The sequence below is a fragment of the Thalia democratica genome, chromosome 6 (assembly GCF_965202585.1).
Source record: "Thalia democratica chromosome 6, ktThaDemo2.hap1.1, whole genome shotgun sequence".
Classification (NCBI taxonomy): Eukaryota; Metazoa; Chordata; class Thaliacea; order Salpida; family Salpidae; genus Thalia; species Thalia democratica.
The window spans coordinates 42277040-42346579 of record NC_139170.1 but is presented as its reverse complement, the minus strand read 5'-3'; the positions used below and the strand labels follow the sequence as shown (position 1 = coordinate 42346579).

Here is a 69540-nt window from a genome sequence, read left to right as displayed (position 1 = left end):
GAGTTAATTTTGATAGTATACCGGCACGGCAGTACAGCACACCAAAGAAATTTTGGTCTTTGAAGTATTTTTCACCATGAAAACCTGTGCATAAAAAGAAAGTTGAGATTTTTAGTGTAAATACTTGGAAAAACATTCCAATTTATTTTAAGTACAAAATGTTTAATAGAGTGATCATTTAATTCAACTTAGTTCTTAAAAGATTTCTTTTATTTTAATATAATTATTTCAAATTTATGCTGCCTGCTAAGCTTGTTTTTAAGTAGTACAACCTACAAAAATTTTTTCCGGTAAATCTGACCTACAAAACTAGAAAAGCTGTCCACCCTTAGGCTAGTGTGATCATAATTAGTGAGTGGTGCCTCTAAAGTTCCATTATGGGCATAGGGCGGTGAATCATTTTTTTTAAGAATTTGATCTTATTTTGTAGAGTTTTAATTAAACTACAAATTTATTTTTTAAGATTTAAAAAATTCAAAATAGTTTTTGAGATATAGCCGGTCAAGTTGGACACTACAATACCTTCCTTATGGAAGGTACAAAATAAAAAGTCAAAAATAGACTATTTTATTATAAATATATATCCTCCTAAATTTTTTGAGATAACTACCTCGAATTTAGTTTGCGCCTCTCATAAGGAACCTATTTCAGTCTCTGACTTTGAGTGGCTAAATCTCAAAAATTATTTAGAGTTTTAAAAATCTGTAAAAAGTAAATCGAGGTTAGTTAAAACACTATATAATAAAACTAAATAGTGAAAAAGGTAATTTACAAACCTCTTCCTCCATACCCTTAAAGTATTTTTTACTGTTTTACAGCTTACTGTAATTTTTCAGATATAATTGTTAAAAGTTCTAAAAAATACTTACAGTATAAAAAGGTATAAAAACCTGTTTTAATGCTAATTAATGGCATAGGGGGTAAAACACTTTTTTCACAATTTGGTCTTATTTTATATAGTTTTTACTAAGCTACAAGATGCTTTTTACAGATTTAACAAATTCAAAATAGTTTTTGAGATACATCTAGTCAAATTTAGAGGCAACAATAGGTTCCGTATGGGAGGCGCAAACTAAAACAGCAAATAACTAGAAATCACTAAAAATCTGTCTTTTCCTACGTTTTTTGAGATAACTACCTCAAATTTTCATGAAATTTTCCTTGCAATGTTTAAAAAATTATATTAGAACAAAATTTAAAAAAATTTAAAAATAAAAATTTTTTAAAGAAAAAAAAAACTTTTTTTTCTGTTTATTTTTTATAAAACCTTTATTTTCAATTTTTTTTTATATGTTTCCAAGAGAATTTTCTAAATATATCTAGGAACACTTCCTGAAATTTACAAGTAGTTATCTCAAAAAACATAGGAGAAGATATATTTTTAGTGAAATAGTCTATTTTTGCTGATTAAGTGTGCGCCTCCGTAAGGAACCTATTGTAGTCTCCAACTTTGACCAGCTATATCTCAGAAATTATTTTTATTTTATTTAATCTGTAAAAAGCGTCTTGTAGCTTAGTAAAAACTATATAAAATAAGTTCAAGTTGTGAAAAAATGTTTTACCCCTCCCCCTATGCCCTTAAAAGGTTAGATCATATCAATTAGATTATTAGACCACAAGCCTTTTGTATACTGATACCCAAGTTTCCTTTGGATTGAAAGTTGTCATTCAGCTGCAACCAAACAACTTAGGCTCTTTTGACTTATGCCAATATTTCTTTAATGCTAAAAAAAAAAAAGTTTGTCACAATAATACCACAAAAAAACTTGATAGCAAAGAGTTAACAGACAGATATGATGTTTTTAGCAAAACAATGTTCAATCTAACAAGTTTTTTACTGAATTTAAGGGGTTGCAAAGAAAACAGGAAGCTAGTCAAAACATGCCTCTGATTAGGACCTCTATGCCTACAAGATACAATTTAGAGTCAATGAAACAAAAGTGTAAAAATTGCTAAAGAAAAATTAAACTTAGGTGGCTGCCTGTTAAAAAAAAAACCTGATTAGACAACAGAAATTTTAACTATTAAATTAAATGTTTGAACAGCTTTTTTCCAGTGCTTAATTTATTTTAAAAATATAACAGAATACATTTCATTTTCTTTAAATTTATTTTAGTACTTTCGTAGTAATGCTCATCAGAAATTGTTTCTTACTAAATTGGAATGAATACGAATTGAAGTAAAACCATACTGAAGTTTAAAGTTTTAAAATATAAAATGATGTAATAATCAAATGTTAAAAATTAAATTAAGCCTTATGTATTCAATCTTTAAGGCCCAGTTTATGTTTTAATATTTTAAACATTATTATAATGTTTAAAATTTCAAGATGAGTTAAATAAATTAACATTTAGTTTTTAATTTAATTTTATAAAGAAATACTGGCTAAAAAAATAATAAATACACTTTTTAAAGCCTATAACTGCTAATATTGAACTTGAAAACCATATCTACCATATGATCAAAACACCCTACCAGAGTTGCAAAGCAAACTTTTGTAAACTTAGTCTTACTTTTACCTTCCTCTTAGGTGTAAGCCTTTAAGCATGCACTTCCAGTTAAATAAACATTCCAAGTCTGCATATTTTGATAATCACATACTTTAAGTAGCACACACTTCTTACTCAGTACACAACTTTGAACCAAAATAAAAACTTTCTTTCAAGTTTTTTCTTTATTTACACTAGTAATTCTTAGCTACAAACTTTCTATTGAGTAGCTGCTGTATTCAGAATGTGCACTTCAGTGAAAGATAACTATAATAATAAGTTATTGGAATGTAAAACAACAATATAAACTAATAAAAATTTTTGCATTGAAATAGGTATACTTTTTTCTCACTACTTACCTCTTTTTAAATAATTGCTAAATGTTATAAATGTAAAGTAAACTACTGACAAAGAATTTTTTATCAAAAAACTAAAACTTAATTATAATTAATTTATAAAACGAAAAATGGTATTAAAATTTAAATATTTATAATTAACTTATATATAAAGATTTTAATAATTTACTTTAACAAAATAACAGTATGATTCTTAATTTTGCAAAATTGATTTTTGTGTATATATATATCAAAACTTTACTATGGAAAAGTCCTTGCCACAGATCATCACAACTAAAACAATTACATACAACAACTATTGTTCAAATATGGTAATAACAGTACTACACGTTTCTAGGAAAATTTTGGAATTAAAGTCTGACTGTATAAAGGATTTTTTTATTTAATTTTACCATTTGAAGGCTTTAAAAATTAATGGTTTTAGAATGGTTTACTTCTAAGAAAATTTCACAATTTTAGTCAGACTTTAAAGGATTTTTTGTACCATTCTAACTCTTTTAAAATTAAGGAGTTTAGTAAATTTGAGCTTACAAATTCTGAAATGACCTAAATGACATTTTGACCTAAAAAACTGACTTTTTGGCATTTTTACTTCAAAAAACTGAATTAGCCTGACTGGACCTGCCTTGGCCTCACCCATGGCAACCCTGTCTACTTGAGTTAAAACTGTAAAAACAAGTTATAGGTTCAGATTTTTCTTGTTACTGTTTCTACAAAAGCAAACACAAAAAAAAGCAACAAAAAATTTAATAATAAATGAGAGGGGAGTGATAATGTGACTATAAACGAGATGTTTAATATTACTTTAAAACTGTAGTAGACTATGTAATTAGAAACAGTGGTTATAAATATGTAGTATATGTGGTTATAAGTACATAAAGTTTAAAGTTATTTTATACTTGCATAGCTTTTATAGATGTGTAAATAATTCAGTATTAATAAATAATACTTAAGTTAATAACCAGAGACACTTGTTAAAACATACAAAAAACAAAATTGTGTCTTTAAATGTAAAAATCAAACTGAAAAAATACTTAAAAGTACCTTAAAAAAAATAAGTACGTTAATTTTATAAACTTCAAATTAAAAGTAAATTAACAAAATATAAACAATTTTTTGTTTTATTAAGGGTTTCTACCTCCTATAATAGATACATACTTCATTTTTGTATAAGTTTTGACCGTTGTTGGTATCAGGTCTAACAAAGTCAAGCATAGTCAATTTGTAATAGCAATTGATTATTATTTTAAAATAAAAATTATTCAAATATAGAACTATGAATACAAGTAAATTTATGTATATATCAATAAATAAAACTACATATAAGTTTCTTTCAAGTGTTTATATTTGATTTTTTACATAACTATAAACTGGTAAGTGTTTTTGCTTGGGGAGTTTTTTTATTGTCTATAGCAACTAGCTAGAAATAAAATGGCTTTTTTAAGAGCAGATAGTAAAGGAACGGCTGCATTTGTAAAGATTTGAAAACTTTTTCATTCATAACATTATGTAAACGAGGTAAAGTAATATCTAAACAGTATATAATGAAATTTTAGTTTGTTTTAAAATAGGACAGCTAGTAAGAAGACGAACTACAATAATGATGAGAAAACTCTTTTTAAACTTAAATCAAAAAAATGATCAGTTTTTTAATATTTATAGTTACAGAACGTGTTAAAATAACTATTTCATGTAATTTTTTTTCTCGCTGTTTGTTTGTAAAAGGTGAAATTATATTTTCTATACGTATTTTCATTTACTTCTCTTCTTATTGTTTTAATACGAATCTGATAACTTCTTTAAAGTAATCACTTCTATATTTTTAACCTATTTAGTTTAAATAACTAAACTGTTTATGTAATAAGCTTACTATCATTTTAATATACCTTGCTAAAATTTTATTTATTTTTTACCGTAAAAACTAAAAAAAAGTAAGTTGTTTTAAATATCTTACACGTTTAGCTGTGAACGATTTGGCTGCGTCAATTTTTTGCAGGCAGTCAAAGTCGCAAAAAACCACTGTTTAGTTCTAACCAAGCGGGCTTAAGTGTATATGCACGAGTGTTTTTTATAAACATACAACTTGTGATTGTGATTATCCATTACTACTTAACAACATTTAAGTGTACTTGGTGCCTGATACAAATTTACTCTTCAAAACTTGTAAAATAAATAAAAACTATATAACATTTAAAAATAAAGTATATTTTATTATTTGAGTTTTATATAACATAAAATTGATCAGGTCCTGAAAAAAAAATAATTTGCAGTTATAAATATTTATAAAGGACTATTTTTTGAAAAAACTTTATATGTTCGTCTTACGAACTAAAATGATAGTTTATATAAGATCAATACTTTATTTATCTGCAGTAAAATGCTTATCATTTTTAATATTTTTCTTCTGGGATCCATCAATATTCAATATTCTATTTTCTTGAAGGTTTTATTTAAGCTCACTATAAGTTGTTAAGTAGCTAGTTTCTAATGCAAAGCTCTTTTCGTATTTTACATTTAAATAATTTTAATAAAAATTAGCATTTATTTGTTCACTTCAGTTTGTACTTTGTAACAAAGTTTGTACACAGTTTGTAAAAATGAAATTTCATCAAAATTGGGATCTTGGATGAATTAAATACCTTTTTTTTTATTATATGCTCTCTAATTTAGTATTTTATTATGGAAAAACATTTGTATAAATGTTTTATTATGTAGGACAGTTAAGGATGCAGTAAAAATTAGAGTTGGTTAAAACAATTAGTACTCTGGAGGGCCGATGTTAAAAATAGAAGAAGTAACTATTTATCCAAAATATTGCAAAATAGAGTATTTATTTGTATTTATTGAATATGCGCTAAGTTATTTGTACTTGGTTTGTAACAAAACTTAAAGGTTTTTCAAATGCATATGATGTTACTTTAATATAAACAAAAGGATATAAAAATTGTGGTGTGAGTCCTAGCTCTCTTAATTTCATTTGAATATATTAAATACTCCTTTTGCTAAAGTAAGGTTTTATAATTAAAATATTTCTGATGCAATTCCTTTTCAGATTAATACTTGTAATACAATATTTAAAGCTGATTATAACCCTTTTATTTTCATAATCATGTTGATATAAATCAATTATCTAATTGAAGGAGAAAACATCTATCCAAAGTCACTTAAATTGATGTTTTATGCCATAAAATAAATGGGAAACATTTATAAACCTACATCACTAAAAAAAATATCAAACAAAACTAAAAAACTTGATAGTTATAATGAAAAAAAAAATAAAAAGCAAAACATCTAAATGATGAATAAAGAAACTTGAACTATACTTCTTTTGTCTAAATATTATTTTATAATAAACCAGTTTACATTCTCAGCTATTACAACCAGCACACTTAACAATAAATAATTTAATTGAGATTTATTGCTAATTAGACTTTTATTTTTTTAAAACTTTAGATTAATGTAACTTATTAGTTAAATTAATAAACAAAAAATCATTAGCTAACTAATATTGAAAATTCCTTTTTTTTTACATTTTTTATAATATTTAAAAAATTTTGAAATAAAAATATAGTCTTAGTCAGTTTATTTTATTTGAATTAAAAACAGTAAAATAAGGTACTTTTAATCAACTTCAAACATTGAATAAACTTTTAAAATCTAAAAAATACTCTATGTTTAAAAGAAAAAAAAAGGTTTGGTATGTAAACTATCAAAATATGTTATAGACAAATTTTAACTATACGTAATTTATATATAATATTTTAATACTTTATCAGCTTACATGTTAAGCTGTTAAAACTATATCTCTAAGGATAAGTGGTTTTAAAGAATAGTTTTTATTACAAAAGTAAATTTATTAACCTCTAGCTACAAAACTATAAGTTGGTTTTCAGGCTCTAACTTAGTAGTTAAATAATTAGAATTAAATGAAATTGAAATTTTTTAATATTTGTAAGTATTTATTAATAGCTAATATTTTTATAAATGATCTTATATAAGAACAACGACAAGTACTTTTTTTCATTTTTACTGGAGTTTTATAAGAAACTTTTAAAATACAACTAAGCTTAAAAAATAATTATATTAAGATTTTAAAAGTTTGATAAAATATAGTTCATAGTAAATTTAAATAGATTACAGTTCGGCTAAAAGTTTAACGGAATTATGTAATCAGGACATTTTGTGCATAAGACCAAGTAAATAGAAACTTAAGAGCTTAAATATCACAAACTTCTATTTATACTTAGTTGTTCTAGAAAATTCTTGTTTAACCTAATCTTATTATCTAATTAGCACTTAATAACTTAATAACGCTTTTTACTATTTTCAATAACTTTTCATATTTTGAAATTAAACGCAGCTTGAGTCAGTTTAGTTTAACTGTTAATCAACCATTATGACTAAATAAATGTTTGAAACTTAAACTTTGAAATAAATCCTAAAAATAACTTTGAGTATTTTAAAGAAAGTTATCAAAACATTTTTTTGAAACTTGAACTATAACTGTGTCATACGAACTTTATTTAATTCAACAATTTAATACTAAGCTATTATTTTTAACTACTCTTTGTAAAATGAACAGTCAAACATTTACTTATACAAATGAAAAAAACACTAATTTACATAAATGTAATCAAGAAAGTTTACATTCTAGAACAGTTGAATTTACCCCTAGGGACAAATTTACCCATGGTTAAGAATTGCTGAACTAAATAATAAGGGAATAATATAATAACTTTGTGCCTTACTTATTTTGCAAGACAATAATTTATTTATCAAAACTTTTGATATTTTTTTTTATAGCTAGGTACAAAGTTATCTAGAAATTTTAATCTTGGTGAAGGTAAAACATAGAATATTTAAAACATCTACGGAAAAGTAGTAACATCTATGTTACTTCTTTACTTTAAGAAATAACTATTAAAACAATTTAAACTTTGACCTTCTAAGGCCATAGGGTAGAAAGAACCAAATGTTATTTTTACATAATATCTCTTATTAGCTGTTTTTGGAAACTTTTCTTGTTTTCTTGATTTAAATGTTAATACCATCTAATTTTTACCAAAATTTCTTTAAGGCTAAACGTTTTATTTAAACTTCAAACTGTTTTAATTATACTTGAATTGCAATTTAAGTTTACTGAAAAACATAAAATGAAGCGCTAAAAAGTTTATTCAAAGTGCCTGATTTATAAAACGTTCGTATGTTAAGTACATACGACGGATACAATTTAATGTCTTGTCCGGTACCTTATACTTTAATGTTATAAACAAGCTCACGTCTATTCTTTTCATATCTAAATAATTTCTTTCACCTCATTTTTCTTTGCCCTGAAGCTTTTACTTATCTTTTTTTCTTGCTATTGCAAGTAATAATTTAGATATATTTTATAGAGTTTCAGTGTTCATGTATGTTTTAGTATGTTTTGTTGATGAAAAGCTGCTTACTTGATTTTAGAAATATTAAAAGTTGTATGATTTTAAAACTACTAACATTATGAAATTATTTTTAATATAAAAAACTTGTTTACCTAATAAATATTAGAGATTGTATCTAGATGCTTTAAATAACTTTACATATACAAATGATATTAATAATTCTACTTTATTGTCTATAGAGGACTACTGCTAGATATTTAAGTCTCCACCCAATTATTAGGACGAAATAAAATATTTCTCGGTTTAAGTAGTTAATCATCAAAAAATTGTTATATTTAGTAAAGCTTTTAGTTTCGTAACACTTTATTCAAGTTGTTATCAAACATCTATAGTGAAAAAGGTTTAAGATATGTAACAAACAAAATATTGGCTCACAATTTTGTTCTCAATTCTTGATATAACTTATAAAAACTTGTAAATTGCAGAAGCTGCTTACTAATTTAAACAACCCTTAATACTAAAATTATATCGGATTATTTTGATTTTTTTTAAACAGAACTAGTAAAAATTTAGTTTAATTTAGTTTAAAGTTTTTAAAAAAATCTTGCTCTATTAATATACTAATCGATAAGTGTTTAGAATTTTGCTGATATTTTTTTAAGCAACAAGTTATAAAGTTGATAAATCAATGAAACAACAATCAAACCACAGTAGACCGTAATGATACAACTATCACATCATATTTGACTATAAAAATACAACTATCACATCACAGTAGTTTGCAACTGCACAACCATCACATCACAGTAGACCGCAACAACACAACTATCACATCACAGTAGACTGCAACGATACAACTAACACATCACATTAGTTTGTAACTGTACAACTATCACATCACAGTAGTTTGCAACTGTAGAACTATTACAGTCGATCGCAACGATACAACTATCACCTGCAAAATAACAACTATCACATCTCAGTAGACTGCAACAATACAACTATCACATAACAGGTTTTTTATAATCGAAAAAACCTTTAAAGCAATAATTCTTTAAAAGAAGTAGTATTGCTTTAGAAATTAACAAAAGTTTTTACATTCTCTAAGTAAAATTTAAAATAAATTGAAATTACTGCAAAATAAATTCTAAAAATTAAATTAGTATTTAATAAATCATGTCTTTTAATATAACTAAAAAAACTTGTAGCAGCTATTTTAAAGATTTAATACTTTTTAGAGTTTTATTACGTTTAAATAATAGTTTTTCTAAAAGTCTTTGCCAATTTTATTAATTTTAATAACCATTTTAAAATTATCACTATGACTATGATTTTCCAATAATTTTTTTTGGTATTTATATCGTTGCGATCTATTGTGATGTATTAGTTGTATTATCGCGATCTACTGTGATGTGATAGTTGTTTTGTTGCGATCTACTGTGATCTGATAGTTGTAACATTGCTTTCTACTGTGATGTGATAGTTTTATTGTTGAGATTTACTCTGATGTGATAGTTGTAACATTGCGATCTACTGTGACGTGACAGTTGTATTTTTGCAACTTACTGGGATGTCAAAGTTTTTTAGTTTAGATCTACTGTTCGTTTTTTTTTGTTTATCGAGAAATACTGTGATAGTTGTATAATTATAAACTTATATTGAAAAGGAGTTATTTAAAACAATACAAATTAAAATTACAACTCGCAAGGGCAAGCAAGATACACAAAATGAATTAAGAGATATAATGAAGGAAATGAAAGGTATGTTAACCTCCTTAATGGGCATAAAAGAGAGTATTGACTTAGTTAAAAAGTCACTTAACTTCATGAACAGAAAATTAAAAAAAAATTGTTGGAAAACTCTGAAATTAAACAAAAAATTAACTATTTAACTGTTGCTGTTACTGTTATTTAATTAATCCGTTAATTTACTATGGATCATTATTACTTGCTTACATAAAAACAGTATATTATTGAAGACTCTAAACTATTTTTCAGAATTACCTAACTTCTATTTAAAACTTTGCGCACAATTTACTCTTTTCAAAATAATCCCCTAATTTAAAATTTCTGCTTCGAGCTACATACAGATCCTGTAAAAAGTATTTTATCTAAAATAGAATACTCGGATATATAATTAGTAAGTTATAATAACTGAAAAAGTATTTTAATACAAGTAACTTAAAAAACAACATTAAAGTTGTAAGTATCTAATAACAAAAAATATTAAAAAAAAACACCTGAACTTTTGTTTCAGATAGATAAAAAAAAATTAAAGTTTAGTCAGACTTAACATAAAAAACTGTAGATCAAATAAGTGATTATAACTCATATAGTTTGTTATTAAACTTAATAACTTAAGTAAGCAGTTTCGACCACTTCATCCGTATCGAGGGTGACAAAGCCACGTGTTATCTGGTTGAACGTTTTTATGAATTGTTTATTTTAAATATTTTGAAAAAATGATTCAGTCTTATTTACGATTTTAAATAAATATAAACGTTACAAATTTAAAAATAGTATAATTTCAGTTATAATGCATAATTAGATCAAACTGTAATAGTAATTATTAGATATAGTTTTAAGTTTAAAAACAAACTATTTTTCAGTTTGTCTATGATTCAGTTTAGCTTATATATTGTTTAATAAGGAAATTATTAATTTTTAATGGGGTTTTTGAAAGATTTTAGTTGTACGTAAAAATAAAACTATATTATGAGCCTAGTTTTCATATGTTTATTTTTAAGATTTTATACAATCAATTGATTTTTAATTTTAAAAATTAAATAACTTATACAGTTTCACTTTTATTGACACAAATATAGTTGTTGGACCGTTAGTCCTTTAATCAGGGATAAGCAATTTGTTTAGTCTGAACATATCGTTTAATTTAAGTATGTAAGTAACCTTACAAATTTAAAAACAGTTCTTTTATAACAATTTAAAGTTTAGACAAGTTATAGAGAAATTATTTTTAAATAAATATTTTAAATAACTAACATTATTAATTGTTAAATCTCTTTAATTTTTCTCTGTATTTTTGTATTAAATAACTAATAGTAAGTTTAAAATGTCATATACGAAAAAAAAAAATTGAAACTTCTTATGACGTAGAATAAAAGAACAAAAGCAGACTCATCACCTTAAACGGTTTTGCAGTTCAAAATTAAAACTGATTTTACGCCTGATGGATTGAGGCAGGGGCGTAGCGTTGGTAGGGTCACTGGAGTATGCTTACCTCCTACTAAGAAAAAAAAACATAGGATGTATCAGCTTTATCTTTTAGAACTTAAAATTCAAAAAAAAACTTAGAAAGCTTGGTGATTCATAGTAGTTTAACAGATATAATTGATTTTTTACAACATAAATGCTAAAACCTAGTATAAAAAACCATCTAGCTAAACATATAATAAACAATTTTTTATAAAAAAGTAAGATATAGATTTTTTAGAAAATAACTAACTAATATTAAAATGAAAAGCATAAACTATATTAAAAATAAAATAAATAACAAAAAACGAAGAAAAAACAGTTAATAATATAACAATTTAATTTATTAAGTAAATAATAAATAAGCAGTGTATACTCTGTTTACAATGTTAACCTCACTATAAAAATAGACTAATTTAAATATCAGTTAACTTAAAGTTTTTGGTAAAAATAGCTTCTTTTTTAATAAATATATCTTTCTTGGTTGAGTTTATTCACAAACTAATTATAAGAATGATTAAATCTGTAATACAAAACATAATGAAAGCTAGGTAAATACTTATACATCTCCCGCCAGATTTTATCTACAAAGGAGATACAGCGTAACATTTAACTAGCGAAATAAAATTATTTCAAAACAATTTGTAACAACTTAAACACAGATTTCAGGTCTAAAAATCAACAAAATTGAAGTCAAAATGACAAAAAAAATTAAAAGTTACGATTAAATTAGTTCACTGTTAAAAATGTTATAAAAAATTACAATTTAAACGAAGAAACTGTAACATAAAATTTGAGGCATAATCTTTACTTTTCTTCACTTAATCGCTGAATACAGGCATTCAAAAACATAATTTCGTCACCGATTAGGGTTTTTCGAACGAAACTACACGCCATTTATCTAACCTTGAAACCTCATTCAATTCGCTGATAAACATCCCTATCATTATTTCAAATCAAAACTGAGTAGAAGATGCTTTACTGTTTGCGGTAAACACTGAAGAAATATTGCAACACACTTTTTCCAAATACTCGATACTAACAAACCGTTCGACATTTTGAAAGTCACTCTTTGCGTCCTCATCCAAGATTGCTTTGAACAGACGGCTGTTAGACAAGACTGCTGCAAAGTCAACTACAAACTTTATGACGTCCCGATAGCATTAAAATTCATCAATTAGACCATAAAACATTATTTTACACGAATCTTTTGAAAACCATCATAAAGTCATATGCAGAAAAGCTGCGAATAATCCAATATAGAATAATAGTGAAAAGTTGTTAACTTGATTTAAGAAATATTAAAGGTTGTATGATTTTAAAACTACGAACATTATGAAGTTATTTTTAATATAAAAAACTGATTACTTAATAAAACTTAGAGATTGTTTCTAGATGCTTTAAATAACTGTACATATACAAACAGTATTAATAATTCTACTATGTTGTCTGTAGAGACTACTGTTAGATATTTAAGTCTCCATTTGAGTATTAGGACGAAATAAAATGAGTCTAGGTCTAAGCAGTTAATCTTTAAAAAATTGTGATACTTAGTAAAGCTTTGAGTTTCGTAACGCTTTATTCAAGTTGTTATTAAAACTCTATAATGAAAAAGATTTAAGATATGTAAAATAAAAAATATTGGCTCACAAGTTTGTTTTCAACTCTTAATAAAACTTATAAAAACTTGTAAATTGCTGAAGTTGCTCACTAATTTAAACAACCCTTAATACTAAAATTATACCGGATAATTTTGATTTTTTTTTAAACAGAACTAGTTAAAATTTAGTTTAATTAATTTTAAAGTTTTAAAATAAATTATGCTCTATAAGTATACTAATCTATAATAGTTTAAAGTTTACCAGATTTTTTTAAGCAACAAGTTATAAAGTTGATAAATCAATGATACTATTATCACACAATAGTAGACCGCAATGATACAACTATTACATCACAGTGGATCACAATCATACAACTATCACATCACAGTAGATTGCAAACATACATCTATCACATCACAGTAGTCTGCAACTGTACAACTATCACATCACAGTAATCGCAACAACACAACTATCATATCACAGTAGACTGCAACGATACAACTAACACATCACATTAGTTTGTAACTGTACAACTATCACATCACAGTAGTTTGCAACTGTACAACTATCACATCACAGTCTATCGCAACAATACAACTATCACATCACAGTAGATCGCAACAATACAACTATCACATCACAATAGTTTGCAACTGAACAACTATCACATCACAGTAGACTATAACAATACAACTACCACATCACAATAGTTTGCAACTGAACAACTATCACATCACAGTAGACTATAACAATAAAACTATCACATCACAATAAATCGCAAAAATACAACTATCACATATCAGTAGACTGCAACAATACAACTATCACATCACATGCATTTTATAATCTAAAATAAGTTTTGAAGCAATTCTATAAAAGAAGTAGTATTGCTTTAGACCTTAACAAATGTCCTTACAATCTTTAGAATAAAATTTAAAATAAATTGAAATTACTGCAAAAAAAAATTCTAAAAATTAAATTAGTATTTAATAAATCATGTCTTTTAATATAACAAAAAAATTTTGAGGCAGCTCTTTAATAGATTTAATACTTTTTAGAGTTTTCTTACGTTTAAATAAATGTTTTTTCTAGAAGTCTTGGCCAATTTAAAATAACCATTTTAAAATTATCACTATAACTAGGATTTTCCAATAGTTTTTATTTAGGTATTTATACCGTTGAAATCTACTGTGATGTGATAGTTTTAACATTGCTGTCTACTGTGACGTGATAGTTGTATCGTTACAATCTACCGGGATGTGAAAGTTTTTTAGTTTAGATCTACTGTGATTTGATATTTTTATTGTTGAAATATACTGTGATAGTTGTATTATTATCAACTTATATTGAAAAAGGAGTTATTTAATAAAAAAAATATAAGTTAAAATAGCAACTCGCAAGGGCAAGCAAGATAAAGAAAATGAATTGAGAGATGAGATGAAGGAAATGAAAGGTATGTTAACCTACTTTATGGGCATTAAAGATAGTATTGAATCGATTGAAAAGTCACTTAATTCTGAAATTAAACAAAGAATTTCTGTTATGGTCTGAAAACTGCCTTTAATGTTTCTAAAAGTAAAAGGTAAGTTAGAAAATAATGACTATTTCTTTTCTTATAGTTTTAAAAGCATTTTAGTTTTAATGATTAAAATAACTAATGTGTTTCCCAGAACTTTAAAAATTCACTTTAAATTTAAAAATTGTATTAAACATGTGTTAAAATCTACTATTTACATTGCAGCATTTGAAAAACAGATATATATAAAAATTAAATAAAATCAAATAAATCACTCAAATGTCATTCCTAAATTTCCTTATAATACAAACTGCTAAAGATTTCAGTATGTTATTGATCTTTGCTGTCTTAATTACCAATAAATATTAACTTTTCATTATGTTTTTAAGAATAATGAGCCTTAAATGAATTAAATATGACTTACTTTGACTTAAAATTGGTCATAACTAAATGTAACTTATTTGTACTCATACACTGTCAATAATCTTGTGAGTGACTTATAATTTGTAAGATTTATTTTGACATTGTATACTTGAATTAAGCCACTAATAATGTGTGACTTACTAGTTTCTTCCCTATGATACTTTGTTTATTAAGAACTTCTACTACTGTTTATTTTTCATAACCCCCTATTCTTTCTGGTTATGGTTAAATCTCAAGGGCTTTTAAAAGGGCAGAATGTAGATGTGAGTATTGCCTCTTAAAAATTAAATTTTAGATTTATTGTAAATTTTCTCTAAATCTATTGTCGAATAAAATTCATTATGAAATTTAAATGACAAAAATATAAAAACGTGATATAAAAGTGGGATAAGGACTGCATATAATTATATATAGTTTATTGAACGACAAAAATGACGCTCAAAGTATTTGGTCCTAAGCCCTGGTGCACGAAAAAACCAATCAGTTATCGAGTCTTACACCACGGATACCTTCAAACGTCTTATCCAGGACAATAAAATAAAAGGTAATATATAAGTAAAATAGTTTTAAGCTAAAATAATTTAAACAGAACCTCACACAAAAGCTTGTTATAGTAACTTTTAATATTTTACTATTATTTTAATAGTGTCATCAAAAAAAAGATTGCGATATATTTTTAACTTGAGTTTAAGAATAATAACACCAACTATTTTATTTCTAACCAAACAATATTCAAAGTATAAAGAGAAAACCATTAATATATCCAAAATAGTTTTTTATATTCTCACAAATTCTTAAATATATCATTTATTTGTTCAACTAATTGAAATAAAAAAACATAATTAACAAATTATAAAATTTATAAAACTTAAAATGTCAGAATTTGAATTGTCCAAATGTGAATAGTATTTCAAAGAACTTTCAAAAAAACGAGTTTTATTAAAATTGTCATAAAATTTGAATTTTAATTAAATATCATATAAGCATCTTTTAACTCAGTTTATCACCGAAGAACTAATCAAAAGAAAAAGTAGTTTAATAATAACTTAATTAATATTTACCACTTAATCCATTTTATTTTTTATTTTTTTAAAATAGCATAGTAGAGCTTTGCACGCAAAACATCGATTTAAACTATTTATTAAAGTGATGTCAGTTCATGCCCTTTCCATTTATTGCTGTTTTTATGACTACTCTTGCCAATTGTTTTAAAAATCTTCGTTAAATAAATTAAAAGTCAACAAACATCAATAAAACTCATTTAGTTAATTGTAATGAAAAATTTTATCACATTGTGAGGATGCAAGTAAATTTAATACCTAAAACAGTAAAAACCAGGTTCTGAAGTAAATTCGAACATTTCCGACAGCTTCTACTTAACAATTTAATAAGCGTTTGATTTATTGAAAACACATCTTATTTACCATGTTTTTTTGTTTCAGTTAAAATAAACCGCTTTTTCCTCAAAAGTATCTTGAAACGAAAGAAATTTCTAAACATTGTTTGACAAGCTTCATTTAGACAGTAACATAGTTTCAAAGCTGTAAATACTGACGCAAGTAAGTACAATTTACGGTTAAACTCAGAATTTTACGCTGTTAAATCACAAATGCTAAATAGTATAGCTCTCTATGTATGAGCACAAAGAAATACCGTACATCTAAAAAAAAAAGTTTTTTCAATTGAGTTTGGAAAAGAACAGCCGTTCAAGCAGGAATTTGTGGCCCGTGACGTGTTAGTTATCAATAATTCAACCAAACTTAACTTTTATGAATATTAATTTACATTGTTAAAGTTTTTGCTAGATCTACTTTGATATTATAACATAAAGTAATTAGTAAAATAGTCGAAAATAAATTGTATTTAAGTTTGCTATAAAGTTCAAATTTAGTGTACATTAAAATCAACATACAAATGCAGCGGGGGTTGGCACGCTGGCCAAAATTCGGCCCTTGATGCCAAAGTATTTAGGCACTTTTTAACTAAAAATGTACTTTTTTAAATTAGCAGAAGTGGTAAATGCTTACAATCAGGCTCTTAATTTTATGATTAGTCTATACTAGTGCTATTTTAATTATAAATTTATTGATTTGAAACAGGGGTTTTGTATTACTTACCACAACTATTTTAACACAACTGAAATTATTGAATAGAATGTGATCCGCAACGAAAAAAGGTTTCTTGATTTACATTGGTATATAAAATCTATTTTTATGTTATTTTTTTACTTATTCTGTTTCTTTCTAGCTAGATATACAATATATTTGATAAAATTTTATTTTTAAACTGTGGATCTCGTTTGAATTACTTCAAATGAGTGAAACATTGTTTTGACAATAAGTTTAATAGTTTAAAATGATGCAATTTTTGATGTTAAAAATAATTTCATTTTAAAATTTAAACTAGTTTAGTTATGGTGTCGTACCAGCATTATCATCCAACTTTTTTAACTTATTCAAAGTTTGTTATTTCAAATGCTTTTTTTAGGAGCTATTTCTTACTTTGCATCCTTTAATAAAAATTTATAAAAAAAGTATATATTTGTCTTAAATTATCATATTAATCGAACACAACCATTAATTATTTAAAAACGTATCCTTAGTTCAGATTCAATTTAGTATAAGCGATTATTTAGTGGCCATTAAATTACAATTACGGTTTATTATTTTTATACTATTTTTTAGAATTATCAATTCATGAAAAAGTTCCTTTCAGTAAAACTGTTACTTATAAATGCTCAACAGTAATTATTTTTATTTATCCTATCCCATTTAAAGTTTTCAGATAAGTACATTTTATAGTAAAAACAGTGTAAATTTCATTTTTTGCAGCCTCCTATTTTAATTTAATTTTTTTAGTTTGATATTTAAAAATTATTTAGAAATACAACACTATAAAATGAATCAAATTTATTATCTAAAACCTATAAAAAAGATGTTTCATAACAAGCTTCCTCACAAAACTCATTAAAACTAAAAAACGACAAAAACTTCTACTCGAGATGAAGGTCTTTCTTCAGTCTTTGCGCGGTGATTGGGTGCATTGTGGACACGTTCTCGTTGTACGCTTCGATTATCATCGGCCTGGTCACCTCCCACGCGTACAGGGCTCGGTACACCGGCCTGATGAACTTTTCCCTTCCCTGCATCACGGCGTACTTGATTGCCGCGTCCGCTTGGCTCTGCAAGTGTCCTTTCAACGCGAGCTCGAACCAGCAGCTCTGCAGTTCGACGTTGGCGCTCATTGAGAACTGGTACAAGCTTTCCATTGCAGCCAACTTGTCTGCAGGCAGTGTTGTTTCCTGGACAATTGTTAGCTTCTTAGTCTTAAACTTAGTAAGTACTTAAACACTGGCTAAGTGATATTATTTAACAAAGAGTCATTTAGTTATTGTATATCAAACCTGGGTCGAAAGCTCTCTAAGAAATACCAACTTCTGCAAAGGAGACAAATCTTCAACTTCTTTCGCTATAAAATTGCCAGTATCTTTGGCCTACAAAATAGTTTAGTTTCAGATAAATAACACAATACGTTACTTTACTAAGTATGAGTTTAAACCACTAAAGCATGATATTGTGTAAATAAAAATTCACAGGATATAATTATTTTAAATACAAGCAAAAGAAAAAGTAAATTATGTTAGTAAAATGAAAACATTACAAACTTCAACCCATTTGTTACAGAGATCTTTGCAGGTTTTCAACAAGGAATCATCGTAATCAGGAATTACAGGAGGCATTCCAGGAGTGTACATCCAGGTATCCCAGTCAACTTTGTTAAGTACTTCGTGCTGTAAAATTTATTCAGTTGGTATCAAAGTGTTGTAAATTTACCTTTGAGAAAATAAGCTTTTTGTTTTTTGTTTCTTTAGATCTGTTTTTTTTTTGTTTTGCTTAAAAACAACTTGCATAATTCTTTTTACAAAAAATAACTCTTTTTTGTACATTGTCTACTTTTAAATAAACAACAAACCTTGTCGCTGAAGTACTGGTACAAGTGCTCCTTCCACTCGCCTGTGGAAAGCGACTTGTACTTGAAGTGGTTCACGTAGTTCAGCAGGTAAGCCTCGAAGACTTCAGCTCCACCCAAAATGCTTTCCAAGTAGTACATGAAAGTGAAGCCTTTTTCGTACGGAACGCGAGAAAACGCGTCTTCCGGGTGGGTGGTCGACAGGTCAGGAACCAAACATGTCAGGGGATTTGTTGCACCCATGAGTTTGATCTAAAAAATGTTTTTTGATATTTATAATTTTAAACCAATAAGTTTTAGAATTCTTTAAAGATCAAACTATAATTTTGCAAATCATCAATTGGTTTGAATTATCAACACATTGAATTTTATCGATAACTCAAATGAGCAACCGCCTTATTGTTTTTAGTAATTCAAGTTAGTCAAATCAAGCACATACGGTATCTTCAAGATCTCGGGTTCCTTTGATCGCGTTAAGTTGTGCCTCTGGTCTGCCTTTCGTCTTTTCAATGATTCTACGCTCGAGAAACATGGTGAAACCTTCGTTCAACCAAAAGTCTTCCCAAGACTTGTTGGTTACCAGGTTTCCAGTCCAACTGTGCGATATTTCGTGGGCGACAACGGAAGTTAATGAACGATCTCCGGTCTGTTATATTTAGTGTTAATGAAAATGATAAAACTCTCCGGCATAACTTTATTGAAAAAAATTGCAAATCTTTTATTAGTTTAAAATTATTTACAACTGTTCAAGACTATACAATTTGTATAATTTTTTCTTAATAACTGATTTTATGAGTTAAATATTGTTTCTAAAACAGAATCTTAAATATTGAGAGGTTTATTATTGTCATTTACAATGAATTGATTTAAATTTATTTTTGCTAATTTTAAAGACCAGAGTTTTACAATTGCTTAAAACCATATATGTATATAATTATAAGCAAATTACTAAACGATAAGTCCAGGTGTGACAAAAGTTAGGTTCGGATTTTCCATGCCGCCAAAAGGAAAAGAAGGAGGAAGTACGAGCAGGTCGTAAGTTTTCCAGAAGTATGGACCGACCATTGCCTCTGCCGTCTGTATGTACTCCTCTGTCTGTATAAATTTTTTGCATCAAAATATTTTAATAACCTTTGTTTAATATATTTAATGCAATCCTACATAAAAATCAATACTTCTAAGTATTAGTTTAAAAAAAGAATGTTTACACAAAAACAGTTAGTTTTAAAATTTTTGGTAACTCATCTTACCTCTTCGAACTCCCACTGCGCCTTTTCGACCATTTCTTCTTCGCACCACACGCTCGATCTCGGTCCGATCTTTCGCGAAACCAGGTTTCCCGCCACAATTGCGATCAGGTAGGCGGGAATGGGAACTTTCTGCTCGTAGTAGTAAGTGGTAGTTCCGTCTTCATTCACCGTCTTATCCTGGCTTTTAACTCCGCCCATCAGAACCACTATTGGCGTTTTTACCGATACCTAAATTATGTTAAGTTGATTTATGGAAGTTAAAAACTTGAGATGACCAAGGTACTCGAAATTTCAATGTAAATTATAAGGTAAATTTTAAAACACTATTACGTTTGCAAAGTTGTTTACAGTGAGACAACAAAAATTTTGTGTTTTCAAGCAGACGAATAAATAAACGTTTATTATATAACTTTTAAGAAATACTTAAATTGTATAGCAAGTTTCCTAAATAAATTTAGTGATATTAAACTAACTTTTGCATCAAACGTTGATTTAACTGCAGGTGTATCTTGGCAAGGCATCATCGTACGAGCATAAATTGCCTGTAAAGATTAAAAAATAAAAAATCTGTTTAAACTCATAATAGTAACATTTTTCATTACTGTGCATTTTTCATATAACACTTGAATTAATCTTTTCATTTTACCAAAACCTAACCTACGTATAAAGTAATGTACGTAAATGATAATTTAATTCAAAACTAAAAAATAATCATTAAGTTTTACTTTACACTTATATTAAAAAAAAAATCAAATTTTATTACACAAAAGTTTTCAACTAATTATTTTAGATAAACGCTTAATTATATGCAGCAAAAAAAAGCAAACATTGTGTATTACCTCACACTGGCTGTACATGTAAGGGTGAGTTTTACCCATGGTCTGTTCAGCTTTCATCCATTGGATTGCCTCTGCTTTAGGCGAGTTTTTGTAAGAAATTTTCAGCTCAAACTTTTCATTTCTGTTAGAAGTTGTGTAGTTTGAAATATTTGCAAATTTGTTGGAGAAGTTTTCTTAAAACTTAAAGTGATTTATTATTAAACTTACTCATTAAACTTCGGCAGCTGGATGTTCAATGCCGTTCCAAATTTTCCGTCACAAGTTGAATATTCTGCAGACTCGCCATTGACTTGCAACCTAGATATTGTGAGTTCATCTGCATCCAAAACCTGTTTGTAGTTTAAATATTTGGTAAAATAATTCAATAGCATCTGTTATAAAAATAATGTGCAGTACTAAAATTATGATTGGGTCAAAAATATGTGCTAAAATGTTAAAATTATTCTTAAACCAGAACTGATGTTATTGTATATGGAAAAAATACCTTCATATTATAAAAAATCCATAGTCATTTTGTTAAGTTATGATTTAAACAGTTACTTACTAATTGAGTGTAACTTGCGTCAACGACTTGCATCTTGTGAACAACATTTCCCTTGAGAACTTTTTCTTCAAAATCAACCAGCCACTCAATGGAAGTGTGAAGTGTTTTGAAAAATTCAGGGTTTGAACTGGTGCTTGGATCAATCATTTTGAGGATTTTATATATTTCTGTAAACTATTAAGCTACTTTTTAATGAACTTTTATAAATTTGATAACTTAATGTAGATATTTGTAAATGAAAACTTGTCTGTTTTTTATCTTTCATTCATTTTAAATTAAGAACAAAATGTTTGTTATGCAATGTGTATAAGAACTAATTGAATATCTAATCAAAAATAATTTCTCGATAATTAAAAGGTGTATTGAAAATAATTTATATTAATTCATTGATCGGTAAATACTTTACTTTTTACTTAAATAAGTCCAAATAAGCTTAAGAATTTTATAACTAAACAAATCTAGTACTTATAAATCTTGTTCCTGTACTGAAATTAAAAAAAACAAATTAATGACTTTACTAAAGCAGAATAAAACTGAACAGTAATTTTTGTAATAGTGTTATGTTACAAGTAACTATGATAACTTAATTACTATTTCTAATATGTAAAACTAGTCAAAGCTACCTAAAGCTAAATACTTTTCAAAGTTTGAAGTTTAAAAACTGACTGAAATTGCATCAACCAAAGAACATTTTGTTTTTGTAATAGCTATCTAAACTCATAAAGTTTTGCAAACATTTAAGTTTAAAATTACAGCCCAATTGACTTAAAAGAAAAAACTAGCCGAATTAATCTTGTGTTTATGAGAAAGTTTAAACAAAAATAATTCCATATAAAAAGTAAGTAACTATTGATTCCAACTTTTATAAAACATATCTTTAAAAAATGATAGTATTTAGAAAGTAATACATAACCTGAACTTTAAGAAAATTTAATTTTTAAGCCAAGAAAGTACCTTAATATTTTTTTACAGTTCTAAACTTACCTGAAAATTGCTAGGCTGCAAATTTTCTTTTGATCTAATTTAATTTTTAAGTTTAAAATAAGCTCAAAATTACCCATATTAGAAATGATTGACATCCATAAACTTAAAAATATATTTGCTATTTAAAATTTTTTAAATTTCAATAACAAAAAAAATAACTGATTTAATTAAAAATTGTCATTATTTATACAATAAATTTTATAAAGGTTTAATCTAAGCCTGTTTAAACTTTTAAATAAGTCAGTGTATATAGCTTTATTAAAACTGCATACTAGTATTGTACCATTGAACATACTAACAGTCTCAATTTAAGTACTACTAACCATACTTATCTTAGCACATTAATAAAATTAATTTTAAATTGTAAAAAATTTCTTGCCTAGAGATTAAAAGTATTCTCAATTAATAAAAAAAATGTTTGCTTATTTCTGCTGTACATTCTAAGATGTTACTCCTAGCTCTCTTAATTTCATCTAAATATATTAAATACTCCTTTTGCTAAAGTAAGGTTTTATAATTAAAATATTTCTGATGCAATTCCTATTCAGATTAATATTTTGTAATACAATATTTAAAGCTGATTATAATCCTTTTATTTTTATAATCATGTTGATATAAATCAATTATCTAATTGAAGGAGAAAACGTCTATCCAAAGTCACTTAAACTGATTTTTTATGCCATAAAATAAATGGGAAACATTTATAAGCCTACATCACTAAAACAAATATCAAACTAAACTAAAAAACTTGATAGTTATAATGAAAAAATAAATAAAAAACAAAACATCTAATTGATGAATAAAGAAATTTGAACTATACTTCTTTTGTCTAAATATTATTTCATAATAAACCAGTTTACATTCTCAGCTATTACAACTAGCTCACTTAACAATAAACAATTTAATTGAGATATATTACTAATTAGACTTTTAATTTTAAAAACTTTAGATTAATGTACCTATTAGTTAAATTAATAAACGAAAAATCATTAGCTAACTAATATTGAAAATTCCTTTTTTTTTACATTTTTCAAAACATTTAAAAAATTTTGAAATAAAAATATAGTCTTAGTCAGTCTTTAAGGATAAGTGGTTTTAATGAATAGTTTTTATTACATAAGTAAATTTATTAACCTCTAGCTTCAAAACTATAAGTTGGTTTTCAGGCTCTAACTTAGTAGTTTAATAATTAGAGTTAAATAAAATTAAAATTTTTTAATATTTGTAAATATTTATTAATACCTAATTTTTTTTCTAAAAGATCTTATATAAAAACAACGACAAGTACTTTCTTTCAATTTTACTGGAGTTTAATAAGAAACTTTTAAAATACAACTAAGCTTAAAACATAATAATATTAAGATTTTAAAAGTTCGATAAAATGTAATTCATAGTAAATTTAAATAGATTAAAGTTCGGCTAAAAGTTTAACGGAATTATGTAATCAAGACATTTTGTGCATAGGAATAAGTAAATAGAAACTTAAGAGCTTAAAAATCACAAACTTCTATTTATACTTCGTTATTCTAGAAAATTCTTGTTCAACCTAATCTTATTATCTAATTAGCACTATAGGAACTTAATAACGCTTTTTACTATTTTCAATAATTTTTATATTTTTAATGAAACGCATCCTGAGTCAGTTTAGTTTAACTGTTAATCAAGCATTATTACTAAATAAATGTTTCAAACTTAAACTTTGAAATAAATCTTAAAAATAACTAAAAGTATTTTAAAGAAAATTATCAAAACATTTTTTTTGAAACTTGAACTATAACTGTGTTATACGAACTTTATTTAATTCAACATTTTAATACTAAGCTGTTATTTTTAACTATTCTAAGTAAAATGAACAGTCAAACATTTACTTATACAAATGACAAAAACACTAATTTACATAAATGTAATCAAGAAAGTTTACATTCTAGAACAATGGAATTTACCCCTAGGGACAAATTTACCCTTGGTTAAGAATTGCTGAACTAAATAATAAGGGAATAATATAATAACTTTGTGCCTTACTTATTTTGCAAGACTATAATTTATTTATCAAAACTTTTGATATTTTTTTTTATAGCTAGGTACAAAGTTATCTAGAAATTTTAATCTTGGTGAAGGAAAAACATAGAATATTTAAAACATCTACGGAAAAGTAGTAACATCTATGTTACTTCTTTACTTTAAGAAATAACTATTAAAACAATTTAAACTTTAACCTTCTAAGGCCATAGAGTAGAAAGAACCAAATGTTATTTTTACATAATATCTCTTATTAGCTGTTTTTGGAAACTTTTCTTGTTTTCTTGTTTTAAATGTTAATACCATCTAGTTTTTACCAAAATTTCTTTAAGGCTAAACTTTTATTTAAAATTTTAAAACTGTTTTAATTATACTTGAATTGCAATTTAAGTTTACTGAAAGACAAAAAATGAAGCCCTAAAAAGTTTATTCAAAGTGCCTGATTTATAAAACGTTCGTATGTTAAGTACATACGACGGATACAATTTATGGTCTTGTCCGGTACCTTATACTTTAATGTTATAAACAAGCTCACGTCTATTCTTTCCATATCTAAATAATTTCTTTCACCTCATTTTTCTTTGCCCTGAAGCTTTTACTTATCTTTTTTGCTTGCTATTGCAAGTAATAATTTAGATATATTTTATATAGTTTCAGTGTTCATGTATATTTTGGTATGTTTTGTTAATGAAAAGCTGTTTACTTGATTTTAGAAATATTAAAAGTTGTATGATTTTAAAACTACTAACATTATGAAATTATTTTTAATATAAAAAACTGGTTTACCTAATAAATCTTAGAGATTGTATCTAGATGCTTTAAATAACTGTACATATACAAATGATATTAATAATTCTACTTTATTGTCTGTAGACGACTACTGTTAGAAATTTAAGTCTCCACCCAATTGTTAGGACGAAATAAAATATTTCTCGGTTTAAGTAGTTAATCATCAAAAAATTGTTATACTTAGTAAAGCTTTGAGTTTCGTAACACTTTATTCAAGTTGTTATCAAACATCTATAGTGAAAAAGGTTTAAGATATGTAACAAACAAAATATTGGCTCACAAGTTTGTTCTCAATTCTTAATATAACTTAAAAAAACTTGTAAATTGCAGAAGCTGCTTACTAATTTAAACAACCCTTAATACTAAAATTATATCAGATTATTTTGATTTTTTTTTAAACAGAACTAGTTAAAATTTAGTTTACATTAGTTTAAAGTTTTTAAAAACATCTTGCTCTATTAATATACTAATCTATAAGTGTTTAGAATTTAGCTGATATTTTTTTAAGCAACAAGTTATAAAGTTGATAAATCAATGAAACAACAATCAAACCACAGTAGACCGTAATGATACAACTATTATATCGTATTTGACTATAAAAATACAACTATCACATCACAGTAGTTTGCAACTGCACAACCATCACAGTAGACCGCAACAATACAACTATCACATCACAGTAGACTGCAACGATACAACTAACACATCACATTAGTTTGTAACTGTACAACTATCACATCACAGTAGTTTGCAACTGTAGAACTATCACATCTTAGTCGATCGCAACGATACAACTATCACCTGCAAAATAACAACTATCACATCACAGTAGTTTGCAACTGAACAACTATCACATCACAGTAGACTGTAACAACAATACTATCACATATCAGTAGACTGCAACAATACAACTATCACATCACAGGATTTTTATAATCGAAAAAACCTTTAAAGCAATAATTCTTTGAAAGAAGTAGTATTGCTTTAGAACTTAACAAATGTTTTTACATTCTCTAAGTAAAATTTAAAATAAATTAAAACTAGTGCAGAAAAAAAAATTCTAAAAATTAAATTAGTATTTAATAAATCATGTCTTTTAATATAACAAAAAAAACTTGAAGCAGTTCTTTAAAAGATTTAATACTTTTTAGAGTTTTATTACGTTTAAATAAATAGTTTTACTAAAAGTCTTTGCTAATTTTATTATAACAATCTTAAAATTATCACTGTAACTAGGATTTTCCAATAACTTTTTTTGGTATTTATATCGTTGCGATCTATTGTGATGTATTAGTTGTATTATCGCGATCTACTGTAATGTGATAGTTGTTTTGTTGCGATCTACTGTGATGTGATAGTTGTAACATTGCTTTCTACTGTGATGTGATAGTTGTATTGTTGAGATTTACTCTGATGTGATAGTTGTAACATTGCGATCTACTGTGACGTGACAGTTGTATTGTTGCAACTTACTGGGATGTCAAATTTTTTTAGTTTAGATCTACTGTTCGTTTTTTTTTGTTTATCGAGATATACTATGATAGTTGTATAATTATAAACTTATATTGAAAAAGGAGTTATTTAAAACAATATAAATTAAAATTGCAACTCGCAAGGGCAAGCAAGATACATAAAATGAATTAAGAGATATAATGAAGGAAATGAAAGGTATGTTAATCTCCTTAATGGGCATAAAAGAGAGTATTGACTTAGTTATGAAGTCACTTAACTTCATGAACAGAAAATTAAAAAAAAATTGTTGAAAAACTCTGAAATTAAACAAAAAGTTAATTATTTAACTGTTGCTATTACTGTTATTTAATTATTCCGTTAATTTACTATGGATCATTATTACTTTCTTACATAAAAACAGTATATTATTGAAGACTCTAAACTATTTTCAGAATTACCTAACTTCTATTCAAAACTTTGCGCACAATTTACTCTTTTCAAAATAATCCCCTAATTTAAAACTTCTGCTTCGAGCTACATACAGATCCTGTAAAAAGTATTTTATCTAAAATAGAATATTCGTATATATAATTAGTAAGTTATAATAACTGAAAAAGTATTTTAATACAAGTAACTTAAAAAACAACATTAAAGTTATAAGTATCTAATAACAAAAAATTATAAAAAAAAAACACCTGAACTTTTGTTTCAGATAGATAAAAAAAAATTAAAGTTTAGTCAGACTAGCATAAAAAACCGTAGATCAAATAAGTGATTATAACTCATATAGTTTGTTATTAATCTTAATAATTTAAGTAAGCAGTTTCGACCACTTCATCCGTATCGAGGGTGACAAAGCCACGTGATATCCGGTTGAACGTTTTTATGAATTGTTTATTTTAATAATTTTGAAAAAATGATTCAGTCTTATTTACGATTTTAAATATATATAAACGTTACAAATTTAAAAATAGTATAATTTCAGTCATAATGCATAATTAGATCAAACTGTAATAGTAATTATTCGATATTGTTTTAAGTTTAAAAACAAACTATTTTTCAGTTTGTCTATGATTCAGTTTAGCTTATATATTGTTTAATAAGGAAATTATTAATTTTTAATGGGGTTTTTGAAAGATTTTAGTTGTACGTAAAAATAAAACTAAATTATGAGCCTAGTTTTCATATGTTTATTTTTAAGATTTTATACACTCAATTGATTTTAATTTTTAAAATTAAATAACTTATACAGTTTCACTTTAATTGACACAAATATAGTTTTTGGACCGTTAGTCCTTTAATCAGGGATAAGCAATTTGTTCAGTCTGAACATATCGTTTAATTTAAGTATGTAAGTAACCTTACAAATTTAAAAACAGTTCTTTTATAACAATTTAAAGTTTAGACAAGTTATAGAGAAATTATGTTTAAATAAATATTTTAAATAACTAACATTATTAATTGTTAAATCTTTTTAATTTTTCTCTGTATTTTTGTATTAAATAACTAATAATAAGTTTAAAATGTCATATAAGAAAAAAAAAATTGAAACTTCTTATGACGTAATAATAAAAGAACAAAAAGCAGACTCATCACCTTAAACGGTTTTGCAGTTTAAAACAAAAACTGATTTTACGCCTGATGGATTGAGGCAGGGGCGTGGCGTTGGTAGGGTCACTGGAGTATGCTTACCTCCTACTAAAAAAAAACATAGGATGTATCAGCTTTATCTTTTAGAACTTAAAATTCAAAAAAAAACTTAGAAAGCTTGGTGATTCATAGTAGTTTAACAATTATAATTGGTTTTTTACAACATAAATGCTAAAACTTAGTATAAAAAACCATCTAGCTAAACATAAAATAAACAATTTTTTATAAAAAAGTAAGATATAGATTTTTTTAGAAAATAATTAACTAATGTTAAAATGAAAATTATAAACTATATTAAAAATAAAAGAAAAACCAAAAAAACGAAGAAAAAACAGTTAATAATATAACAATTTAATTTATTAAGTAAATAATAAATAAGCAGTGTATACTCTGTTTACAATGTTAACCTCACTATAAAAATAGACTAATTTAAATATCAGTTAACTTAAAGTTTTTAGTAAAAATAGCTTCTTTTTTAATAAATATATCTTTCTTGGTTGAGTTTATTCACAAACTAATTACAAGAATGATTAAATCTGTAATACAAAACATAATGAAAGCTAGGTAAATACTTATACATCTCCCGCCAGATTTTATCTACAAAGGAGATACAGCGTAACATTTAACTAGCGAAATAAAACTATTTCAAAACAATTTATAACAACTTAAACACAGATTTCAGGTCTAAAAATCAACAAAATTGAAGTCAAAATGACAAAAACATTTAAAAGTTACGATTAAATTAGTTCACTGTTAAAAAAGTTATAAAAAAATTACAATTTAAACGAAGAAACTGTAACATAAAATTTGAGGCATAATCTTTACTTTTCTTCACTTAATCGCTGAATACAGTCATTCAAAAACATAATTTCGTCACCGATTAGGGTTTTTCGAACGAAACTACACGCCATTTATGTAACCATGAAACCTCATTCAATTCGCTGATAAACATCCCTATCATTATTTCAACTCAAAACTGAGTAGAAGATGCTTTACTGTTTGCGGTAAACACTGAAGAAATATTGCAACACACTTTTTCCAAATACTCGATACTAACAAACCGTTCGACATTTTGAAAGTCACTCTTTGCGTCCTCATCCAAGATTGCTTTGAACAGACGGCTGTTAGACAAGACTGCTGCAAAGTCAACTACAAACTTTATGACGTCACGATAGCACTAAAATTCATCAATTAGACCATAAAACATTATTTTACACGAATCTTTTGAAACCCATCATAAAGTCATATACAGAAAAGCTGCGAATAATCCAATATAGAATAATAGTGAAAAGTTGTTAACTTGATTTTAGAAATATTAAAGGTTGTATGATTTTAAACCTACGAACATTATGAAGTTATTTTTAATATAAAAAACTGATTACTTAATAAAACTTAGAGATTGTTTCTAGATGCTTTAAATAACTGTACATAAACAAACAGTATTAATAATTCTACTATATTGTCTGTAGAGGACTACTGTTAGATATTTAAGTCTCCATTTGAGTATTAGGACGAAATAAAATGAGTCTAGGTCTTAGCAGTCAATCTTTAAAAAATTGTGATACTTAGTAAAGCTTTGAGTTTTGTAACGCTTTATTCAAGTTTTTATCAAAACTCTATAATGAAAAAGATTTAAGATATGCAACATACAAAATATTGGCTCACAAGTTTGTTTTCAACTCTTAAAAAAACTTATAAAAACTTGTAAATTGCTGAAGTTGCTCACTAATTTAAACAACCCTTAAAACTAAAATTATACCGGATAATTTTGATTTTTTTTAAACAGAACTAGTTAAAATTTAATTTAATTAATTTTAAAGTTTTAAAATAATTTATGCTCTATAAATATACTAATCTATAATAGTTGAAAGTTTACCAGATTTTTTTAAGCAACAAGTTATAAAGTTGATAAATCAATGATACTATTATCACACAACAGTAGACCGCAAGGATACAACTATTACATCACAGTGGATCACAATCATACAACTATCACATCACAGTAGATTGCAAACATACAACTATCACATCACAGTAGTCTGCAACTGTACAACTATCACATCACAGTAGTTTGCAACTGTACAACTATCACATCACAGTCGATCGCAACAATACAACTACCACATCACAGTAGTTTGCAACTGAACAACTATCACATCACAGTAGACTATAACAATAAAACTATCACATCACAATAAATCGCAAAAATACAACTATCACATATCAGTAGACTGCAACAATACAACTATCACATCACAGGTATTTTATAATCTAAAATAAATTTTGAAGCAATTCTATAAAAGAAGTAGTATTGCTTTAGAACTTAACAAATGTCCTTACAATCTCTAAAATTATATTTAAAATAAATTGAAATTACTGAAAAAATAATTTCTAAAAATTAAATTAGTATTTAATAAATCATGTCTTTTAATATAACAAAAAAATTTTGAGGCAGCTCTTTAAAAGATTTAATACTTTTTAGAGTTTTCTTACGTTTAAATAAATGTTTTTTCTAGAAGTCTTGGCCAATTTAAAATAACCATTTTAAAATTATCACTATAACTAGAATTTTCCAATAGTTTTTATTTAGGTATTTATACCGTTGAAATCTTGTGTGATGTGATAGTTTTAACATTGCTGTCTACTGTGATGTGATAGTTGTATTATTGCGATCTACTGTGACGTGATAGTTGTATCGCTGCAATCTACCGGGATGTGAAGTTTTTTAGTTTAGATCTACTGTGATTTGATATTTTTATTGTTGAAATATACTGTGATAGTTGTATTATTATCAACTTATATTGAAAAAGGAGTTATTTAATAAAAACAATATAAGTTAAAATAGCAACTCGCAAGGGCAAGCAAGATAAAGAAAATCGATTGAAAAGTCACTTAATTCTGAAATTAAACAAAGAATTTCTCTTCTGGTCTGAAAACTGCCTTTAATTTTTCTAAAAGTAAAAGGTGGGTTAGAAAATAATGTCTATTTCTTTTCTTATAGTTTTAAAACCATTTTAGTTTTAATGATTAAAATAACTAATGTGTTTACCAGAACTTTAAAAATTCACTTTAAATTTAAAATTTGTATTAAACATGTGTTAAAACCTACTATTTACATTGCAGCATTTGAAAAACAGATATATATAAAAATTAAATAAAATCAAATAAATCACTCAAATGTCATTCCTAAATTTCCTTATAATACAAACTGCTAAAGATTTCAGTATGTTATTGATCTTTGCTGTCTTAATTACCAATAAATATTAACTTTTCATTATGTTTTTAAGAATAATGAGCCTTAAATGAATTAAATATGACTTACTTTGACTTAAAATTGGTCATAACTAAATGTAACTTATTTGTACTCATACACTGTCAATAATCTTGTGAGTGACTTATAATTTGTAAGATTTATTTTGACATTGTATACTTGAATTTAGCCACTAATAATGTGTGACTTACTATTTTCTTCCCTATGATACTTTGTTTATTAAGAACTTCTACTACTGTTTATTTTTTAAAACCCCCTATTCTTTCTGGTTATGGTTAAATCTCAAGGGCTTTTAAAAGCGGCAGAATGTAGATGTGAGTATTGCCTCTTAAAAATTAAATTTTAGATTTATTGTAAAATTTCTCTAAATCTATTGTCGAATAAAATTCACTATGAAATTTAAATGACAAAAATATAAAAACGTGATATAAAAGTGGGATAAAGACTGCATATAATTATATACAGTTTATTGAACGACAAAAATGACGCTCAAAATATTTGGTCCTAAGCCTTGGTGCACAAAAAAACCAATCAGTTATCGAGTCGCACACCACGGATACCTTCGAACGTCTTATCCAGGACAATAAAATAAAAGGTAATATATAAGTAAAATAGTTTTGAGCTAAAATAATTTAAACAGAACCTTACACAAAAGCTTGTTATAGTAACTTTTAATATTTTACTATTATTTTAATAATGTCATCAAAAAAGAGATTGCGATATATTTTTAACTTGAGTTTAAGAATAATAACACCAACTATTTTATTTCTAACCAAACAATATTCAAAGTCTAAAGAGAAAACCATTAATATATCCAAAATATTTTTTTATATTCTCACAAATTCTTAAATATATCATTTATTTGTTCAACTAATTGAAATAAAAAAACATAATTAACAAATTATAAAATTTATAAAACTTAAAATGTCAGAATTTAAATTGTCCAAATGTGAATAGTATTTCAAAGAACTTTCAAAAAAAACGAGTTTTATTAAAATTGTCATAAAATTTGAATCTTAATTAAAAATCATATAAGCATCTTTTAACTCAGTTTATCACCGAAGAACTAATCAAAAGAAAAAGTAGTTTAATAATAACTTAATTAATATTTACCACTTAATCCATTTTATTTTTTATTTTTTTAAATAGCATAGTAGAGCTTTGCACGCAAAACATTGATTTAAACTATTTATTAAAGAACTGTCAGTTCATGCCCTTTCCATTTATTGCTGTTTTTATGACTACTCTTGCCAATTGTTTTAAAAATGTTCGTTAAATAAATTAAAAGTCAACAAACATCAATAAAACTCATTTAGTTAATCGTAATGAAAAATTTTATAACATTGTGAGGATGCAAGTAAATTTAATACCTAAAACAGTAAAAACCATGTTCTGAAGTAAATTCAAACATTTCCGACAGCTTCTACCTAACAATTTAATAAACGTTTGATTTATTGAAAACACATCTTATTTACCATGTTTTTTTGTTTCAGTTAAAAAAAACCGCTTTTTCATCAAAAGTATCTTGAAACGAAAGAAATTTCTAAACGTTGTTTGACAAGCTTCATTTAGACAGTAACATAGTTTCAAAGCTGTAAATACTGACGCAAGTAAGTACAATTTACGGTTAAACTCAGAATTTTACGCTGTTAAATCACAAATGCTAAATAGTATAGCTCTCTATGTATGAGCACAAAGAAATACCGTACATCTAAAAAAAAAAAGTTTTTTCAATTGAGTTTGGAAAAGAACAGCCGTTCAAGCAAGAACTTCTGGCCCGTGACGTGTTAGTTAGCAATAATTCAACCGAACTAAACTTTTATGAATATTAATTTACATTGTAAAAGTTTTAGAAGAACTTACTTTGCTCTTATAAAATAAAGCTAGTAGTAAAATAGTTGAAAAGAAATTGTATCGAAGTTTGCTATAAAGTTCAAATTAAGTGTACATTAAAACAAACATACAAATGCAGCGGGGGTTGACAGGCTGGCCAAAATTCGGCCCTTGGTGCCAAAGTCGTTAGGCACTTTTTATCTAAAAATGTACTTTTCAAAATAGCAGAAGTGGTAAATGCTTACAATCAGGCTCTCAATTTTATGATTAGTCTATACTAGTGCTATTTTAATGATAAATTTATTGGTTTAAAACAGGGGTATTATATTACTTACCGCAACCATTTTAACACAACTGAGTTATTAAATAGAATGTGATCCGCAACAAAAAAAGGTTTTCTGATTTACATTGGTATATAAAATCTATTTTTATGTTATTTTTTAACTTGTTCTGTTTTTCTCTAGCTATATATATATAGCGATATACAATATATTTGATCAAAATTTTATTTTTAAACTGTGGATCTCGTTTGAATTACTTTTAACGAGTGAAACATTGTTTGGACAATAAGTTTAATAGTTTAAAATAATGCAATTTTTGATGTTAAAAATAATTTCATTTTAAAATTTAAACTAGTTTAGTTATGGTGTCGTACCAGCATTATCATCCTAATTTTTTAACTTATTCAAAGTTTGTTATTTCAAATGGAGCTATTTCTTATTTTGCATCCTTTAATAAAAATTTATAAAAAAAGTATATATTTGTTATAAATTATTATATTTATCGAGCACAACCATCAATTATTTAAAAAAGTATCCTTAGTTTCAATTCATTTCAGTATAAGCGATTATTTAGTGGCCATTAAATTACAATTACGCTTTATTATTTTTATACTATTTTTTAGAATTATCGATTCATGAAAAAGTTCCTTTCAGTAAAACTGTTACTTATAAATGCTCCATAGTAATTATTTTTATTTTTCCTATCCCACTTGAAATTTTCAGATAAGTACATTTTATAGTAAAAACAGTGTAAATTTTATTTTTTGTAACCTCCTATTTCAATTTTAATTTTTTAGTTTGATATTTAAAAACTATTTTAAAAATACAACACTATAAAATGAATCAACTTTATTATATAAAACCTACGATTGAAAAAAAAAATATTTTATAACAAGCTTCCGCACAAAACTCATTAAAACTAAAAAACGACAAAAACTTCTACTCGAGATGAAGGTCTTTCTTGAGTCTTTGCGCGGTAATTGGGTGCATTGTGGACACGTTCTCGTTGTACGCTTCGATTATCATCGGCCTGGTCACCTCCCACGCGTACAGGGCTCGGTACACCGGCCTGATAAACTTTTCCCTTCCCTGCATCACGGCGTACTTGATTGCCGCGTCCGCTTGGCTCTGCAAGTGTCCTTTCAACGCGAGCTCGAACCAGCAGCTCTGCAGTTCGACGTTGGGGCTCGTTGAGAACTGGTACAAGCTTTCCATTGCAGCCAACTTGTCTGCAGACAGTGTTGTTTCCTGGACAATTGTTAGCTTCTTAGTCTTAAACTTAGTAAGTACTTAAACACTGGCTAAGGGATATTATTTAACAAAGAGTCATTAACTATTGTATATCAAACCTGGGTCGAAAGCTCTCTAAGAAATACCAACTTCTGCAAAGGAGACAAATCTTCAACTTCTTTCGCTATGAAATTGCCAGTATCTTTGGCCTACAAAATAGTTTAGTTTCAGATAAATAACACAATACGTTACTTTACTAAGTATGAATTTAAACCACTAAAGCATGATATTGTGTAAATAAAAATTCACAGGATATAATTATTTTAAATACAAGCAAAAGAAAAAGCAAATTATGTTAGTAAAATGAAAACATTACAAACTTCAACCCATTTGTTACAAAGATCTTTGCAGGTTTTCAACAAGGAATCATCGTAATCAGGAATTACAGGAGGCATTCCAGGAGTGTACATCCAGGTATCCCAGTCAACTTTGTTAAGTACATCGTGCTGTAAAATTTATTCAGTTGGTATCAAAGTGTTGTAAATTTACAATTTTTTGAGAAAATAAGCTTTTTGTTTTTTGTTGCTTTAGATCTGTTTTTTTTTGTTTTGCTTAAAAACAACTTGCATAATTCTTTTTACAAAAAATAACTCTTTTTTGTACATTGTCTACTTTTAAATAAACAACAAACCTTGTCGCTGAAGTACTGGTACAAGTGCTCCTTCCACTCGCCTGTGGAAAGCGACTTGTACTTAAAGTGGTTCACGTAGTTCAGCAGGTAAGCTTCGAAGACTTCAGCGCCACCCAAAATGCTTTCCAAGTAGTACAAGAAAGTGAAGCCTTTTTCGTAGGGAACGCGAGAAAACGCGTCTTCCGGGTGGGTGGTCGACAGGTCAGGAACCAAACATGTCAGGGGATTTGTTGCACCCATGAGTTTGATCTAAAAAATGTTTTTTGATATTTATAACTTTAAACCAATAAGTTTTAGAATTCTTTAAAGATCAAACTATAATTTTGCAAATTATCAATTGGTTTGAATTTTCAACACATTGAATTTTATCGATAACTCAAATGAGCAACCGCCTTATTGTTTTTAGTAATTCAAGTTAGTCAAATCAAGCACATACGGTATCTTCAAGATCTCGGGTTCCTTTGATCGCGTTAAGTTGTGCCTCTTTTCTGCCTTTCGTCTTTTCAATGATTCTACGCTCGAGAAACATGGTGAAACCTTCGTTCAACCAAAAGTCTTCCCAAGACTTGTTGGTTACAAGGTTTCCAGTCCAACTGTGCGATATTTCGTGGGCGACAACGGAAGTTAATGAACGATCTCCGGTCTGTTATATTTAGTGTAAATAAAAATGATAAAACTCTCCGGCATAACTTTATTGAAAAAAATTGCAAATCTTTTATTAGTTTAAAATTATTTACAACTGTTCAAGGCTATACAATTTGTATAATTTTTTCTTATTAACTGATTTTTTGAGTTTAATATTGTTTCTAAAACAGAATCTTAAAATATTGAAAGGTTTATTATTGTCATTTACAATGAATTGATTTAAATTTTTTTTTGCTAATTTTAAAGACCAGAGTTTTACAGATGCTTAAAACCATATATGTATATTTTTATAAGCAAATTACTAACGATAAGTCCAGGTGTGACAAAAGTCAGGTTCGGATTTTCCATGCCGCCAAAAGGAAAAGAAGGAGGAAGTACGAGCAGGTCGTAAGTTTTCCACAAGTATGGACCGACCATTGCCTCTGCCGTCTGTATGTACTCCTCTGTCTGTATAAATTTTTTGCATCAAAATAATTTAATGAGTTTTGTTTAATATATTTAATGATATCTTACATAAAAATCAATACTTCTAAGCATTAGTTTAAAAAAAAGAATGTTTACACAGAAACAGAAAGTTTTGAAAATTTTAGTAACTTACCTCCTCGAACTCCCACTGCGCTTTTTCGACCATTTCTTCTTCGCACCACACGCTCGATCTCGGCCCGATCTTTCGCGAAACCAGGTTTCCCGCCACAATTGCGATCAGGTAGGCGGGAATGGGAACTTTCTGCTCGTAGTAGTAAGTGGTAGTTCCGTCTTCATTCACCGTCTTATCCTGGCTTTTAACTCCGCCCATCAGAACCACTATTGGCGTTTTTACCGATACCTAAATTATGTTAAGTTGATTTATGGAGGTTAAAAACTTGAGATGACCAAGGTACTCGAAATTTCAATGTAAATTATAAGGTAAATTTTAAAACACTATTACGTTTGCAAAGTTGTTTACAGTGAGACAACAAAAGTTTTGTGCTTTCAAGCAGACGAATAAATAAACGTTTATTATATTTCTTTTAAGAAATACTTAAATTGGATAGCAAGCTTTCCTAAATAAATTTAGTGATATTAAACTAACTTTTGCATCAAACGTGGATTTAACTGCAGGTGTATCTTGGCAAGGCATCATCGTACGAGCATAAATTGCCTATAAAGATTAAAAAAAAAATCTGTTTAAACTCATGATAGTAACATTTTTCATTACTGTGTATTTTTTATATAACACTTGAATTAATTTTTTCATTTTACCAAAACCTAACCTACGTAAATGATAAATTGATTCAAAATTAAAAAATAATCATTAAGTTTTACTTCACACTTATAATAAAAAAATTATAAAACTTTTATTACTCAAAAGTTTTCAACTAATTATTTCAGATAAACGCTTAATTATATGCAGCAAAAAAAAGCAAATATTGTTTATTACCTCACACTGGCTGTACATGTAAGGGTGAGTTTTACTCATGGTCTGTTCAGCTTTCATCCATTGAATTGCCTCTGCTTTAGGTGAGTTTTTGTAAGAAATTTTCAGCTCAAACGTTTCATTTCTGTTAGAAGTTGTGTAGTTTGAAATATTTGCAAATATGTTGGAGAAGTTTTCTTAAAACTTAAAGTGATTTATTATTAAACTTACTCATTAAACTTCGGCAGCTGGATGTTCAATGCCGTTCCAAATTTTCCGTCACAAGTTGAATATTCTGCAGACTCGCCATTGACTTGCAACCTAGATATTGTGAGTTCATCTGCATCCAAAACCTGTTTGTAGTTTAAATATTTGGTAAAATAATTCAATAGCATCTATTATAAAAATAATGCGGAGTACTAAAATTATGATTGGGTCAAAAATATGTGCTAAAATGTTAAAATTATTCTTAAACCAGAACTGATGTTATTGTATATGGAAAAAAATACCTTCATATTATAAAAAATCCATAGTCATTTTGTTAAGTTATGATTTAAACAGTTACTTACTAATTGAGTGTAATTTGCGTCAACGACTTGCATCTTGTGAACAACATTTCCCTTGAGAACTTTTTCTTCAAAATCAACCAGCCACTCAATGGAAGTGTGAAGTGTTTTGAAAAATTCAGGGTTTGAACTGGTGCTTGGATCAATCATTTTGAGGATTTTATATATTTCTGTAAACTATTAAGCTACTTTTTAATGAACTTTTATAAATTTGACAACTTAATGTAGATATTTGTAAATGAAAACTTGTCTGTTTTTTTATCTTTCATTCGTTTTAAATTTAAAACAAAGTGTTTGTTATGCAATGTGTATTCAAAAATAATTTCTAGATAATTGAAAGGTGTATTGAAAATAAATTATATGAATTCATTGACCGCTAAATACTTTACTTTTTACTTAAATAAGTCCAAGTAAGCTTAAGTATTTTATAACTAAACAAATCTAGTACTTATAAATCTTGTTCCTGTACTGAAATTAAAAAAAAACAAATTAATGACTCTACTAAAGCAGAACAAAACTGAACAGTAATTTTTGTAATAGTGTTATGTTACAAGTAACTATGATAACTTAATTACTATTTCTAATATGTAAAACTAGTCACAGCTACCTAAAGTTAAATAATTTTCAAAGTTTGAAGTTTAAAAACTGACTGAAATTGTATCAACCAAAGAACATTTTGTTTTTGTAATAGCTGTCTAAATTCATAAAGTTTTGCAAACATTTAAGTTTAAAATTACAGCCCAATTGACTTAAAAGAAAAAACTAGCCGAATTCATCTTGTGTTTATGAGAAAGTTTAAACAAAAATAATTCCATATAAAAAGTAAGTAACTATTGATTCCAACATTTATAAAACATATCTTTAAAAAATGATAGTATTTAGAAAGTAATACATAACCTGAACTTTAAGAAAATTTAATTTTTAAGCCAAGAAAGTACCTTAATATTTTTTTACAGTTCTAAACTTACCTGAAAATTGCTAGGCTGCAAATTATCTTTTGATCTAATTTAATTTTTAAGTTTAAAATAAGCTCAAAATTACCCATATTAGAAATGATTGACATCCATAAACTTAAAAATATATTTGCTATTTAAAATTTCAAAACTTCAATAACAAAAAAAATAACTGATTTAATTAAAAAATGTCATTATTTATACAATAAATTTTTTAAAGGTTTTACCTGTTTAAACTTTTAAATAAGTCAGTGTATAAAACTTTATTAAAACTGCATACTAGTATTGTACCATTGAACATACTTACAGTCTCAATTTAAGTACTACTAACCATACTTATCTTAGCACATTAATAAAATTAATTTTAAATTCTAAAAAAATTCTTGCCTAGAGATTAAAAGTATTCTCAATTAATAAAAAAAAAATTTGCTTATTTCTGCTGTACATTCTAAGATGTTACTCCTAGCTCTCTTAATTTCATTTAAATATATTGAATACTCCTTTTGTTAAAGTAAGGTTTTATAATTAAAATATTTCTGATGCAATTTCTATTCAGATTAATATCTTGTAAAACAATATTTAAAGCTGATTATAATCCTTTTATTTTTATAATCATGTTGTTATAAATCAATTATCTAATTGTAGGAGAAAACATCTATCCAAAGTCACTTAAACTGATTTTTTATGCCATAAAATAAATAGGAAACATTTATAAACCTACATCACTAAAACAAATATCAAACAAAATTAAAAAAAAACTTGATAGTTATAATGAAAAAATAAATAAAAAACAAAACATCTCAATGATGAATAAAGAAACTTGAACTATACTTCTTTTGTCTAAATATTACTTTATAATAAACCAGTTTACATTCTCAGCTATTACAACTAGCTCACTTAACAATAAATAATTTAATTGAGATATATTGCAAATTAGACTTTTAATTTTAAAAACTTTAGATTAATGTACCTATTAGTTAAATTAATAAACAAAAAATCATTAGCTAACTAATATTGAAAATTCCTTTTTTTTTTACATTTTTCAAAACATTTAAAAAATTTTAAAATATAAATATAGTCTAAGTCAGTCTTCAAGGATAAGTAATTTTAATGAATAGTTTTTATTTCAAAAGTAAATTTATTAACCTCTAGCTTCAAAACTTTAAGTTGGTTTATAGGCTCTAACTTAGTAGTTTAATAATTAGAGTTAAATGAAATTGAAATTTTTTAATATTTGTAAATATTTATTAATACCTAATTTTTTTTTCTAAAAGATCTTATATAAAAACAACGACAAGTACTTTCTTTCAATTTTACTGGAGTTTAATAAGAAACTTTTAAAATACAACTAAGCTTAAAACATAATAATATTAAGATTTTAAAAGTTCGATAAAATGTAATTCACAGTAAATTTAAATAAATTAAAGTTCGGGTAAAAGTTTAACGGAATTATGTAATCAAGACATTTTGTGCATAGGAATAAGTAAATAGAAACTTAAGAGCTTAAAAATCACAAACTTCTATTTATACTTCGTTATTCTAGAAAATTCTTGTTTAACCTAATCTTCTTATCTAACTAGCACTATAGTAACTTAATAACGCTTTTTACTATTTTCAATAATTTTTCATTTTTTGAAATTAAACGCATCCTGAGTCAGTTTAGTTTAACTGTTAATCAAGCATTAATACTAAATAAATGTTTGAAACTTAAACTTGAAATAAATTTTAAAAATGACTAAAAGTATTTTAAAGAAAATTATCAAAACATTTTTTTTGAAACTTGAACTATAACTGTGTTATACGAACTTTATCCAATTCAACATTTTAATACTAAGCTGTTATTTTTAACTATTCTAAGTAAAATGAACAGTCAAACATTTACTTATACAAATGAAAAAAAAACTAATTTACATAAATGTAATCAAGAAAGTTTACATTCTAGAACAATGGAATTTACCCCTAGGGACAAATTTACCCTTGGTTAAGAATTGCTGAACTAGATAATAAGGGAATAGTATAATAACTTTGTGCCTTACTTCTTTTGCAAGACTATAATTTATTTATCAAAACTTTTGATATTTTTTTTTATAGCTAGGTACAAAGTTATCTAGAAATTTTAATCTCGGTGAAGGAAAAACATAAAATATTTAAAACATCTACGGAAAAGTAGTAACATCTATGTTACTTCTTTACTTTAAGAAATAACTATTAAAACAATTTAAACTTTAATCTTCTAAGGCCATAGGGTAGAAAGAACCAAATGTTATTTTTACATAATATCTCTTATTAGCTGTTTTTGGAAACTTTTCTTGTTTTCTTGTTTTAAATGTTAACACCATCTAGTTTTTACCAAAATTTCTTTTAGGCTAAACGTTTTATTTAAAATTTTAAAACTGTTTTAATTATACTTGAATTGCAATTTAAGTTTACTGAAAGACAAAAAATGAAGCCCTTAAAAGTTTATTTAAAGTGCCTGATTTATAAAACGTTCGTATGTTAAGTACATACGACGGATACAATTTAATCTCTTGTGCGGTACCTTATACTTTAATGTTATAAACAAGCTCACGTCTAATCTTTCCATATCTAAATAATTTCTTTCGCCTCATTTTTCTTTGCCCTAAAGCTTTTACTTATCTTTTTTGCTTGCTATTGCAAGTAATAATTTAGATATATTTTATATAGTTTCAGTGTTCATGTATGTTTTAGTATGATTTGTTGTTGAAAAGCTGTTTACTTGATTTTAGAAATATTAAAAGTTGTATGATTTAAAAACAACTAACATTATGAAATTATTTTAATATAAAAAACTGGTTTACCTAATAAATCTTAGAGATCGTATCTAGATGCTTTAAATAACTGTACATATACAAATGATCTTAATAATTCTACTTTATTGTCTGTAGAGGACTACTGTTAGATATTTAAGTCTCCACCCAATTATTAGGACGAAATAAAATATTTCTCGGTTTAAGTAGTTAATCATCAAAAAATTGTTATACTTAGTAAAGCTTTGAGTTTCGTAACACTTTATTCAAGTTGTTATCAAACATCTAGAGTGAAAAAGGTTTAAGATATGTAACAAACAAAATATTGGCTAACAAGTTTGTTCTCAATACTTAATATAACTTATAAAAACTTGTAAATTGTAGAAGCTGCTTACTAATTTAAACAACCCTTAATACTAAAATTATACCGGATTATTTTGATTTTTTTTAAACAGAACTAGTTAAAATTTAGTTTACATTAGTTTAAAGTTTTTAAAAAAATCTTGCTCTATTAATATACTAATCTATAAGTGTTTAGAATTTAGCTGATATTTTTTTAAGCAACAAGTTATAAAAATGATAAATCAATAAAACAACAATCAAACCACAGTAGACCGTAATGATACAACTATCACATCGTATTTGACTATAAAAATACAATACAACTATCATAAAAATACAATACAACTATCACATCACAGTAGTTTGCAACTGCACAACCATCACATCACAGTAGACCGCAACAATACAACTATCACATCACAGTAGACTGCAACGATACAACTAACACATCACATTAGTTTGTAACTGTACAACTATCACATCACAGTAGTTTGCAACTGTACAACTATCACATCACAGTCGATCGCAACAATACAACTACCACATCACAGTAGACTATAACAACAATACTATCACATATCAGTAGACTGCAACAATACAACTATCACATCACAGGATTTTTATAATCGAAAAAACCTTTAAAGCAATAATTCTTTAAAAGAAGTAGTATTGCTTTAGAACTTAACAAATGTTTTTACATTCTCTAAGTAAAATTTAAAATAAATTGAAATTACTGCAAAAAAGAAAATTCTAAAAATTAAATAAGTATTTAATAAATCATGTCTTTTAATATAACAAAAAAAACTTGAAGCAGCTCTTTAAAAGATTTAATACTTTTTAGAGTTTTATTACGTTTAAATAAATAGTTTTTCTTAAATTTTTTTCCCAATTTTATTATAACAATCATAAAATTATCACTGTAACTAGGATTTTCCAATAATTTTTTTTGGTATTTATATCGTTGCGATCTATTGTGATGTATTAGTTGTATTATCGCGATCTACTGTAATGTGATAGTTGTTTTGTTGCGATCTACTGTGATGTGATAGTTGTAACCTTGCTTTCTACTGTGATGTGATAGTTGTATTGTTTAGATTTACTCTGATGTGATAGTTGTAACATTGCGATCTAATGTGACGTGACAGTTGTATTGTTGCAACTTACTGGAATGTCAAAGTTTTTTAGTTTAGATCTACTGTTCGTTTTTTTTTTCTTTATCGAGATATACTGTGATAGTTGTATAATTATAAACTTATATTGAAAAAGGAGTTATTTAAAACAATAAAAATAAAAATTGCAACTCGCAAGGGCAAGCAAGATACACAAAATTAATTAAGAGATATAATGAAGGAAATGAAAGGTATGTTAACCTCCTTAATGGGCATAAAAGAGAGTATTGACTTAGTTAAAAAGTCACTTAACTTCATGAACAGAAAATTAAAAAAAAATTGTTGGAAAACTCTGAAATTAAACAAAAAATTAACTATTCAACTATTGCTATTACTGTTATTTAATTAATCCGTTAACTTATTATGGATCATTATTACTTGCTTACATAAAAACAGTATATTATTGAAGACTCTAAACTATTTTTCAGAATTACCTAACTTCTATTCAAAACTTTGGCACAATTTACTCTTTTCAAAATAATCCCCTAGTTTAAAATTTCTGCTTCAAGCTACATACAGATCCTGTAAAAAGTATTTTATCTAAAATAGAATATTCGTATATATAATTAGTAAGTTATAATAACAGAAAAAGTATTTTAATACAAGTAACTTAAAAAACAACATTAAAGTTGTAAGTATCTAATAACAAAAAATATTAAAAAAAAACACTTGAACTTTTGTTTCAGATAGATAAAAAAAAATTAAAGTTTAGTCAGACTAGCATAAAAAACCGTAGATCAAATAAGTGATTATAACTCATATAGTTTGTTATTAAACTTAATAATTTAAGTAAGCAGTTTCGACCACTTCATCCGTATCGAGGGTGACAAAGCCACGTGATATCTGGTTGAACGTTTTTATGAATTGTTTATTTTTAATATTTTGAAAAAATGATTCAGTCTTATTTACGATTTTAAATAAATATAAACGTTACAAATTTAAAAATAGTATAATTTTAGTCATAATGCATAATTAGATCAAACTGTAATAGTAATTATTCGATATTGTTTTAAGTTTAAAAACAAACTATTTTTCAGTTTGTCTATGATTCAGTTTAGCTTATATATTGTTTAATAAGGAAATTATTGATTTTTAATGGGGTTTTTGAAAGATTTTAGTTGTACGTAAAAATAAAACTATATTATGAGCCTAGTTTTCATATGTTTATTTTTAAGATTTTATACAATCAATTGATTTTTAATTTTTGAAATTAAATAACTTATACAGTTTCACTTTTATTGACACAAATATAGTTGTTGGACCGTTAGTCCTTTAATCAGAGAGAAGCAATTTGTTCAGTCTGAACATATCGTTTAATTTAAGTATGTAAGTAACCTTACAAATTTAAAAACAGTTCTTTTATAACAATTTAAAGTTTAGACAAGTTATAGAGAAATTATGTTTAAATAAATATTTTAAATAACTAAAATTATTAATTGTTAAATCTCTTTAATTTTTCTTTGTATTTTTGTATTAAATAACCAATAGTAAGTTTAAAATGTCATATACGAAAAAAAAAATTGAAACTTCTTATGACGTAATAATAAAAGAACAAAAACAAGACTCATCACCTTAAACGGTTTTGCAGTTTAAAATTAAAACTGATTTTACGCCTAATGATTGAGGCAGGGGCGTGGCGTTGGTAGGGTCACTGGAGTATGCTTACCTCCTACTAAGAAAAAAAAACATAGGATGCATCAGCTTTATCTTTTAGAACTTAAAATTCAAAAAAAAACTTAGAAAGCTTGGTGATTCATAGTAGTTTAACAGTTATAATTGATTTTTTACAACATAAATGCTAAAACTTAGTATAAAAAACCATCTAGCTAAACATATAATAAACAATTTTTTATAAAAAAGTAAGATATAGCTTTTTTTAGAAAATAACTAACTAATTCTTAAATGAAAATTATAAACTATATTAAAAATAAAATAAATAACAAAAAACGAAGAAAAAACAGTTAATAATATAACAATTTAATTTATTAAGTAAATAATAAATAAGCAGTGTATACTCTGTTTACAATGTTAACCTCACTATAAAAATAGACTAATTTAAATATCAGTTAACTTAAAGTTTTTAGTAAAAATAGCTTCTTTTTTAATAAATATATCTTTCTTGGTTGAGTTTATTCACAAACTAATTACAAGAATGATTAAATCTGTAATACAAAACATAATGAAAGCTGGATAAATCCTTATACATCTCCCGCCAGATTTTATCTACAAAGGAGATACAGCGTAACATTTAACTAGCGAAATAAAATTATTTCAAAACAATTTGTAACAACTTAAACACAGATTTCAGGTCTAAAAATCAACAAAATTGAAGTCAAAATGACAAAAACATTTAAAAGTTACGATTAAATTAGTTCACTGTTAAAAAAGTTATAAAAAAATTACAATTTAAACGAAGAAACTGTAACATAAAATTTGAGGCATAATCTTTACTTTTCTTCACTTAATCGCTGAATACAGGCATTCAAAAACATAATTTCGTCACCGATTAGGGTTTTTCGAACGAAACTATACGCCATTTATCTTACCATGAAACCTCATTCAATTCGCTGATAAACATCCCTATCATTATTTCAACTCAAAACTGAGTAGAAGATGCTTTACTGTTTGCGGTAAACACTGAAGAAATATTGCAACACACTTTTTTCCAAATACTCGATACTAACAAACCGTTTGACATTTTGAAAGTCTTTCTTTGCGTTCTCATCCAAGATTGCTTTGAACAGACGGCTGTTAGAAAAGACTGCTGCAAAGTCAACTACAAACTTTACGACGTCACGATAGCACTAAAATTCATCAATTAGACCATAAAACATTATTTTAAACGAATCTTTTGAAAACCATCATAAAGTCATATACAGAAAAGCTGCGAATAATCAAATATAGAATAATAGTGAAAAGTTGTTAACTTGATTTTAGAAATATTAAAGGTTGTATGAAATAACATTTTAAACCTACGAACATTATGAAGTTATTTTTAATATAAAAAACTGATTACTTAGTAAAACTTAGAGATTGTTTCTAGATGCTTTAAATAACTGTACATATACAAACAGTATTAATAATTCTACTATATTGTACAGAGGAATACTGTTAGATATTTAAGTCTCCATTTGAGTATTAGGACGAAATAAAATGAGTCTAGGTCTAAGCAGTTAATCTTTAAAAAATTGTGATACTTAGTAAAGCTTTGAGTTTCGCAACGCTTTATTCAAGTTGTTATCAAAACTCTATAATGAAAAAGATTTAAGATATGCAACATACAAAATATTGGCTCACAAGTTTGTTTTCAACTCTTTATAAAACTTATAAAAACTTGTAAATTGCTAAAGTTGCTCACTAATTTAAACAACCCTTAATACTAAAATTATTCCTGATAATTTTGATTTTTTATAAACAGAACTAGTTAAAACTTAGTTTTATTAATTTTAAAGTTTTAAAATAAATTATGCTCTATAAATATACTAATCTATAATAGTTGAAAGTTTACCAGATATTTTTAAGCAACAAGTTATAAAGTTGATAAATCAATGAAACTATTATCACACAACAGTAGACCGCAATGATACAACTATTACATCAAAGTGGATCACAATCATACAACTATCACATCACAGTAGATTACAAACATACAACTATCACATCACAGTAGTTTGCAACTGTACAACTATCACATCACAGTAATCGCAACAACACAACTATCACATCACGGTAGACTGCAACGATACAACTAACACATCACAGTAGTTTGTAACTGTACAACTAACACATCACAGTAGTTTGCAACTGTAGAACTATCACATCACAGTCGATCGCAACAATACAACTACCACATCACAGTAGTTTGCAACTGAACAACTATCACATCACAGTAGACTATAACAATAAAACTATCACATCACAATAAATCAAAAAAATACAACTATCACATATCAGTAGACTGCAACAATACAACTATCACATCACAGGTATTTTATAATCTAAAATAAATTTTGAAGCAATTCTATAAAAGAAGTAGTATTGCTTTAGAACTCAACAAATGTCCTTACAATCTCTAGAATTAAATTTAAAATAAATTGAAATTACTGCAAAAATAAATTCTAAAAATTTAATTAGTATTTAATAAGTCATGTCTTTTAATACAACAAAAAAATTTTGAGGCAGCTCTTTAAAAGATTTAATACTTTTTAGAGTTTTCTTACGTTTAAATAAATGTTTTTTTCTAGAAGTCTTGGCCAATTTAAAATAACCATTTTAAAATTATCACTATAACTAGGATTTTCCAATAGTTTTTATTTAGGTATTTATACCGTTGAAATCTAGTGTGATGTGATAGTTTTAACATTGCTGTCTACTGTGATGTGATAGTTGTATTACTGCGATCTACTGTGACGTGATAGTTGTATCGTTGCAATCTACCGGGATGTGAAGTTTTTTAGTTTAGATCTACTGTGATTTGATATTTTAATTGATGAAGTATACTGTGAGAGTTGTATTATTATCAACTTATATTGAAAAAGGAGTTATTTAATAAAAACAATATAAGTTAAAATAGCAACTCGCAAGGGCAAGCAAGATAAAAAAATGAATTGAGAGATGAGATGAAGGAAATGAAAGGTATGTTAACCTACTTTATGGGCATTAAAGATAGTATTGAATCGATTGAAAAGTCACTTAATTCTGAAATTAAACAAAGAATTTCTGTTATGGTCTGAAAACTGCCTTTAATGTTTCTAAAAGTAAAAGGTAAGTTAGAAAATAATGACTATTTCTTTTCTTATAGTTTTAAAAACATTTTAGTTTTAATGATTAAAATAACTAATGTGTTTACCAGAACTTTAAAAATTCACTTTAAATTTAAAATTTGTATTAAACATGTGTTAAAACCTACTATTTACATTGCAGCTTTTGAAAAACAGATATATATAAAAACTAAATAAAATCAAAGAAATCACTCAAATGTCATTCCTAAACTTCCTTATAATACAAACTGCTAAAGATTTCAGTATGTTATTGATCTTTGCTGTCTTAATTACCAATAATTATTAACTTTATATTATGTTTTTAAGAATAATGAGCCTTACATGAATTAAATATGACTTACTTTGACTTAAAATTGGTCATAACTTAATGTAACTTATTTGTACTCATACAATGTCAATAATCTTGTGAGTGACTTATAATTTGTCAGATTTATTTTGACATTGTATACTTGAATTTAGCCACTAATAATGTGTGACTTACTATTTTCTTCCCTATGATACTTTGTTTATTAAGAACTTCTACTACTGTTTATTTTTCATAACCCCCTATTCTTTCTGGTTATGGTTAAATCTCAAGGGCTTTTAAAAGCGGCAGAATGTAGATGTGAGTATTGCCTCTTAAAAATTAAATTTTAGATTTATTGTAAAATTTCTCTAAATCTATTGTCGAATAAAATTCACTATGAAATTTAAATGACAAAAATATAAAAACGTGATATAAACGTGGGATAAAGACTGCATATAATTATATATAGTTTATTGAACGACAAAAATGACGCTCAAAATATTTGGTCCTAAGCCCTGGTGCACGAAAAAACCAATCAGTTATCGAGTCGCACACCACGGATACCTTCAAACGTCTTATCCAGGACAATAAAATAAAAGGTAATATATAAGTAAAATAGTTTTAAGCTAAAATAATTTAAACAGAACCTTACACAAAAGCTTGTTATAGTAACTTTTAATATTTTACTATTATTTTAATAGTGTCATCAAAAAAGAGATTGCGATATATTTTTAACTTGAGTTTAAGAATAATAACACCAACTATTTTATTTCTAACCAAACAATATTCAAAGTCTAAAGAGAAAACCATTAATATATCCAAAATAGTTTTTTATTTTCTCACAAATTCTTAAATATATCATTTATTTGTTCAACTAATTGAAATAAAAAAACATAATTAACAAATTATAAAATTTATAAAACTTAAAATGTCAGAATTTGAATTGTCCAAATGTGAATAGTATTTCAAAGAACTTTCAAAAAAACGAGTTTTATTAAAATTGTCATAAAATTTGAATCTTAATTAAAAATCATATAAGCATCTTTTAACTCAGTTTATCACCGAAGAACTAGTCAAAAGAAAAAGTAGTTTAATAATAACTTAATTAATATTTACCACTTAATCCATTTTATTTTTTATTTTTTTAAATAGCATAGTAGAGCTTTGCACGCAAAACATTGATTTAAACTATTTATTAAAGTGATGTCAGTTCATGCCCTTTCCATTTATTGCTGTTTTTATGACTACTCTTGCCAATTGTTTTAAAAATGTTCGTTAAATAAATTAAAATCAACAAACATCAATAAAACTCATTTAGTTAATCGTATTGAAAAATTTTATAACATTGTGAGGATGCAAGTAAATTTAATACCTAAAACAGTAAAAACCAGGTTCTGAAGTAAATTCAAACATTTCCGACAGCTTCTACCTAACAATTTAATAAACGTTTGATTTATTGAAAACACATCTTATTTACCATGTTTTTTTGTTTCAGTTAGAATAAACCGCTTTTTCATCAAAAGTATCTTGAAACGAAAGAAATTTCTAAACATTGTTTGACAAGCTTCATTTAGACAGTAACATAGTTTCAAAGCTGTAAATACTGACGCAAGTAAGTACAATTTACGGTTAAACTCAGAATTTTACGCTGTTAAATCACAAAAGCTAAATAGTATAGCTCTCTATGTATGAGCACAAAGAAATACCGTACATCTAAAAAAAAAATGTTTTTTCAATTGAGTTTGGAAAAGAACAGCCGTTCAAGCAGGAACTTCTGGCCCGTGACGTGTTAGTTAGCAATAAATCAACCGAACTAAACTTTAATAAATATTAATTTACATTGTAAAAGTTTTAGAAGAACTTACTTTGCTCTTATAAAATAAAGCTAGTAGTAAAATAGTTGAAAAGAAATTGTATCAAAGTTTGTTAAAAAATTCAAATTCAGTGTACATTAAAAACAACACACAAATGCAGCGGGGTTGGCACGCTGGCCAAAATTCGGCCCTTGGTGCCAAAGTCGTTAGGCACTTTTTATCTAAAAATGTACTTTTTTAAATTTGCAGAAGTGGTAAATGCTTACAATCAGGCTCTTAATTTTATGATTAGTCTATACTAGTGCTACTTTAATTATAAATTTATTGATTTAAAACAGGGGTTTTGTATTACTTACCACAGCCATTTTAACACAACTGAAATTATTGAATAGAATGTGATCCGCAACAAAAAAGGTTTCCTAATTTACATTGGAATATAAAATCTATTTTTATGTTATTTTTTAGCTTATTCTGTTTTTCTCTAGCTAGATATACAATATATTTGATTAAAATTTTATTTTTAAACTGTGGATCTCGTTTGAATTACTTCAAACGAGTGAAACATTGTTTTGACAATAAGTTTAATAGTTTAAAATGATGCAATTTTTGATGTTAAAAATAATTTCATTTTAAAATTTAAACTAGTTTAGTTATGGTGTCGTACCAGCATTATCATCCTACTTTTATAACTTATTCAAAGTTTGTTATTTCAAATACTTTTTTTAGGATTTATTTCTTACTTTGCATTCTTTAATAAAAATTTATAAAAAAAAGTATATATTTGTTTTAAATTGTCATATTTATCGAGCACAACCATTAATTGTTTAAAAAAGAATCCTTAGTTTCAATTTATTTCAGTATAAGCGATTATTTAGTGGCCATTAAATTACAATTACGCTTTATTATTTTTATACTATTTTTTAGAATTATCGATTCATGAAAAAGTTCCTTTCAGTAAAACTGTTATTTATAAATGCTCCACAGTAATTATTTTTATTTATCCTATGTCACTTAAAATTTTTAGATAAGTACATTTTATAGTAAAAACAGTGTAAATTTCATTTTTTGCAGCCTCCTATTTTAATTTAATTTTTTAGTTTGATATTTAAAAACTATTTAAAAATACAACACTATAAAATGAATCAAATTTATTATCTAAAACCTACAAAAAAGATGTTTCATAACAAGCTTCCTCACAAAACTCATTAAAACTAAAAAACGACGAAAACTTCTACTCGAGGTGAAGGTCTTTCTTGAGTGTTTGCGCGGTGATCGGGTGCATTGTGGACACGTTCTCGTTGTACGCTTCGATTATCATCGGCCTGGTCACCTCCCACGCGTACAAGGCTCGGTACACCGGCCTGATGAACTTTTCCCTTCCCTGCATCACGGCGTACTTGATTGCCGCGTCCGCTTGGCTCTGCAAGTGTCCTTTCAACGCGAGCTGGAACCAGCAGCTCTGCAGTTCGACGTTGGGGCTCGTTGAGAACTGGTACAAGCTTTCCATTGCAGCCAACTTGTCTGCAGACAGTGTTGTTTCCTAGACAAATGTTAGCTTTTTAGTCTTAAACTTAGTAAGTACTTAAACAGTGGCTTAGTGAAATTTATTTAGCAAAGAATCTTTAACTATTGTATATCAAACCTGGGTCAAAAGCTCTCGAAGAAATACCAACTTCTGCAAAGGAGACAAATCTTCAACTTCTTTCGCTATAAAATTGCCAGTATCTTTGGCCTATAAAAATAGTTTAAGTTTCAGACAAACAAAACAATACGTTACTTTACTAAGTATGAGTTTAAACCACTAAAGCATGATATTATGAAAATAAAAATTCACAGGATATAATTATTTTAAATACAAGCAAAAGAAAAAATAAATTATGTTAGTAAAATGAAAACATTACAAACTTCAACCCATCTGTTACAAAGATCTTTGCAGGTTTTCAACAAAGAATCATCGTAAGCAGGAATTACAGGAGGCATTCCAGGAGTGTACATCCAGGCATCCCAGTCAACTTTGTTAAGTACGTCGTGCTGTAAAATTTATTCATTTGGTTTCAGACTGTTGTAAATTTACCTTTGAGAAAATAAGATTTTCGTTTTTTGTTGCTTTAGATCTGTTTTTTTTTTGTTTTGCTTAAAAACAACTTGCATAATTTTTCTCACAAAAACTAACTATTTTTTTATACATTGTATACTTATAAATGAACAACAAACCTTGTCGCTGAAGTACTGGTACAAGTGCTCCTTCCACTCGCCTGTTGAAAGCGACTTGTACTTAAAGTGATTCACGTAGTTCAGCAGGTAAGCTTCGAAGACTTCAGCGCCACCCAAAATGCTTTCCAGGTAGTACAAGAAAGTGAAGCCTTTTTCGTAGGGAACGCGAGAAAACGCGTCTTCCGGGTGGGTGGTCGACAGGTCAGGAACCAAACATGTCAGGGGATTTGTTCCACCCATGAGTTTGATCTAAAAAATGTTTTTTGATATTTATAACTTTTAACCAATAAGTTTTAGAATTCTTTAAAGATCAAACTATTATTTTGCAAATTATCAATTGGTTTGAATTTTCAACACATTGAATTTTATCGATAACTCAAATGAGCAACCGCCTTATTGTTTTTAGTAATTCAAGTTAGTCAAATCAAGCACATACGGTATCTTCAAGATCTCGGGTTCCTTTGATCGCGTTAAGTTGTGCCTCTGGTCTGCCTTTCGTCTTTTCAATGATTCTACGCTCGAGAAACATGGTGAAACCTTCGTTCAACCAAAAGTCTTCCCAAGACTTGTTGGTTACCAGGTTTCCAGTCCAACTGTGCGATATTTCGTGGGCGACAACGGAAGTTAATGAACGATCTCCGGTCTGTTATATTTAGTGTTAATGAAAATGATAAAACTCTCCGGCATAACTTTATTGAAAAAAATTGCAAATCTTTTATTAGTTTAAAATTATTTACAACTGCTCAAGGCTATACAATTTGTATAACTTTTCTTATTAACTGATTTTTTGAGTTAAATATTGTTTCTAAAACAGAATCTTAAAATATTGAAAGGTTTATTATTGTCATTTACAATGAATTAATTTAAATTTTTTTTTGCTAATTTTAAAGACCAGAGTTTTACAATTGCTTAAAACCATATATGTATATTTTTATAAGCAAATTACTAAACGATAAGTCCAGGTGTGACAAAAGTCAGGTTCGGATTTTCCATGCCGCCAAAAGGAAAAGAAGGAGGAAGTACGAGCAGGTCGTAAGTTTTCCACAAGTATGGACCGACCATTGCCTCTGCCGTCTGTATGTACTCCTCTGTCTGTATAAATTTTTTGCATTAAAATAATTTAATAACCTTTGTTTAATATATTTAATGATATCTTACATAAAAATCAATACTTCTAAGTATTAGTTTAAAAAAAAAATGTTTACACAAAAACAGTTAGTTTTGAAAATTTTGGTAACTCATCTTACCTCTTCGAACTCCCACTGCGCCTTTTCGACCATTTTTTCTTCGCACCACACGCTCGATCTCGGCCCGATCTTTCGCGAAACCAGGTTTTCCGCCACAATTGCGATCAGGTAGGCGGGAATGGGAACTTTCTGCTCGTAGTAGTAAGTGGTAGTTCCGTCTTCATTCACCGTCTTATCCTGGCTTTTAACTCCGCCCATCAGAACCACTATTGGCGTTTTTACCGATACCTAAATTATGTTAAGTTGATTTATGGAGGTTAAAAACTTGAGATGACCAAGGTACTCGAAATTTCAATGTAAATTATAAGGTAAATTTTAAAACACTATTACGTTTGCAAAGTTGTTTACAGTGAGACAACAAAAATTTTGTGTTTTCAAGCAGACGAATAAATAAACGTTTATTATATTTATTTTAAGAAAAACTTAAATTGTATAGCAAGTTTCCTAAATAAATTTAGTGATATTAAACTAACTTTTGCATCAAACGTGGATTTAACTGCAGGTGTATCTTGGCAAGGCATCATCGTACGAGCATAAATTGCCTGTAAAGATTAAAAAATAAAAAATCTGTTTAAACTCATAATAGTAACATTTTTTATTGCTGTGCATTTTTCATATAACAATTGAATTAATCTTTTCATTTTACCAAAACCTAACCTACGTAAATGATAAATTAATTCAAAATTAAAAAATAATCTTTAAGTTTTACTTCACACTTATATTAAAAAATTATAAAATTTTTAACTATTTATTTTAGATAAACACTTAATTATATGCAGCAAAAAAAAAGCAAACATTGTGTATTACCTCACACTGGCTGTACATGTAAGGGTGAGTTTTACCCATGGTCTGTTCAGCTTTCATCCATTGGATTGCCTCTGCTTTAGGTGAGTTTTTGTAAGAAATTTTCAGCTCAAACGTTTCATTTCTGTTAGAAGTTGTGTAGTTTGAAATATTTGCAAATTTGTTGGGAAGTTTTCTTAAAACTTAAAGTGATTTATTATTAAACTTACTCATTAAACTTCGGCAGCTGGATGTTCAATGCCGTTCCAAATTTTCCGTCACAAATTGAATATTCTGCAGACTCGCCATTGACTTGCAACTCAGATATTGTGAGTTCATCTGCATCCAAAACCTGTTTGTAATTTAAATATTTGGTAAAATAATTTAATAGCATCTATTATAAAAATAATGCGGAGTACTAAAATTATGATTAGGTCAAAAATATGTGCTAAAATATTAAAATTATTCTTAAACCAGAACTGATGTTATTGTATATGGAAAAATACCTTCATATTATAAAAAATCCATAATTATTTTATTAAGTTATGGTTTAAACAGTTACTTACTAATTGAGTGTAACTTGCGTCAACGACTTGCATCTTGTGAACAACATTTCCCTTGAGAACTTTTTCTTCAAAATCAACCAGCCACTCGATAGAAGTGTGAAGTGTTTTGAAAAATTCAGGGTTTGAACTGGTGCTTGGATCAATCATTTTGAGGATTTTATATATTTCTGTAAACTATTAAGCTACTTTTTAATGAACTTTTATAAATTTGATAACTTAATGTAGATATTTTTAAATGAAAACTTCTCTGTTTTTTATCTTTCATTCATTTTAAATTTAGAACAAAATGTTTGTTATGCAATGTGTATAAGAACTAATTGAATATCTATTCAAAAATAATTTCTAGATAATTGAAAGGTGTATTGAAAATAAATTTTATTCATTGATCGGTAAATACTTTACTTTTTACTTTAATAAGTTCAAGTAAGCTTAAGTATTTTATAACTAAACAAATCTAGTACTTATAAATCTTGTTCCTGTACTGAAATTAAAAAAAAACAAATTAATGACTCTACTAAAGCAGAATAAAACTGAACAGTAATTTTTGTAATAGTGTTATGTTACAAGTAACTATGATAACTTAATTACTATTTCTAATATGTAAAACTAGTCAAAGCTACCTAAAACTAAATATTTTTCAAAGTTTGAAGTTTAAAAACTGACTGAAATTGTATCAACCAAAGAACATTTTGTTGTTGTATTAGCTATCTAAACTCATAAAGTTTTGCAAACATTTAAGTTTAAAATTACAGCCCAATTGACTTAAAAGAAAAAACTAGCCGAAATCACCTAGTGTTTATAAGAAGGTTTGAACAAAAATAATTCCATATAAAAAGTAAGTAACTATCGATTTAAACATTTATAAAACATATCTTAAAAAAATGATAGTATTTAGAAAGTAATACATAACCTGAACTTTAAGAAAATTTAATTTTTAAGCCAAAAAAGTACCTTAATATTTTTTTACAGTTCTAAACTTACCTGAAAATTTTTAGGCTGCAAATAATCTTTTGATTTATTTTAATTTTTAAGTTTAAAATAAGCTCAAAATTACCCATATTAGATATGATTGACATCCATAAACTTAAAAATATATTTGCTATTTAAAATTTTCAAAACTTCAATAACAAAAAAAAGAACTGATTTAATTAAAAATTGTCATTATTTATACAATAAAATTTTTTAAGGTTAAATTTAAGTCTGTTTAAACTTTTAAATAAGTCAGTGTATATAACTTTATTAAAACTGCATACTGGTATTGCACCATTGAATATACTTTCAGTATCAATTTAAGTACTACTAACCATACTTATCTTAGCACATTGATAAAATTAATTTTAAATTCTAAAAAAATTCTTGCCTAAAGATTAAAAGTATTCTGAATTAATAAAAAAATGTTTGCTTATTTCTGCTGTACATTCTAAGATGTTACTCCTAGCTCTCTTAATTTAATTTAAATATATTAGATAATCCTTTTGCTAAAGTAAGGTTTTATAATTAAAATATTTCTGATGCAATTCCTATTCAGATTAATATTTTGTAATACAATATTTAAAGCTGATTATAATCCTTTTATTTTTATAATCATGTTGATATAAATCAATTATCTAATTGAAGGAGAAAACATCTATCCAAAGTCACTTAAATTAATTTTTATGCCATAAAATAAATGGGAAACATTTATAAACCTACATCACTAAAACAAATATCAAACAAAACTAAAAAACTTGATAGTTATAATGAAAAAATAAATAAAAAGCAAAACATCTAATGATAAATAAAGAAACTTGAACTAAACTTCTTTTGTCTATACTTCTTTTTGAAACTTAAACTATAACTGTGTCATACGAACTTTATTTAATTCAACAATTTAGTACTAAGCTCTTATTTTTAACTATTCTAAGTAAAATGAACAGTCAAACATTTACTTATACAAATGAAAAAAACACTAATTTACATAAATGTAATCAAGAAAGTTTGTATTCTAGAACAATGGAATTTACCCCTAGGGACAAATTTACCCTTTGTTAAGAATTGCTGAACTAAATAATAAGGGAATAATATAGTGACTTTGTGCCTTACTTATTTTGCAAGACTATAATTTATTTATCAAAACTTTTGATATTTTCTTTTATAGCTAGGTACAAAGTTATCTAGAAATTTTAATCTCGGTGAAGGAAAAACAAAAACTGAAAATAAAAATAGAAAGTTTTCTAACTCATTCTTATAATAAATGATTTAAGTCTTGTACTTTTGATAACCCTTTCAATGTAGCCACACAAAATTTAAAACTTTTTAAAGCTTGTAAAATAATCAAACTTTGAAGATTGTGATTAAAAATACTACTTTAGTCTGGTTATTAATTTTACAATTAATGTTAGCTTTATGTTTTTTTAGAGCATTAAATATAGTTTAGTGTAGTACGAGTGTGAAGTTAGCTTGGTAACGTTTTTCAAGAATTTAAAAAAAAAATTCAAAACTTTAGACCCAATTATTTTCCTTATCTCAATAGTTATATTTTTTTCTTCTAGATAATGGTTCTTTGTGTTTAATTTTAAAAAAATCCATTGTATTGGGAATTGACTTTTAGTGTGGGGCCCCTTAGAAAAAAAAAAGTTGTGTTATACTAAGGTCAAATTAAACAGCAAAATAAAGATACATTTTTTTTAATATCTATATTTATTTGTGAACAAATACCGTACAAAATTTTTTTCCAACTGTTTATATTTTGTACTATTTGGCTTTATTCGAGAATTCCTCATTCCGGAATAAGGCCAAATAACACAAAACATTAACGGTTGGAAAAACAAAATTGTTTTATTTGGCCTTATTCCGGAATAAGGAATTCTGGAATAAAGCAAAATAGTACAAATATTAACAGTTGGAAAAAGATTTTGTACGGTATTTGTTTACGAATATAAATATTTAAAAAAAGTTTTTCTATATTTTGCTGTTAAATTTGAGCATAGTAAAAATTTATAACACCACTTATTTTTATCAAAGGGGCCCCACACTAAAAGTCAACTCCAAATTTAATTGATCTTTTTAAAATTGAATACAAAGAACAATTCCCTAAAAAAAAAGTTAACATAACTATTGAGATAAGGAAAAAAATTGGATCTAAAGTTTTGATTTTTTTTAAATTCTTGAAAAACGTTACCAAGCTAACTTCACACTCGTACTACAATAAACTATGTTTAATTCTCTAAAAAACATAAAGCTATTATTAATTGTAAAATTAATAACCAGACTAAAGTAGTATTTTTAACCACAATCTTCAAAGTTTGATTATTTTACAAGCTTTAAAAAGTTTTAAACTTTGTGTGGATACATTGAAAGACTTATCAAAACTACAAGAGTTAAATCATTTATTACTAAGAATGAGTTAAAAACTTTCGATTTTTATTTTCAGTTTCTGTTTTTTTTTCACCGAGATTAAAATTTCAAGATAACTTTGTACCTAGCTATTAAAAAAAATATCAAAAGTTTTGATTAAAAAGATTATAGTTTTCTTAAAATAGTAAGGCACAAAGTTATTATATTATTCCCTTATCATGTAGTTCAGCAATTCTTAACAAAGGGTAAATTTGTCCCTAGGGGTAAATTCCATTGTTCTAGAATGTAAACTTTCTTGATTACATTTATGTAAATTAATGTTTCTTTCATTTGTATAGGTTAATGTTTGACTGTTCATTTTACAAAGAGTAGTTAAAAATAACAGCTTAGTACTAAATTGTTGAATTAAATAAAGTTCGTATGACACAGTTATAGTTCAAGTTTCAAAAAAATGTTTTGATAACTTTCTTTGAAATACTTTTAGTTATTTTTAAGACTTATTTAAAAGTTTAAGTTTCAAACATTTATTTAGTATTAATGGTAGATTAACAATTAAACTAAACTGACTCAAGCTGCGTTTAATTTCAAAATATGAAAAGTTATTAAAAATAGTAAAAACCGTTATTAAGTTACTGTAGTGCTAATTAGATAATAAGATTAGGTTAAACAAGAATTTTCTAGAACAACTAAGTATAAATAGAAGTTTGTGATATTTAAGCTCTTAAGTTTCTATTTACTTGGTCTTATGCACAACATGTCTGGATTACATAATTCCGTTAAACTTTTAGCCGAAGTGTAATCTATTTAAATTTACTGTGAATTATATTTTATCAAACTTTTGAAATCTTAATATCATTATTTTTTAAACTTAGTTGTATTTTAAAAGTTTCTTATTAAACTCCAGTAAAAATGAAAAAAAGTACTTGTCGTTGTTCTTATATAAGATCTTTTATAAAAAAATTAGGTATTAATAAATACTTACAAATAGTAAAAAATTTCAATTTCATTTAACTCTAATTATTAAACTACTAAGTTAGAGCCTGAAAACCAACTTATAGTTTTGTAGCTAGAGGTTAAAAAATTTACTTTTGTAATAAAAACTATTCATTAAAACCACTTATCCTTAGAGAAATAGTTTTAACAGCTTAACATGTAAGCTGATAAAATTTTAAAATATTATATATAAATTACGTATAGTTCAAATTTGTCTATAACATATTTTGATCGTTTACATACCAAACCTTTTTTTTTTCTTTTAAACATATAGTATTTTTCATTTTTTAAAATTTATTCAATGTTTGAAGTTGATTAAAAGTACCTTATTTTACTGTTTTTAATTCAAATAAAATAAACTGACTAAGACTATATTTTTATTTCAAAATTTTTTAAATGTTATAAAGAATGTAAAAAAAAGGAATTTTCAGAATTATTTAGCTATTGATTTTTTGTTTATTAATTTAACTAATAAGTTACATTAATCTAAAGTTTTTAAAATTAAAAGTCTAATTAGCTATATATCTCAATTAAATTATTTATTGTTAAGTGTGCTGGTTGTAATAGCTGAGAATGTAAACTGGTTTATTATAAAATAATATTTAGACAAAAGAAGTATAGTTCAAATTTCTTTATTCATCATTTAGATGTTTTGCTTTTTATTTATTTTTTCATTATAACTATCAAGTTTTTTAGTTTTGTTTGATATTTGTTTTAGTGATGTAGCTTTATAAATGTTTCCCATTTATTTTATGGCATAAAAAATCAATTTAAGTGACTTTGGATAGATGTTTTCTCCTTCAATTAGATAATCGATTTATATCAACATGATTATAAAAGTAAAAGGATTATAAGCAGCTTTAAATATTACATTACAAAATATTAAGCTAATTAGGAATTGCATCAATATTTTTTTATTATAAAACCTTACTTTAGCAAAAGGAGTATTTAATATATTTAAATGAAATTAAGAGAGCTAGGAGTAACATCTTAGAATGTACGGCAGAAATAAGCAAACATTTTTTTTATTAATTCAGAATACGTTTAGTCTCTAGGCAAGAATTTGTTTTAGAATTTAAAAATAATTTTATCATTGTGCTAAGATAAGTATGGTTAGTAGAACTTAAATTGATACAGTAAGTATATTCAATGGTACAATACTAGTATGCAATTTTAATAAAGTTATATACACTGACTTGTTTAAAAGTTTAAATAGACTTAGATTAAACCTTAAAAAAAATTTTTGTATAAATATTGATAATCAGTTATTTTTTTTTTTGCTATTGAAGTTTTGAAAATTTTAAATAGCAAATATATTTTTAGTTTTATGGATGTCAATCATTTCTAATATGGGTAATTTTGAGCTTATTTTAAACTTAAAAATTAAAATAAATCAAAAGATTATTTGCAGCCTAGCAATTTTCAGGTAAGTTTAGAACTGTAAAAAAATATTAAGGTACTTTCTTGGCTTAAAAATTAAATTTTCTTAAAGTTCAGGTTATGTATTACTTTCTAAATACTATCATTTTTTTAAGATATGTTTTATAAATGTTTAAATCAATAGATACTTACTTTTTATATGGAATTATTTTTGTTCAAACTTTCTCATAAACACAAGATGAATTCGGCTAGTTTTTACTTTTAAGTCACTTGAGCTGTCTTTTAAGTTCAAGTTTTAGCAAAACTGTATATGCGTAAAAAGCTAATACAAAAAATTTTTTTTTGCTGCTATAAATTCAGTCAGTTTAAAAATTTTTAATTTTACTTCAAACTTTCAAAAATATTTAGATTTAGATAGCTTTGACTGGTTTTAAATATTACAAGTATTAATTTAGTCCTCACAGTTTTTTCCAACATAAGTTTATTACTAAAATTACTGTTCAGTTTTTTTTGCTTTAAGTTGAGTGTTTAATTTGTTTTTATCTTTATTTATTTTTTCATCCAAAATCTTTTAAAATAACAAGTTTAAATGATACAAATGTGTTTAAAATTTAAGTTAAAAGCATATAAAGTTGCATGGAACGAAATTTGTAAGTACTAGATTTGTTTAGTTATAATATTAATTAATCTTACTTATTTAATAAAAAATAAATGCTTAACAATCAATAAATTTGTATAATTTATTTTTATTACACCTTTTATTTAAGTAGATTAGATTTCAATTAGTTGTTATACACATTTCAAAAATATCATAAACTTTTTTTTTTATCTTAATTTAGCTTAAAAGATCAAAAACACACAAATTTTAATTAACAAATATTTACTTTAAGTTATCAAATTTATGACAGTTTACTAAAAAATAACTTGATAGTTTACAGAAATAGATAAAAAGTCTCAAAATGATTGATCCAAGCACCAGTTCAAACCCTGAATTTTTCAAAACACTTCACACTTCTATCGAGTGGCTGGTTGATTTTGAAGAAAAAGTTCTCAAGGGAAATGTTGTTCACAAGATGCAAGTCGTTGACACAAGTTACACTCAATTAGTAAGTAACTGTTTAAATCATAACTTAACAAAATGACTATGGATTTTTTATAATATGAAGGTATTTTTTCCATATACAATAACATCAGTTCTGGTTTAAGAATAATTTTAACATTTTAGCACATATTTTTGACCCAATCATAATTTTAGTACTGCCCATTATTTTTATAATAGATGCTATTGAATTATTTTACCAAATATTTAAACTACAAACAGGTTTTGGATGCAGATGAACTCACAATATCTGGGTTGCAAGTCAATGGCGAGTCTGCAGAATATTCAACTTGTGACGGAAAATTTGGAACAGCATTGAACATCCAGCTGCCGAAGTTTAATGAGTAAGTTTAATAATAAATCACTTTAAGTTTTAAGAAAACTTCTCCAACAAATTTTGCAAATATTTCAAACTACACAACTTCTAACAGAAATGAAACGTTTGAGCTGAAAATTTCTTACAAAAACTCACCTAAAGCAGAGGCAATCCAATGGATGAAAGCTGAACAGACCATGGGTAAAACTCACCCTTACATGTACAGCCAGTGTGAGGTAATACACAATGTTTGCTTTTTTTTTGCTGCATATATTTAAGTGTTTATCTAAAATAAATAGTTAAAAATTTTTGAGTAATAAAAGTTTAATAAAAGTTTTAATTTAAGTGTGAAGTAAAACTTAAAGATTATTTTTTAATTTTGAATTAATTTATCATTTACGTAGGTTAGGTTCTAGTAAAATAAAACGCTTTAACAAAGTTTTATATAAAAAATGCGCAGTAATGTAAAATGTTACTAATATGAGTTAAAACATAACTTTTATATCTTAATCTTTACAGGCAATTTATGCTCGTACGATGATGCCTTGCCAAGATACACCTGCAGTTAAATCCACGTTTGATGCAAAAGTTAGTTTAATATCACTAAACTTATTTAAAAAAGCTTACTATCCAGTTAACGTATTTCTAAAAACAATTATAATAAACGTTCATTTATTCGTTTGCTTAAAAACACAAAATTTTTGTTGTCTCACTTTAAACAACTTTGCAAACGTAATAGTGTTTTAAAATTTACCTTTTAATTTACATTGAAATTTCGAGTACCTTGGTCATCTCAAGTTTTTAACCTCCATAAATCAACTTAACATAATTTAGGTATCGGTAAAAACGCCAATAGTGGTTCTGATGGGCGGAGTTAAAAGCCAGGATAAGACGGTGAATGAAGACGGAACTACCACTTACTACTACGAGCAGAATGTTCCCATTCCCGCCTACCTGATCGCAATTGTGGCGGGAAACCTGGTTTCGCGAAAGATCGGGCCGAGATCGAGCGTGTGGTGCGAAGAAGAAATGGTCGAAAAGGCGCAGTGGGAGTTCGAGGAGGTAAGATTAGTTACCAAAATTTTCAAAACTTACTGTTTTTGTGTAAACATTCTTTTTTTTTTAAACTAATACTTAGAAATAGTGATTTTTATGTAAGATAGCATTAAATATATTAAAAAAAGTTATTAAATTATTTTTATGCAAACAATTTATACAGACAGAGGAGTACATACAGACGGCAGAGGCAATGGTTGGTCCATACTTGTGGAAAACTTACGACCTGCTCGTACTTCCTCCTTCTTTTCCTTTTGGCGGCATGGAAAATCCAAACCTGACTTTTGTCACACCTGGACTTATCGTTAGTATTTTGCTTATAAAAATATGGTTTTAAGCAATTGTAAAACTCTGGTCTTTAAAATTAGCAAAAAAAAATTTAAATCAATTTATTGTTCAGACAAAAATACACCTTTCAATATTTAAAGATTCTGTTTTGGAAACAGTATTTTGCTCGAAAAAGAAAAAGATATCATCAGTTATTAAGAAAAAATTATTCCAATTGAATAGTCTTGAACAGTTGTTAACAAGTTTAAACTGTTACAGAATTTGCAATTTTTTTTCAATAGAGTTATGCCGGAAAGTGATATCATTTTTATTTAAACTAATTATAACAGACCGGAGATCGTTCATTAACATCCACTGTCGCTCACGAAATATCGCATAGTTGGACTGGAAACCTGGTAACAAACAAGTCCTGGGAAGACTTTTGGTTGAACGAAGGTTTCACCAGGTTTCTTGAACGTAGGATTATTGAAAAGACGAAAGGCAGACCAGAGGCACAGCTTCACGCGATCAAGGGAACACGAGCACTCGAAGCGACTGTATGTAGTTTGACCGTCTTTAATAACTAAAAACAATTAGGCAGTTGGTCATAAGAGATATTGATAAAACTTAGTTATTTAAAAGACTTATACCAATTGATAATTTGTTAAGTTACGATTTGATCTTTAAAGAATTCTAAACATATTCGTTTAAATTTAAAATATTATTAAAAAAAACTTAAGATCAAACGCATGGGTGTAACAAATCCCCTGACATGTCTGGTTCCTGACCTGTCGACCACCCACCCGGAAGACGCGTTTTCTCTCGTTCCTTACGAAAAAGGCTTCACTTTCTTGTACTACCTGGAAAGCATTTTGGGTGGCGCTGAAGTCTTCGAAGCTTACCTGCTGAACTACGTGAACCACTTTAAGTACAAGTCGCTTTCAACTGGCGAGTGGAAGGAACATTTGTACCAGTACTTCAGCGACAAGGTTCGTAGTGTTTTTATAAGTAGACAATGTATAACAAAACAATTCTTTTTTGTAAAAAAAATTACGCAAATTGGTTTTAAGTAAAACATAACAAACAGATCTAAAACAACAGAAAACTGAAAGCTTTTTTTCTCAAAGGTAAATATACCATAGTTTGAAAACAACTAAACAAATTTTACAGCACGAAGTACTTAACAAAGTTGACTGGGATGGCTGGATGTACACTCCTGGAATGCCTCCTGTAATTCCTGACTACGATGATTCCTTGTTGAAAACCTGCAAAGATCTCTGTAACAAATGGGTTGAAGTTTGTAATGTTTTCATTTTACAAACACAATTTACTTTTTCTTTTACTTGCACTTAAAAAAGTATACACTTTGAATTCTTATTTTCATAATATAATGCTTAATTGATTTAAATTTATTCTTAGTAAGGTAAACTTATTGTTTTTTTGTCTCATATTTTAACTATTTTTGTAGGCCGAAGATACTGGCAACTTTGAAGCAAAAGAAGTTGAAGTTTTGTCTCCAATGCAAAAATTGGTATTTCTTGGAGAGCTTTCGACCCAGGTTTGATATACAATAATTACATGACTCTTTGTTAAATAATAGCACTAAGCTAGTGTTTAAGTACTTACTAAGTTTAAAAACTAACAAGCTAACAATTGTCTAGGAAACAACACTGTCTGCAGACAAGTTGGCTGCAATGGAAAGCTTGTACCAGTTCTCAACGAGCCCAAACGTCGAACTGCAGAGCTGCTGGTTCCAGCTCGCGTTGAAAGGACACTTGCAGAGCCAAGCGGACGCGGCAGTCAAGTACGCTGTGACGCAGGGAAGGGAAAAGTTCATCAGGCCGGTGTACCGAGCCTTGTACGCGTGGGAGGTGACCAGGCCGATGATAATCGAAGCGTACAACGAGAACGTGTCCACAATGCACCCGATCACCGCGCAAACACTCAAGAAAGACCTTCACCTCGAGTAGAAGTTTTCGTCGTTTTTTAGTTTTAATGAGTTTTGTGAGGAAGCTTGTTATGAAACATCTTTTGTGTAGGTTTTAGATAATAAATTTGAGTCATTTTACAATCTTGTATATTCTAACATAGATTTTAAATATCAAACTGAAAATGTTAAGTTAAAATAGGAGGTTGCAAAAAGTGAAATTAACACTGTTTATACTGTAAAATGTACTTATTTCGAAAATTTTAAGTGGGATAAGAACAAAAAATAACTAGTGTGGAGCCTTTATAAGTGAAAGTTTTACTGAAAAGAACTTTTTTGCGAACCGATAATTTTCAAAAGTAGTATTTAAGAAAATAAAGCATAATTATAATTTAAGGACCATTAAATAAACACTTATACTAAATAAATTAAAACTAAGGATACTTTAAAAAAAATTAATTGTTGTACTCGTTAAATAAGATAATTTAAAACAAACATACTTTTTTTATAAGTTTTAATTAAAGGATGCAAAGGAAGAAATGGCTCCTCAAAAAAGCTTTTGAAATAACAAATTTTGAAATAAATTAAAAAAGTAAGATTATAATGCTGGTACTTCACCATAACTAAACTAGTTCAATATTATTCTTAAACTCAATTTAAAAAATTCATCGCAATCTGTTGTTTGATGTGGATATTAAAATAATATTAAAGAATTAAAGTTACTATAAGAAGTTTTTGTGTAAGTTTCTGTTTAAATTATTTTAACTTAAAACGATTTTATTTGTATATTACCTTTCATTTTTAATGTAGTATTTATCCCACTTTTATCTCACGTTTTTATATTTTTGTCATTTTATTTTCATATTGCATTCTATTCGACACTAGACTTGGAGAAATTTTAAAATAAATCTTCCATTTAATTTTTAAGAAAAAATAATCACATCTACTTTCTGTCCCTTTTAAAAGTCCTTGAAATTAAATCATAAAAAGAAAGAATAGGGGGTAACGAAAACTAACAGGTAATAGAGGACCTTAATGAACCAAGTAACATAGAGAAATTAAAAAGTAAGTCACAGATAATTGGTGGCTAAATTTAAGTCTACAAATTGAAAATAAACCTGACAAATTTTAAGTCACCAAAGTCAAAATAAAACTGACAAATTTTAAGTCACTCACAAGATTATTGACAATGTATGAGTACAAATCAGTCCCAAAAAGTTGTGAACAGTTTTAAGTCAAGTTTTAATTATGGTTTGTTGTTTTGTTGTGTATTTTAGTTCAGTTTACTTAATTTAAACTTAATAGTTAAAAATATTAGATATAAGAGTCGGATTTAGTATTAAGTATTTTACCTATTATCAACTATTAACATGTAAAAATCTGTAGAAACTAATCTATTCTAATTTAATGAAAACATGTATACACCTACTTTTTCTACGTTTCTATTCTTACATTAGAGTAATTATTTTCTACTGATCCCAGTTGAAGTGTGTTGATTCGTTAATACACAGAAACATATGTTGGTACAATAAAAGAAGATTACTGTATAACTTGTTTTTATTTATATTCTAGTAAACTTGTTTCACTAGAATCTATTGTTAGCAAACGATTAAACCTTATTTTGAACAGTTATTTTAAGACTTAAGAACAATCTGATAAGTACATCACTATTTTAACTTTTACAAGCAAATATTAAAAACAATAATATAATTACGTCACGATACATTAGCCAAACTTTTTTAAACAAGTTAATTTAACCTAATGCTTCAGTTTAAAAGTTGTTTTCTTAGTTTGTTGTTTAGAAATTTCGCAAGGCTGCTAAATGTTAGTATACTTACTGTTTTATTTATTTGTTTGAGTTTTAAGATTATGAAATTATTAAGTACCTTGCATAATTCAAAATTTAAGATGATTTAAAATAATAACATTATCATTTTTATAGATAAGAAACTTTAAACTATAAGTTTTATTCAGATTTTATTCAGTTTTTTGTTTTAAATTTTTTTAGTTTTGTTTCAAGTTTAACATATTGTCTTCCTGTATCTTAATATAAGAAATTTTACAGATTTTATTCAACTGATGATCTTGTTTGACTAGTTTCAAGCGAGTGAAACTTTGTATTATTAATAAAATTAAAAATTTATAATTGAGCCTAGCTACGAAAGTACTGAAATAAATTAAAAAAAAAATAAATAATATATTGAATAAGCCGTATTTTTGCATTGAAAATGTTCTAAATAAAGGACGAAAGCTTTGTATTTAAAGTGTTTTGGTTTTGTTTCATTAGACAACTATTTAATGGCTATTTTATATTTTTTGTATTTGAAAATTTTAGTATACCTTTGTCTGAAACATTAGGATTAGTTGGTTGGATTTTTTTTTTGGACACCGGAGTACGGCTTACCTGTTTCAGTAAATGTAAGAAATGTGTTAATCTGGTTAAAGCGAGAATAACTGTGATACGTAAGTGAAAAAATAAAAAAGGCTAAGATGGTTTTTGGTGCATACAGTATGTCAAACATTGAACTATATATGTAGACTTAGATCTTGGTCTTTTTTTAGTCAATATACAACAGACCTTCAGTGCTAAATCCAAATACATTTCACGCTATTTTCATCAGTGGATACATAGAAATAAATGAAAAATATATTTAACTTATATTGTAACAGTAGTAATCATCATAAAAGATATTAATTACATAAAAAATCAATTACACAAAACTAACAAAATAATGATTTTTAGAGCTGATTTTAAAAAACAAACATATAAACACCAAAACGAGCAATAAGTAAATAAAGCTACAATTTAGTAAAATTATTTTTGCCTACAAAAAATAGGTTAGCTTCTTGAAATTTATATAGCTTTCATACAGTACTACTTTGTTCATTGCTATGTATCCACTGATGAAAATAGCATGAAATATATCTTTGTTTTCACACTGAGTGTCTTTTGTATATTGTTTAAAATAAATTTCGACTTTTTTTATTTAACAATATTTAAAAACACTGATTTTTTTTTCTTTTCACTCATGTATTAAGCTAATATTTTGAGTTAACATTAAGTTTTATTATAGAAATATGCTTTTATGTGCTATTTTAAAAGGGTCTGCTATACTTTTTTACGCTTTACATTTTTTGTCGTTTGCTTATATTTTAAACATTATAAATATACTTGTATGATTTTTTTAAATAACAAAGATGTTTAGTATGATTTTTTTTGTTAATAGTTAACTAGATCAAACCCATATGACAAGCTACCTTGCTTTAGCCTGAAAAGATATCATATAAAACCGATGATCCGTTGTTAATTTAAAAGATTTAGTAATGATATTAATAAAATGTAGTAATTTAACTAATAATAAAAATAAAAATTTATTTTTATAAATATATGTTTAAAAACTCTCTCCAAAAATCATTTGTTTAAAAATTATAACGAAATATATCTAATTTTTCTTAAATTTATTTCAGTATTTTTGTAGCTAGGCTCAATTATAAATTTTAAATTTTATTAATAATACAATGTTTCACTCGCTTAAAACTAGTCAAACAAGATCTTCAGTTGAACAAAATCTGTAAAAATTCTTATAATAACATACAGGAAGACAATATGCTATACTTGAAACAAAACTAAAAAAATTTAAAACAAAGACTGAATAAAATCTAAACAAAACTTATAGTTTAAATCTACTTATCTATAAAAATGATAATGTTATTATTTTAAATCATCTTAAATTTTGAAATATGCAAGCTACTTAATAATTTCATAATCTTAAAACTCAAACAAATAAATAAAACAGTAAGTATACTAACATTTAGCAGCCTTGCGAAGTTTGTAAACAACAAACAAAGAAAACAACTCTTA

At 26.4% G+C, this 69540-nt stretch overlaps 4 protein-coding genes across 4 annotated transcripts; 1 reads left to right on the top strand and 3 right to left on the bottom strand.

Annotated features, from left to right (window-relative positions):
* Nucleotides 1-17964: 17964 nt before the first annotated feature.
* On the bottom strand, nt 17965-21721 carry LOC145839087 (leukotriene A-4 hydrolase-like). The gene is made up of 11 exons (XM_082946698.1): nt 21575-21721; nt 21238-21359; nt 21031-21151; nt 20665-20733; nt 20192-20419; nt 19896-20036; nt 19381-19587; nt 18945-19193; nt 18637-18762; nt 18376-18465; nt 17965-18273 (listed from the first exon to the last, which is right to left on the bottom strand). Exons 1-11 carry the CDS (start codon nt 21719-21721, stop codon nt 17965-17967), a joined length of 1809 nt encoding a protein of 602 aa, XP_082802824.1.
* Nucleotides 21722-34792: 13071 nt separating this feature from the next.
* Nucleotides 34793-38531, bottom strand: LOC145839086 (leukotriene A-4 hydrolase-like). Its single transcript, XM_082946697.1, has 11 exons — nt 38385-38531; nt 38056-38168; nt 37840-37960; nt 37492-37560; nt 37018-37245; nt 36726-36866; nt 36211-36417; nt 35775-36023; nt 35464-35589; nt 35203-35292; nt 34793-35101 (listed from the first exon to the last, which is right to left on the bottom strand). Exons 1-11 carry the CDS (start codon nt 38529-38531, stop codon nt 34793-34795), a joined length of 1800 nt encoding a protein of 599 aa, XP_082802823.1.
* Nucleotides 38532-51725: 13194 nt separating this feature from the next.
* Nucleotides 51726-55063, bottom strand: LOC145839085 (leukotriene A-4 hydrolase-like). Its single transcript, XM_082946696.1, has 10 exons — nt 54978-55063; nt 54763-54883; nt 54429-54497; nt 53956-54183; nt 53660-53800; nt 53145-53351; nt 52709-52957; nt 52400-52525; nt 52137-52226; nt 51726-52034 (listed from the first exon to the last, which is right to left on the bottom strand). The coding sequence occupies exons 2-10, from the start codon at nt 54817-54819 to the stop codon at nt 51726-51728; spliced, it is 1476 nt and encodes a 491-aa protein (XP_082802822.1). The 5' UTR covers nt 54820-54883; nt 54978-55063.
* A 6909-nt stretch (nt 55064-61972) lies between these two features.
* LOC145839084 (leukotriene A-4 hydrolase-like) lies at nt 61973-65721 on the top strand. Its single transcript, XM_082946695.1, has 11 exons — nt 61973-62119; nt 62335-62447; nt 62544-62664; nt 62948-63016; nt 63263-63490; nt 63648-63788; nt 64102-64308; nt 64492-64740; nt 64922-65047; nt 65220-65309; nt 65413-65721. Exons 1-11 carry the CDS (start codon nt 61973-61975, stop codon nt 65719-65721), a joined length of 1800 nt encoding a protein of 599 aa, XP_082802821.1.
* Nucleotides 65722-69540: the final 3819 nt, after the last annotated feature.

Excerpts from the sequence above, each read along its gene's own strand:
- LOC145839087 (XM_082946698.1), bottom strand. The coding sequence starts at position 21,721 with ATGATTGATCCAAGCACCAGTTCAAACCCTGAATTTTTCAAAACACTT. Across the intron at positions 21,360-21,574 it reads ACGCAAGTTACACTCAATTA|GTTTTGGATGCAGATGAACT; the intron begins GTAAGTAACTGT and ends AACTACAAACAG. Across the intron at positions 18,763-18,944 it reads ACCAGTACTTCAGCGACAAG|CACGAAGTACTTAACAAAGT; the intron begins GTTTGTTGTTTA and ends TAAATTTTACAG.
- LOC145839086 (XM_082946697.1), bottom strand. The coding sequence starts at position 38,531 with ATGATTGATCCAAGCACCAGTTCAAACCCTGAATTTTTCAAAACACTT. Across the intron at positions 36,418-36,725 it reads TTGTCACACCTGGACTTATC|ACCGGAGATCGTTCATTAAC; the intron begins GTTAGTAATTTG and ends TAAATATAACAG. Across the intron at positions 35,102-35,202 it reads TTAGAGAGCTTTCGACCCAG|GAAACAACACTGTCTGCAGA; the intron begins GTTTGATATACA and ends ACAATTGTCCAG.
- LOC145839085 (XM_082946696.1), bottom strand. The coding sequence starts at position 54,819 with ATGAAAGCTGAACAGACCATGGGTAAAACTCACCCTTACATGTACAGC. Across the intron at positions 53,352-53,659 it reads TTGTCACACCTGGACTTATC|ACCGGAGATCGTTCATTAAC; the intron begins GTTTAGTAATTT and ends TAAATATAACAG. Across the intron at positions 52,958-53,144 it reads CCCGAGATCTTGAAGATACC|ATCAAACTCATGGGTGGAAC; the intron begins GTATGTGCTTGA and ends AACATTTTTTAG.
- LOC145839084 (XM_082946695.1), top strand. The coding sequence starts at position 61,973 with ATGATTGATCCAAGCACCAGTTCAAACCCTGAATTTTTCAAAACACTT. Across the intron at positions 62,448-62,543 it reads TTGAACATCCAGCTGCCGAA|AAATGAAACGTTTGAGCTGA; the intron begins GTTTAATGAGTA and ends AACTTCTAACAG. Across the intron at positions 63,491-63,647 it reads CGCAGTGGGAGTTCGAGGAG|ACAGAGGAGTACATACAGAC; the intron begins GTAAGATTAGTT and ends CAATTTATACAG.